The 72,089-nt window shown below is 34.8% G+C and overlaps 4 protein-coding genes and 1 pseudogene across 4 annotated transcripts in view; 4 read left to right on the top strand and 1 right to left on the bottom strand.

The window, feature by feature from the left end:
* Positions 1–9,247: 9,247 nt before the first annotated feature.
* LOC126694086 (probable indole-3-pyruvate monooxygenase YUCCA10) lies at positions 9,248–12,867 on the top strand (annotated as a pseudogene).
* A 15,393-nt stretch (positions 12,868–28,260) lies between these two features.
* Positions 28,261–31,430, top strand: LOC126699668 (probable indole-3-pyruvate monooxygenase YUCCA10). The gene is made up of 4 exons (XM_050397624.1): positions 28,261–28,869; positions 29,623–29,856; positions 30,366–30,488; positions 31,254–31,430. The coding sequence occupies exons 1-4, from the start codon at positions 28,261–28,263 to the stop codon at positions 31,428–31,430; spliced, it is 1,143 nt and encodes a 380-aa protein (XP_050253581.1).
* A 6,525-nt stretch (positions 31,431–37,955) lies between these two features.
* On the top strand, positions 37,956–41,246 carry LOC126699658 (probable indole-3-pyruvate monooxygenase YUCCA10). The gene is made up of 4 exons (XM_050397613.1): positions 37,956–38,564; positions 39,445–39,678; positions 40,256–40,378; positions 41,070–41,246. Exons 1-4 carry the CDS (start codon positions 37,956–37,958, stop codon positions 41,244–41,246), a joined length of 1,143 nt encoding a protein of 380 aa, XP_050253570.1.
* Positions 41,247–59,905: 18,659 nt separating this feature from the next.
* On the top strand, positions 59,906–69,465 carry LOC126694079 (uncharacterized). Its single transcript, XM_050390121.1, has 11 exons — positions 59,906–60,906; positions 61,635–61,703; positions 61,802–61,873; positions 62,113–62,199; positions 62,313–62,380; positions 62,606–62,724; positions 62,844–62,967; positions 63,086–63,260; positions 65,808–65,996; positions 66,101–66,427; positions 68,523–69,465. Exons 1-11 carry the CDS (start codon positions 60,241–60,243, stop codon positions 69,267–69,269), a joined length of 2,643 nt encoding a protein of 880 aa, XP_050246078.1. The 5' UTR covers positions 59,906–60,240; the 3' UTR covers positions 69,270–69,465.
* A 164-nt stretch (positions 69,466–69,629) lies between these two features.
* The window catches only part of LOC126712115 (protein NRT1/ PTR FAMILY 4.5-like), a 3,986-nt gene continuing 1,526 nt past the window's right edge, over positions 69,630–72,089 (bottom strand). The window contains exons 4-6 of the mRNA XM_050411325.1: positions 71,315–71,752; positions 70,667–70,791; positions 69,630–70,583 (exon numbers count right to left, since the gene is read on the bottom strand). Of these exons, the coding sequence (XP_050267282.1) occupies positions 69,725–70,583; positions 70,667–70,791; positions 71,315–71,752 (1,422 nt within the window). The 3' untranslated portion in view covers positions 69,630–69,724. The remainder of the gene's footprint in view (positions 70,584–70,666; positions 70,792–71,314; positions 71,753–72,089) is intronic.

The following is a 72,089-nucleotide window of genomic DNA, read 5'->3' as shown; positions in this document are numbered from 1 at the left end:
AATGGTCAAATTGTAAATGGTAAAATAAAAATAACCACAAATTTAAAGGGTAAAAACCCACCAACCCGACAAAATTGAAATATCCCGACTCCTAAAGTTGGTTTTTCATGAGTTTGTGGGTTAGGTTGCAATTTTATACAAGTCTCAAGTCAAGTTTGGGTTGAGATTTTTCCAACCTATTTGACCCAATATGACTTACCATATATTATTCTTATTTTAATTTTTCTAGCTTAATTCATTTTGGTATCTTAAGATTTGGTTTCGATGAAATTAGAAATTTGGAATATAATTTAGGCATATTATGTAAATTGTAATAATGTATTGAAAAATGATTAAATAATTTATGAAAGTCTAATTTCGTACAATGCATGAATGCATCTAAGCATAACCCACTAGCCAAACCCAACATGACCCTTGTAGGTTGGGTTAGTTCTACATATGTGTTGGGTTATGTTTGAAATTTCTCAACCTGATAAAGGGTTGGGTTGAAAAAACTCTCAAACCCAATCCCATGCATACCTCTAATGGTAACAAGCACTTAAAAATTATTAACTACTTTAAGACCATAGGTGAGTTCGGGTTTGGTACAATAATAAAAATATAAGGTTTTATTTTAAGATGACACACACATATATACTTAGATAAGGTTAGGGTAAATTTTTTGTTTTGTATATATAGGATTTGAACTTATGACGACTGTTTTATAATGATTGTTTTCATTATCAAGCTAAGGCATTGATTGGTTTTGTTATAGGCAAAATTCGAACTTATATCCTTTATTCAATAACAACAAATTTTAACAGGATTTGAGCTTATTGCAACCTATATACAAAGTACAGTCCATTTAAAATATTGGGTGGGGGGGGGGGGGTGGTAAAGTTTCCATATTATGGACTTTTCGGATAAACAACTAAATTCATCTTTAGTTCTTTACCCCCACATATTTATTTGGGAAAATTCTCAACAGAAAATGACCGTGTATGTTATTATGTTGTGGCATTTATATTTTGTGATTTTATTTGTTTTGGTTGGGGAAATTATATTTTTTGATAGTCAGCATACGTAAATACACATTAATGGTATTATAAAAAGTTAAAAACTAATTAATCATAAACGTGAATTTTTTTTTATAAAAAAAAAAAAATTAAATAAAGCGACTTTGAGAGAGAGTTTGCCGTTGCCCACTTTAATTATGTTTTCTCGCTGAAAGCAGAGTCGGACAATTTTGCACTTCAGATGGAGTTTGGTCTGTATAGTGTTACTCCTTTTCATCGTACTTTTAGATATTTTGAACTTTATAGATGGTAAAGCATGGGTGTCTATATATATATATATATTTTGCCTATTCTAGAGTCAAACTGAATAGATAAATACTACACCATATAGCAAAAGGTGAAAGGTGAAACAAGGAGAAGATATTCATTTGATTTGATACAATCATATAATGTAGGACACGAGTTGTATCATGCATGCCAGGAAAAGAAGAATGAAGCATTTACGGCTAATGTTCCTTTGTCTAATAAAAATAAGTGAACTTGAAGAAAAAAAAAAGTTGATATAACAAATTAAGCGTTTTTGTCTATGTAAATAATTAATAAGAAAAGCTGATAAGAACAATAAAGATATTGTTTCTATTTTAGAAAAAAATTGCTTCAATTTGGTATAATCTCTTAGCAAGTAAACATGATGGTCACTTGGCACAACCTTGACTTGTAAATCAAACTTTTATTAAGATATATGATATAATATGATATGAATAGTTTAACCAAGATAACAACACACCTACCCTATCATGTAGAGTGTAGACACCAGAGAAGGGAGGAGCGGCATGGCCCCTAGATTTAAAAAAAAAAAATCCCCTCTTCCCTCTTGCAATTTCTACACTGTATTATATATATATATATATATATATATGTGGGGCCCAATAGTTTAGGGGCCCGGCTCGCTCGCTTATGGGGAGTCCACAGGCCCCAAACTAAAGGAGGCCAGGGCCCAAGTCCAAAAATAGGAAGTCCAAAGTGGCCCGAAGATACAGCCGAGGACAGTTTAGTCCTCGGCAGACCCAAAGTCTCATGGATTAGAGTGGAATACAAGCTAACTTGAAAGATCAGAAAATATCTTGAGGAAGTTGTCCTTAATACCCTTCACTGATATGACACTGCACCTAACAGAGCCGGATTCTTAGGCTTTATTGATCATCTCCAACAATTTCGGGATTAGATTGATGGGACAGATATCTGTCCTGGAAAGATCGACCCTACACGTGGACGAGGGACAACAAACGTAGGCTAGTATAAAAGGAAATGTAAACTAATTAGGAAGGGGCTCCCATCTGACTTTCGGAGAAAAACCTCAAGAAGGAGAATTTCCGGATAATATATGCGCATCACCCCGAAAAATCCACCGTCGGGTAACCGGAGAAAACATTAGTGCTCCTCGGACATGATCCGAGGAGCCAAATCCCTCAAGTCACAAAGGTGTAAGGCCTGAATATCCAGACTAAAGCATTTTCTTGTCTTGGTTCCCCTAAAGTCCGGCCTGTACTAACGCCCCGTGACCCAACGTTAGCCTTTCAAACCCACTCTCTACAAATATTATTGTGGGAGATCTTTCACGCGCGAGCCCAACGTCGTTGTTGGGCCGTTTGAGAGTCGTGTCCCTATAATTGGCGCCGTCTGTGGGAAGGCTTGCGCGTTGGCACGGGTGGCGCGTGAGTCAGCTCTCTAGTAAGCGGAGATTCACGAGTTCTTCCCATCTCCGGCGACGTGCAGTTTTTGCTCCGTCATAAGCTTCTGCTAGGGGCTACGCCTTGCACTGCTAGCGGCGCGGGCAGCTCTAGGGGCTTCTGGCCTCAAGCCAACTCTCCCCTCCCTGTCCTAGGGGCTAACCTTCGAAAAATAAATAAGTATAGAGAAAAGACTACTTAAAAAGAAATCTTGCAAGTTTTGGACAGAACCAAGGCCTTGCATGGTCCTCGGACCCAAGCCTGTGGGGAAACCAAGTACAAACAAGAAATCTTATAAGTTTTAGACAGAACCGAGGCCTTGCATGGTCCTCGGACCCAAGTCTATGGGGAAACCAAGTACAAACAAGAAATCTTACAAGTTTTGGACAGAACCAAGGCCTTGCATGGTCCTCGGACCCAAGCCTGTGGGGAAACCAAGTACAAACAAGAAATCTTACAAGTTTTGGACAGAACCAAGGCCTTGCATGGTCCTCGGACCCAAGCCTGTGGGGAAACCAAGTACAAACAAGAAATCTTACAAGTTTTGGACAAAACCAAGGCCTTGCATGGTCCTCGGACCCAAGCCTGTGGGGAAACCAAGTACAAACAAGAAATCTTACAAGTTTTGGACAGAACCAAGGCCTTGCAAGGTCCTCGGACCCAAGCCTATGGGGAAACCAAGTACAAACAAGAAATCCTACAAGTTTTGGACAGAACCAAGGCCTTGCATGGTCCTCGGACCCAAGCCTGTGGGGAAACCAAGTACAAACAAGAAATCTTACAAGTTTTGGACAGAACCGAGGCCTTGCATGGTCCTCGGACCCAAGCCTGTGGGGAAACCAAGTACAAACAAGAAATCTTACAAGTTTTGGACAGAACCGAGGCCTTGCATGGTCCTCGGACCCAAGCCTGTGGGGAAACCAAGTACAAACAAGAAATCTTACAAGTTTTGGACAGAACCAAGGCCTTGCATGGTCCTCGGACCCAAGCCTGTGGGGAAACCAAGTACAAACAAGAAATCTTACAAGTTTTGGACAGAACCGAGGCCTTGCATGGTCCTCGGACCCAAGCCTGTGGGGAAACCAAGTACAAACAAGAAATCTTACAAGTTTTGGACAGAACCAAGGCCTTGAATGGTCCTCGGACCCAAGCCTGTGGGGAAACCAAGTACAAACAAGAAATCTTACAAGTTTTGGACAGAACCGAGGCCTTGAATGGTCCTCGGACCCAAGCCTGTGGGGAAACCAAGTACAAACAAGAAATCTTACAAGTTTTGGACAAAACCGAGGCCTTGCACGGTCCTCGGACCCAAGCCTGTGGGGAAACCAAGTACAAACAAGAAATTTTACAAGTTTTGGACAGAACCGAGGCCTTGCATGGTCCTCGGACCCAAGCCTATGGGGAAACCAAGTACAAAAAATAAAAACCATAAGTTTTGGACGGAACCTAGGCCTTGTATGGTCCTCGGATTCAAGCCTATGGGGAAACCAAGTACACAAGCACCATCGGAGTTCCCTACTTCCCAGTCGATTGCTCGGATGGATTATTTAGAGATTATCAGCCTTGGACGGTATTCACGTGCTTATCACAGATTATTCAACTGCTATCCCGGTTAGTTTCCCAAGTTTGATTTACTATGAATTATCGATATATTGCCTGATAGTATTTGATAAATTGGAGTTAGTTAGATTATGTTTCAAGCTATTTAGCTCTAAATATTCTGAAAGAAACACACGCATGGGGCACACTCACTCACAAGGTAGTGTAGTCAAAGGAACAGTATCCAAAACAATTAAAGAAATTTCCATTATCACTAAAACAAAGAAATAGTACAGCGTACAATGAAAAGCTGGAATCGGTTTGCGTCAAAGCTCATTACATAACCGAAAAGAAAGGAAGATACAAGAGAATAGAAAGAAAGCTGAGGAAGTAGGTCAGAGGAGAGGTTGGCTACAGCCCCAAGACCTTGTCCTTCCTCAATGCTTTCATATGCCCACAACTCAAACAGCAAAAGAGATCCAACTTGAACCTGACACCGTTGAAGGAAAGGTGCAGGGGGTTGGAGGTTGAGGGACTTTCTCTAAATATACGCTTGTCGCAAAGCAGAGGCGCTGCCACACCAAAATTCTGGCATGGACAGAACCTGCTTCGGATTTTGACTAAAAGAGGGAGAGACCCCCTTCCCCCTCGGTCGAAAGGGAGTGTTCTCCTGAGCTTATGCTTCCTGTGCCCATACCTTACTACTTTGAGTCTCATGAGGACACGGTGCTTCTGCGGCGGAGAGAGTTCTTTCTTCCCAACCCTTGCCTTAGACATGTTATGTTAAGGGAGTAGAGCTCCGGAAGTGGGAGTTAAGATATGGGAGAAAACTGAAGGAGTTGTGCGTATATAAAGCAACTTTCTCCCCCTCCTGTTTATTTGAAAAGATAAGGGGGTGGTAGTCAACTCACGCAGCATCCCAAGGTACGCTACAGACAAAACAGTTCTGACTCAACTTTCAACATCAACTGCAACCACAAGATTAAAGAAGTCTCGTAAAGGCGCACCTCGATCATTGTGACATCAGAGAGTACCGCGTGGCCAGAGGTTGCAGAAATATCTCTTAATTCATGGGCTAAGTGGATTCGCGGCCCAGGCCCGCTCTGCGTGAGGGCCCAGGGACTGCGGCCCCCGCCGAGAAATAGCCGTTACCGAGGACAACCCCTGCTCAGGCGCCTTATGAAATGCCTGATGAAAGGGAGAATCTGAACTCGAAGAGTTTTGGGCAGAACCTAGGACTTGTATGGTCCTCGGACTCAAGCCTATGGGGGAAACCAAGGACATAAAAGTCTTGGACAGAACCTGGGACTTGTATGATCCTCGGACTCAAGCCTATGGGGAAACCAAGGACATAAAAGTCTTGGACAGAACCTGGGACTTGTATGATCCTCGGACTCAAGCCTATGGGGAAACCAAGGACATAAAAGTCTTGGACAGAACCTGGGACTTGTATGATCCTCGGACTCAAGCCTATGGGGGAAACCAAGGACATAAAAGTTTTGGACAGAACCTAGGGCTTGCATGGTCCTCGGACTCAGGCCTTTTGGGAAATCAACTGCTCGGATGGAGAAGTTTCTCGGCTCAAATACGGGAAAAAGTTTAGGCCAGTGTGTTAAGAAGATGGCGAAACGAACTGATGATCGTTGGCCTAAGGAAATTGTTCATTGGAAGGGTGACATGTCCTCGGATAACTACTTCTTACACCTTATCGAACACTTAGTCCCCATCTCGACTAATTTTAAGGTAAGTCTCGTTCCTCACTGGTCGGATTGTTATGTCGAATAATAATTTTGTTAAAGTTATTATGGCGTCTTTTTGTTAGCGAGCATTTTGGCCTTAGTTGTCATTGGTTCAAATGCTATACTACTGTGCCGAGCAGAACTTGCAAATTTATTAAAACATATAAACAAAACATGCGAAATAGAATAACAGTAACTTTTATTAATATAAAAAAAATCATTACAACGTACAAAGAAGGGCTTAAGCAAGCCTATACAAAAAATGAACTGCCGAAGCAGTAATAACATCCGTAATACAGATAAGTAAACCGCCAGGTGTCCTTTAAACTCGCCTTCAAAGTCTCTCTAAAATCTCTGCCTCAGTACTGTTCATATCAGAAGAAAAACTTTGTATAGAAAAGGAGAAGGAGAAGGAAGAAGAATTGGAACACATGGAAGCACTTCAGCAAACTCTTGTCGCTGAGGAGAACAAAGGGAAAAGAAGATGGAGGACATGAGCAAGAAGGAGGAGAAGAAGAGAGAAGAGATGAAGAAAATAGAAAGGAGCAAAAGAGAGAGAAGGGGAATCAAAGGATGGCGCCAGTGAACAAAGAGAGGAAGAAGCAAGGGCATTTAGTCCCTGCCTCAATCCTAACTCTTAGCACACTGGAGCCATATTAGGTATGCTCATGAGAGAGCAGATGGAGATGACAAGGGAGGTTTTCGACTCAGTCACACCGGAAGTGGGGTGTGACGAGTCCCTGCTTCGGATTTTGGCTAAAAGAATGGGGAGACAAATCTTGAGTCTCCGCCATCCTTGCCCCGACCGAGCCATCTCAAGTTTTGTTAGGACATGACGTTTCTGGGAAAGGAAGGGTTTGTTCATGGCTGATTACTATGGGGGATGTATTATCGGATAGGGAATAACCCGATTGAGGAAGTGAACTTTGAGAAGGGCCTGAGGGATTCAGATATGAGAAAATCGCCTTCTGTCTTCTTTCTTTATATAGGGGACGAAGAAAAGGGTATATAACGCGTTCAGATCCCCAAGGAAATCTGCAGAGAAGAATGCGCCGTTTCGTTCCCCCACGCCATCAGTAACCGTTAGATCTGGGAGGTCTCGTAAATGGGAAGATATTAAAGACACGCTGCAGATAACCAAACGTCATAATGGCAACGTACGCAAATTCAGGAAAACGGCTCATAGACCGGTACATTCCTCGGGGAGGTGAAGAGTCGCCCACGTTGATCAAGGGCTGAACTAAATGAATTGCAATGAAGGCTTGACATTATCAAAACCCACCTTTCCAACCATGATGTTGGACAGCAGGATTTTGAGGGGCTAATGTGGGGCCCAATAGTTTAGGGGCCCGGCTCGCTCGCTTATGGGGAGTCCACAGGCCCCAAACTAAAGGAGGCCAGGGCTCAAGTCCAAAAATAGGAAGCCCAAAGTGGCCCGAAGATACAGCCGAGGACAGCTTAGTCCTCGGCAGACCCAAAGTCTCATGGATTAGAGTGGAATACAAGCTAACTTGAAAGATCAGAAAATATCTTGAGGACGTTGTCCTTAATACCCTTCACTGATATGACACTGCACCTAACAGAGCCGGATTCTTAGGCTTTATTGATCATCTCCAACAATTTCGGGATTAGATTGATGGGACAGATATCTGTCCTGGAAAGATCGACCCTACACGTGGACGAGGGACAACAAACGTAGGCTAGTATAAAAGGAAAGGTAAACTAATTAGGAAGGGGCTCCCATCTAACTTCCGGAGAAAAACCTCAGGAAGGAGAATTTCCGGATAATATATGCGCATCACCCCGAAAAATCCACCGTCGGGTAACCAGAGAAAACATTAGTGCTCCTCGAACATGATCCGAGGAGCCAAATCCCTCAAGTCACAAAGGTGTAAGGCCTGAATATCCAGACTAAAGCCTTTTCTTGTCTTGGTTCCCCTAAAGTTCGGCCTGTACTAACGCCCCGTGACCCAACGTTAGCCTTTCAAGCCCACTCTCTACAAATATTATTGTGGGAGATCTTTCACGTGCGAGCCCAACGTCGTTGTTGGGCCGTTTGAGAGTCGTGTCCCTACAATATATATTATTGGTCCTCTTGGAAAAAAATTATGTCTTCACCCTTAACCATAGAATTGATATAACAAAGATTAACCCAAAAAAAAAAAAAAAATTCTAGAATAAATAGAATAGAATGTTGTATTAGATACACCCAATTATCCAAGTTTAACCTGTTAGTGACTGTTACATCGCAATATGCAAATAACATATTCTAGAATAAATTCAGATTGATTCAAAAATTTGTCTATGTAAATAGAATAAATTCTAGAATATAACTATAACTATTATGGTTGAGTAATTATTTTCACCTAATAACAAATATGCAAGTATATACATCGCAATATTGCAAATAACCTAGATTAATCCAGATTGATTCTACGGTCAAATGTGCTAGATTTATGATTCATGTTATTGCGAGGAGCAGGTATCGTTTGTTATGTATACCAAACTAGCAAAGTAACAACTAACAACCAAAATGACTGAATATCCTGGGAAGTAGGATCAATTCAAAACCTTCAAAGAGTCAAATTACGATACTAGTTAATAAACTCATAATTATGAGGTGTTTGACAGATTAAATATTTGAGTTAGTTATTTATTTATAAAAAGGTGAATGCAGCAAGTTTAGAAATCAAAATGAAGAAATAAGAACAATTCTGTTTTTAACAGAATTGTGAGAAACACAATTTGACCTGTTAATCTCTTATACTTGCTGTAACTCTCTCTCTCTCTCTCTCTTTCTATTTTGGAATAATATTTTTAACTATCTCGATTGTGTAATCTGTTAAATACCTAGCTATATAAGAAGTACGATTTTATTAACTGGTACCATGGTTAGAAGGTTTTTGTTGCCCTCATTTGTTTCTAGCTCAAGAGTCCACTGTTTTCTTTTTCCATGAACAAAGCTTATATCTCACCACAAAAAATATAAGTACTTAATAAAATCGTACTTAACGAGAGAGCCAATAAATTACATCAGAGTTGTTGCGTAGTTTGCATGTAGTCCCTGGGGTAGCATACATGCAGGGATAAACATCATGATGTACAGTTATGGAAATCAAAATCGAAGAGAATCTCCATGAAAGAATATCCATCACTACACTTTGGAAGTACTTAGAAAATTAAAGCAAAGATAAAAATCATATATATTTGACCTTAGTGATCCAATTGTGAATTTGTGATTACCATGGAAACAAAAGTATTGATCGTAGGAGCTGGGCCTTCTGGTCTTGCAACTTCAGCATGCTTAACTCGCCACTCGATCCCGCATTTGATACTTGAAAGAGAAGATTGTTATGCTTCTCTTTGGAAGAAAAGAACCTATGATCGATTAGGTCTCCATTTAGCAAAAGAATTATGTTTCTTGCCACATAAGCCTCTCCCTCCTGATGCCCCTAACTATATGCCCAAAGATTTTTTTCTTAAATATATAGACGATTATGTCTCACAATTTAATATAAAGCCTCTCTACCATCGCACTGTTGAATCGGCATCATTGATTGAAGGTGGAAAGAAATGGAGAATTGAAGCTAAGAACACATTAGAAGGAAATGTGGAAGTTTACCATGCTGAGTTCTTAGTGGTTGCTAGTGGTGAGAATAATGAGGGTTATATTCCTGATATTAAAGGGTTGTCAAGTTTTCCAGGAGAGATTCTCCATTCCAACCATTTCAAATCGGGTTCGAGACATAAATCTAAGGATGTTTTGGTAATTGGATGTGGTAATTCTGGAATGGAGATTGCCTATGACCTTGAAGACCATGGATCGAGCTCGCACTTCAATTGTCATTAGAAGTCCAGTAAGATTCTCTCTTCTTATTGTGTGCGTATTAATTTGCATGCATGTTCTCTCTCTCCAACCCAATATCTTATAATGATAACAAGGGAAAAGTTAATGGATATTGTGTTTCACTTTATATTCCATCAATCACAACTTGCCATATATTTGTTTAACTTTTCTTATAAAATAACCAAAATTTAAAATGAAAAAAAATAATAATAAACACATGACTCTTTTTTAAAAATAGAAATGTTTATAAATTATTGATGGAACACAAAAAATGATACAAAAAATTTATATTTTTATAAGAGTTTATAATATATTTAATGTATTTCATAAAAATAGAAAAGTTTATAAATAATTAATGTACTTCATTTTTCCTTTAATTACTCTAGACCTATAATTGCTCTTTTCTTGTTATGAGACCTCTAATTACTCTTAAACCATAATAGCTCATTTAACCAAATAATATTTAGGAGCCATCCTAGATATATTTCCACAAACTATTTTACAATATTTTTACAAATTGTTGTTGTGATCAACTTCTTAGTTCTTACAAGTCTTCATCTAGATTCACTATTAACATTATCTTTTCATTTACTAATAACTACTCACCACCAACAGTTTGTAAAATTTGTTGCAAAAAAGTTTGTATCTCTAGCATTTTCCAGAAATTTATAAGTAAATATTTTTAATAAAAACATTCTTTATTTATTTTTTAATTTTTGTAGAAAATTAAAGATATGGACTTTTTTTTTTCTTTTTAGAAGAAATTATAAATGTGAATTTCATGGTTAAAAGTTAAGAATCCTTTAATTTTTATTAATTTTATATATACACACACATATACTAGAACCTAATAATGATAATAAAAATAATAAAACAATCCATTATTTCTTTTTACAACTCTTGCACATGAAATTCATACAATTCGATCCTGTTGACATCATAAAAATCTAATATATATAATTTTAAGAAATGTTTGGTTCCAAATATGTTTGGAGTTATATTTTCTAGTCTATTATGTAGTAATTTATAAGACTATTTTTGAGTATTATTTAAAAAATCCACATGACTTATTAACAAAATCATGCGACTAAAATAGTAAAATTACATATGAATGATCTCTTTAATCGTCAAATTTAGATTGGAGAAATGTAGTACCAAACATGTTTGAAGCCATACCTCTTCGTTTATAACATTGTAATAGTTAACTCACTATATACTAATGTATTTGATTGTAGTTTCATGTGCTGACCAAAGAATTGGTGCATCGAGGAATGTCTTTGTTGAATTATCTCCCAACTTACATGGTGGATACTCTAATCACAATGCTTGCAAGACTCGAATATGGTGATCTAACTAAGTTTGGGATTTATAGACCACCGAGAGGTCCATTCTCTAATAAAAATGTAACCGGAAGATCTCCGGTTATATCGATGTTGGAACCATAGGAAAGATTCAAAATGAAGAAATAAAGGTAATTTCTCATGATCATAATTAAAACTATGCTTTTAATTAAGGCAAAACATGTTTTTTGTTCCTACGTCTTCTCCTAAAATATATATATATATATATATATATATATATTTTGTCAATATTTTTCATATCTTTTATTTTTGTCTTTATATTATTAAATTTGCTATCATTTTGATCTTGAGTCTTGACCCTTATGAACAATTCATGATACGTAGCTAATGAATTGCACTACTAGTTTAAAAAATAACATTTTCTGAAATTGAGAAGTTGTTTGGGACCAAAATAATAGTCACTTTAAAATTATGAAGACTAAAATAAAAATTGTGAAAACTTAAACAACCAAGTTAAAAATTAAGTGATTCTATAAAATAAAAAAGTCAAAATTTAAGAATCAGAAATGTGGTTTTACCTGACTCCTTTTTAATATTTGAGGAACATGTTCACAAGCAAAATAAATAAATGAAATTTACTGCTACTATTTTTATTTAATCAAGAAATTAAGTGCCTGAGTTTTCTCCACATTGCAACACATAATTCACATGATATCTAATATGAAAGTTTCCTTTCTTGCTTTACTGCAGGTTGTCCCGGAGATTTTGAACATTGAAAAGAATAATGTGAAGTTCAAAAATGGCACCGAAAAGAATTTCGATGCCATTGTTTTGGCCACCGGCTATAAAAGCGCAGCTAATAAGTGGCTAAAGGTCTTCTTCTTCTTCATCAACATTATCATTATTATTATATATTCTCTGTCCCATTGTCATTTGTCAATCCTCCTTATTCCATTTTAGGAAGTCTTAAAATTAAGTTATCTTCAAAAAGTTAATAAATAAATTAGGGAACTTTGTACTTTTTATGTAAAAACAATGTGTAATGGTGTGTGTTTTTTTATTATTAGCGTAATGGTGTGTTTGGATGGTAGCTAGATTTGGGAATATAAATTTGGATTTGAGAAATTAAAATCCAAATACCTGGTTTGGATAGTTTATAAAATGTTAAAATTTTGAATTTGACAAATCCACATAGTTGAAAAAACTAGCTTCTAAACCTATAGAATTTTAGAAATCTATACATCATGCTTAAATATTTATGAACTTGGAATTAAAACATTTTAAATCCATCACTTTAAAATTCAAATTCAAATACAAATTCAAGTATCCAAACACAACCTAAATAATTTTCTTTTAGAAAGTTGGATTTTTTAAATAGATGTAACAAAATTAAAATGGGAACCAAGGGCACTTGGTAATGTGTTATAAAAGGGCATTTGGTCCTGTAGTAATATGTAATGTTATCTTTTGTAGGACTATAAGTATGCTCTTAATGGTGATGGAATGCCAAAGAATAGAGTGCCAGAACATTGGAGAGGAGAGAAGGGTTTATATTGTGCTGGATTGTCAAGGAGAGGACTCTTTGGAGTATCAATGGATGCCGAGGCCATTGCCAATGACATCAACAAGGTCATAACTAGCCAAAAAAAGAGTTCAATTCATCCTGAGGATACAACTAATGATTTTTTTTCCCTGACTTCTCCTATTTCTATTTGAGAGTACTTTACATTTATTTTGTGATAATGATAATAAGATTTGGACGTATAACGCTTATTTTATGATGATTGTTTTTATTATTAAGCTAAGACATTGATTGAATTTGTTTTAATAGCGGAATTCAAGCTTATATCCTTTATTTAGCAACAACAAATTTTAATAGACTTACAAAAATAAAATAAAATTTAACAGTATTTGAGCTTATTGCAACATACATACGGAAAGTACACTCCATTTAAATCTTGGAGTAAAGTTCCCATCTTATGAAAGACTTGTCCGATAAACAACTAAATTCATCCTTAGTTCTTTATGATGAAAATACAATTTGTGATAATTCTTCAATATGAAGTAATTCCCATCTTTTGAAAGACTAGTCCAATAAACAACTAAATCCATCTTTAGTTCTTTATTATGAAAATACAATCTGTGATAATTCTTCAATATGAAGTAATCAATACGAGAGAGAGAGAGAGAGAGATTTTGATTAATCTTTGTTTAATTAACAATAAGAATACTATGCCAGTATTTATACAAGAAAACCATCTTGACAGAATAATTACAATTTCTAAAAATATGAAATTGATCTGTGAAAGGTGGGATTAGTTGAGAGGCAGAGTGGGGGGGGGGCAATTGACCCCCTAGCTCCTTGAAAAAAATCTTTGAAATAGGTACGTTATGAACTATTCTTTGGTACTTTACCTTGACAAAACATTAATTTATAGTTGCTTTGGCTTTGAGAAATTCTATATCCATAACATTTTAACAACACTTTTGTAAAAAAATTTAAGTAAGAGGTTATTATTAGTAAGCAAAACATTAATTTCAGAGGTGGGTTGAAATTTGAACCAGTAACAACTTACCACTTATAATTTGTTGTGAAAGTATTATAAAAATCTTGCTTATCACATTTTTTTTTTTCATGGCAATTCAATTAGTGGTCCTCATAAGCAACACATAATTATTAGGAAAAAAATACTTAATGTCCTTTTAATACTATTTTAATCTTGCTCCCCTTAACTAAAATCCTGACTTCGCCATTGGATTAGTTGAGATGAACAGCTGGATTAGAGTAACTAACATTCCCGCCTTCTGCAATTGATTTTTAACTGAGTTTGCTACTAATGAATGACCGTTGCTTCATTCAAACAAAACGGTACGTTTGAAGCTTCCTTTAATAAAACTGTGCGTTTTCCTTTGTTGAGCTAACACTTTGTTTTAAACGCATAGTGTCATTTTGCTTGTCTTCAACACTTTACCCCCCACATATTTATTGGGAAAATTCTCAACAGAAAATGACCATGCATATGTTATGATAGTTGTGGCATTTCTATTTTTTGATTTTATTTATTTTTGTTTGGTTGAGGAAATTCTATTTTTTGATAGTAAGCATGCGTAATTGCATATCAATGGCCTTATAAAAAGTTAAAACTAATTAATCATAAATGTGAATTTTTTATTTTAAATAAAGCGACTTTGAGAGAGAGTTTGCCGTTACCCACTTTAATTATGTTTTCTCGGGGAAAGCAGAGTCGGAAAATTTTGCACTGCAGATGGAGGTTGGTCTGTATGGTGTTCTCCTTTACATCGTACTTTCAGATATTTTAAACTCTATTGATGGTCAAGCATGTGTGTCTATATATATATATATATATATATATATATTGCCTGTTGTAGAGTCAAACTGGATAGATATACACAATATAGCAAAAGGTGAAAGGTGAAACAATGAGAAGATATCCATTGATTTGATACAATCATATAATGCAGGACACAAGTTGTATGTCAGGAAAATAAGAATGAAGCATTTAGGGCTAATGTTCCTTTGTCTAATAAAAATAAGTGAACCAGTGAAGGAAAAAAAAAAAAAAAAAGTTGATATGATAAAAAATTAACGCATTTGTGTCAAGGATGGACTTAGGATTTCAAAATAAGGGGCTGAAGTGTAAGGGAAAAAAAAAAAAACCAAATAGGTATCCATATTATAGTATATATTAACAAACATCAACTAAGATTAATACACAAAATCATTGTTTTTTAATACATTAAAATGCAATCATTTACCAACAATGACAAAAAAACACAAAATAATATTGTTTCTTATGAGCATCAACTATTGTAAAAAAAATTGATTTTCACAAACCAAAAATTACTTTTGTTACTTTAATATAACATTTGAAATGTCTCATACAGTAGTGTTTTGGTATTTGGCGTTCTAAATACTAAATATTTAGCATTTAGAACACCTAATGCAAGTACTCTAATATGGGCTGACTAGGATTTTTTATTTTCTATTTTAAAGTTTTGTTTTGTTAAGTTTTTGAGTTGAATAGTTGCTAATTGGGTTAGGCTAATTAAAATGGAGAGGTCTAAGTTTTTGGAAGAGAAATGTGCAACTCTAGAAAAAAAAATTTCTTTTTTTTTCTTTGGGTTGGGAGGGCCCAAATTTTTTTTTTTCTTTAGGGAGGGGGGGTGGGAGTCGAGCCCCCTTGAGTTTGTCCTGGTTTGTGTCTAACTAAAGAATTAAGAAAACAACAGAAATTGTTTCTATTTTTAAAAAAAAAAATTGCTTCAATTTGGTGTAAACTCTTAGCAATTAAACAAGACAGTCATTTGGAACAACTTTGACTTTTAAATTAAACTTTTATTATGACATATGATATAATATAGTATGATATGCTTAACCAAGATAACAACACAGCTACCCCTAACAACCAAGGACGGACCCAGGTGGGGGTCTAAGGGGGCCTGAGCTCCCTTGGGTCCAATTTTTTATATTTATTTTTATATATAGTTATTATATATTTTGTTTTTGTAATTGGACCGCTTTCAAAACCTTAGGCCCCTTCTCCTCAATAAACCTAGCTAGGCTTACCTAAATAGTAACTATCCAACCCAAAAGCTTAACAAAAACAATAAAAAATTCACAATAGTGATTGTATTTTAGCAAAAAATATATATATATTTTACCACCAAAGAACCAAAAAATTATGAGTTATTGGAGAAATTAAAACTTAATTTTTTGCAACTACAGTAAACTAGTACAAATACCAATTTACTGTAGCAAGTTGTTAAAAATAAAATACAATATTTTATTAATATTATATCTCTTCAATTAAAAAACTTAAATTCTCTCTATTCCTTTATTATTTTAATGAGTGTTGAGAGTCATTTGTGGAAGCCCAGGCAAACAGAAAGAAAGCCCAATAATGAGGGCAACAAAGAATTGACAAAATAGATAGCAAAAACCCATTAGGCTTAAGCGGCAGGAATAATGGATCACAGGCCCAACAAATAAATAAATGGGTCTTGAAGAGGCAAGCGGGCTCAAAGAAGCCAGGAAAGAAAGAAAGAAATAGCATCCCATGGGCAGTGTATGAGGTAGAAAAGTGAGAAAGGGCCACCGCAGGCCCAAGACAATGTAAACTAAGAGAGAAAGGGGTTTATGACAGGCCCATGAACCCCAAAGATAAGAATAAGGTTATTGGGCCGGGGAAGCCCAATGAAGTTAGTAAAAAGCCCATGGGAGTGTGGAAATAGCAAACGGGCCGAGGAAGCCCAAAGAAAGCAATCGGGCCGTGGATGCCCAAAGGAAAGCCCAAAGGGACATAGGAGCCCATGAGTAAAAGCAAAAACAGTGCCCATGACAGGCCACTGAGAAAAGGGATAAACGGCTGGCCCAAAAAGAGGTCCAGCAGTATTAAGTTATTACGGCAGAATAACAGTTCAACGTTGCAGGTAATAAAGAAAATCAAGAGTGGGCCAAAGAAATGCAAAGCCCATCATCATACAAAGCCCAGCTCCTGAATGGAGCGGGAAACCAAAGAAAAGCCCACATGAAAGGTCAGAAAACACAGACAGAGAGTCTCCAGATCACGGCAAATGCATGAGCGGCAGGCAGACTCTTGGACATATCTGAAAGGGAAGCACGCGCAAGGCCCAGGCACCACCAGCCTGTACCCAGCCAATATAGGACATGGTGGGGCCATGGGCCAGAGGTAAGAGGTAAAGGGGGTATGGTTTGGTGGTGGAGAGAAGGGAAAAGATCTATTTTGCGGCTCCTGCCCAAGCCCTTTTGGGAGGTACGTCTTGCTGGGATGATAGACCACCCAAAAGAGGCAAGTTTAAGGGGGAACCGTTGGGTGCATGCCTTGAGAGTAGAGAGAGAAAGCATTTATACCGTGGCAGGAAGAAGTGTTACGGTATATTGAGGAACGAAACAAACCTGCCTCTATCTGGCAAGGGTGAATGTCGCACAGACCTGGTGGTCGGCAAGTACGCCCAGACCAGACAAAGGCGGTTAAGGGGCAAAACGGTAAAACATTGGTCACGGCAGGCACTATAAAAGAACCCTTGCCGTGCCCTGAAAAAGGGCGAAAAACAGAGCATTTTTACGGAGTAGAAAGAAAAACAGAGTAAATAGAAGAGAAAAAAAGATAAGAAAGAAAACATAGAAGAAATGAGAGAAAATTAAGGAAAAATGAGAGGTAATACAGTGGGCATGCACCAGTAGATCGGTTTCCCTCTCTTCCCCTTAAATCCTGCTCTCTTCCAAAACGTAAACAATGACTCCTTTTCTGGGCAATAACCATTCAGGTCTGACTCCCTTAAAACCATTAATCCCCACAGTAGAATCCTTTCCTGGGAGATTATTTGCATTGAGAAGAGGCGTTCTCCCCTCTTTGGTTTTGCTTCGGCAGACTAAACTTAAAAGTTGATTTATGCCCATATGATTAGTTTGCATTATTTTCTTTACTTTCTCTGTGATTGACATTATCATGACTGTAATCATACTTTGTAAGTAGGGATTGCATAGCTATTTATTTAAATAGTCAGAATGCTCTGTTTTGGTTATTATTATTATATCTGTCTGCTGTAATTCATCTGAAACAATTCTGTTTGCCGTAAGCTTACTCCTGGCAAAGAAGGCATAAGTTTGTGCATAAACCGACCCAAGTTGAGTTACAATTGGACCGGCCCCAACTCCCTTACTCAGAAACATTCGGGCCCATCATCGCAGGAGGTAGTCCAGCCCAACACACCATACACAAAAAAGGCCCCTACAATGAGTTTTTTATATTATTTTAAATTAAGTGATAAAGAAAAAATAGAACATTTGATATTGGATGTATTGTAAAGTGAGGTGGTAAAATGGATAAAGTAGCTTTTTGAGGTGCTAAAAGTTAAAATGTTTAGTATCATCACTATGAATGCTCTAACTTCCCAAAAAAAAAAAAAAAAAAAAAAAAACTAGCTAGCCTAGTGTTGATGGCCATTTCGGAAGCCCAAGTGAAAGGGAGAAGCCCAGCAACACGGACAGAAAGGAGTTGGCAAACGGATAGAAAACCCATTAAGCCCAAGCGGCAAGAATAATGGATCATAGGACCATAAGATAAACAAATGGGTTTTGAAGAGGTAAATGGGCTTAAAGGAGCTCGGAAAGAGAGAAAAAGCAAATCATGGGTAGTATATGATGTGGAAAAGTGAGAATGGGCCGCGGCAGACCCAAAGTAATGAAAGCAAAGAACGTAAGAGATTGATAGCAAGCCCATGAACCCCAAGGATGAGAAATAATATAATTAGGCCGGGGAAGCCTAAAGAATTCAGTAAAAGCCTATGGTAATGTGAAGCTAGAAAAAGGGTCGAGGAAGCCCAAGGAAAGCAAACGGGCTTGGGACGCCCAAGGGAAAACAAATGGGACACAGGAGCCTGCTAGTGGTGTAACACAAGAACCAATGGCCTTGCTAGGCCATTAAGGGAAGAATAAACGGCAGGCTCAAAGAGGCCCAGCCAGATTGAAATAAAACAACTTCGCAGCAGGAATGATAGAGTGGTATGGTAGGAGATAGTAGCAAAAAGAAGGGTAGGTTAAAGAAAAAGCAAAACTTATCATCAAGTAAGGCCCAGCCCCAAATAGGGCAAGCCATAAAGAAAAGGGAAACCAGAAAATGGTCAAGAATGGATGGCAGACTGTGCAGACCAACCACGGCAGACGTATGAGTAGCAGGCAAATTTTGGACATACATGGAAGAGAAACGTGTAAGGCCCAGACCTCACCAGCCTGTACCCAGCCAATACAGGACACGGTGAGGTCATGGGTTATAGGTAAGAAGGCATGGTTTGGCGGTGAGGAGAGGGGAAAACCTATTTTGAGGTTCCTGCCAGGGCTCTTTTAGGGGAAGTGTCCTGCTGGAATGACATACCACCCAAAGGGGCAAAGTTGGGCTGGAACCACTAGGTGCATGCCATAAGGGATAGGGAGAGAGAAGGCATCCACACTGTAGCAGGAAAAGGAAGCCATGGCAGACAAACAAACAAAATAGATTTCTTTTGATTGCCGATGGGGAAGATGGACCAATGGTGGTCGGCAGGTACACCCAGACCAGACAAAGGTGGTTAAGGGCTAAAATAGTAAAATCTGGTCACGGCAGGCACTATAAAGAGGCCCTTGCCGTGTACAGGAAAAGGGGACAACAACAACGATAAGTACCACGGTATTGAAAACTTGAAAGTCAAGAAATAGAAAACAAGGCTTAAGAAAGAAAAAGGTTAAGAAAAAGGGGAATATTAGAAAAAGGAAAGAAAAAGATAGAGAGTTAGAACGGCAGGCATGCACCAATAGGTTGATTCCTTCTCTCCCTCTCAAAATCTTACTCTTTGCTAGAAATGAAAGGTGCTCCTGTGTACCAACCATTCAGGTCCACTTCCCTCAAAGTGATTAATTTCCACTACAGGATCTCTCTAAGAGATTATTCACTTTGAGAAGAGGTGCTCTTCCCTCTTTGGTTTTGGTCCTGCGGATCAGACTTGATCTAATTTATTTACTCTCTCAATCAACTCACATACTACCCACTTGTTCCCCTTTACTTTTCTTATAAAATAATTGTTGTTAAAACTGTGGTTATCTTTTCTTAAGTAAGGTTTATCTATTCACCTTAATAAAAATCTCAAAGTATTTGATTTTATTGTTATTATCATATCTGATTGCTGCAACTTATTTGAAACAGTTCTGCCCGCCGTAAGCATGCACCTTGTAGACAGGACATGGTTTGTGTACAAGCCGGACCAAGTTGAGTTGCAATTGAACCGGTCTCAACTCCCTTACTCAGAACACTCGGGCCCAATACCGCTGGAGACAGCCTAGCCCACTTTAACCACAAAAAGGCCCACCACACCTAGTATTTAAAAAAACATTATTTTGTTTTTATTTTTGTCTTTATTGGTGAATGATTGCATCTTAATGTATTTAGAAACAACAATTTTGTGTATTTATAATTTTTTTAACACTATATGGATGCCTGAAGTTTTTTTTTTTTTTTTTCCTTCGGCCCCACTAGCTTAAGCATCCGTCTCTGCTAACAACCCACCTACCCCATCCTGTAGAGTGTAGACACCAGCATAGGGAGGAGTGGCATGGCCTCTATATTTAAAAAAAAAAAAAAAAAAAAAAAGTCCCCTCCTCTCTCTTGCAATTTTTATATTGTATTATATATATATATATATATATATTTATATATATTATTGGTCCTCTTGGAAAAAAAATTATGTCTTCACCATTAACCATAGAATTGATATAACAAAGATTAACAAATAAAAAATAAAAAGAAATGCTAGAATAAATAGAATTTTGTATTAGATACACCCAATTACCCAAGTTCAACCTTTTTTTAAAAAAAATAAAAAATAGAAACTCTACTCTAATTTAATTTAAGTGTATATGTGTGTAAAGCTCCCTCCTAAGAACTTGAACCCCAGCCCTTGCCCCCCTCTATATCTCATAAGTAAGTGATCATCGCACTAAGGGTGTGCGACGGTTAACCTGTTAGTAACTGTTACATAATATAATTATAATTGCGGGGCCCGAAATTTGAGGTCCCAGCCCACTTTACATTCAGGACCCACAGCCCAAGCCGAGGAGCCCTATTGCCGAGGACGTATGATGAAAGCCCCACAAAGGCCCAAGGATGTGGCCGAGGACGATCTCACGCTCAACACCTCACAAAACGCTTGAAGAAAAGGACAAACTCAGTACAGGGGCAGGACAAGGGAGAAAGCTGCCAACACCGCAGTATGGAGCCCTGCATCTGACAGTCCCATACTCCAGACCATGCTATTTAACCTTTCCCAACCACCCCCAAACACTCGGATGTATGGATTGATAGGACGAGTCTATACCTCAAAAAGCAAAACTTACACGTGGACACTAAATGGTAAGTAAACACTAGTATAAAAGGGAAAGAAAGCCAAGGGAGAAGGAGGACCCCCGAGGGAGGAGGATAAAAAATCCTACGAAAAGGAGAATGGGAAGGATATGATGCTCCTCGGACGAAGTCCGAGGACTCAAACCCTCCAAGCTACATCGATGTAAGGCTTAGCTATTCAGGCCAAACCTACCTTCGTATGAGCTTCCATAAAAATCACGACCAGACCGCTGTCCGGCGACCAAGGTCCAGCCTTTCAAGCCCACTCTCTATAAATTATATTATTCGGGCCCTTTACATACGAGCCCAATGTCATTTTTGGGTCGTTAAAAATCGTGTCCCTACAATTGGCGCCGTATGTGGGAAGGCTTGCGCGTTGGCACAGGTGGCGGTGGGATCAAGCCGCTGTTAAGCAAGGGTCTGTGAAAGTTCCTTCATTTCCAGCAACACGCTGTTGTTGTTCCGACATAAATTCCTGCTAGGGGCTACGCCTTGCAGTGCCAATGGCACGGGCAGCCCTAAGGGCTTCCAACCTCAAGCTAACTCTCCCTACCTTGGTCGAGGGGCCAATAAAAGAAAAAATACAAGTTTTGGACAGAACCAAGGCCTTGTATAGTCCTCGAACTCAAGCCTATGGGGAAACCAACTACTTAAAAAGAAAAAAGAAAAATACAAGTTTTGAACAGAACCAAGGCCTTGTATGGTTCTCGGACTCAAGCCTATAGAGAAACCAACTACTTAAAAAAATAAATAAATAAATAAATAAAAAATAATACAAGTTTTGGACAGAACCAAGGCCTTGTATGATCCTCGGACTCAAGCCTATGGGGAAACCAACTACTTAAAAAGAGAAAAAAAATAAATAAATACAAGTTTGGACAGAACCAAGGCCTTGAGTGGTCCTCGGACTCAAGCCTATAGGGAAACCAACTACTTAAAAGAAAAAATACAAGTTTTGGACAACCCGGTACAATCATACCTCGGTCCTCGGATCAGAGGCCAGGTGTTATCAAAAACACGACCAAAATTCCACACTACTCGGCAACCCTCTCGGATGGTTTATTTTGGGTTTCTCATTCTCGGGCAACTACCTCATGCGCATTACGGTACACTCAGCTGTTATCTCGGTTAGTCTCATAAGTTTAATCTGCTATTGATTGGTATTATTATATTTGATAGTTTCAATAGTTTCAAATTAATAGCTTTTTGCTATAAGGTTTCCTGTCCTAAGTATCATTAAAGGAAAATACACATGTAGCACACCCATTCACAAAGTAATTGCTGCAGAAAAGAAAAGTATTTAGAAGGAAACAAATTCACCTTTTATTAAGACAAAGAAATAGTACAACGTACAATGAAAGAGCTTGAATAAGCTTATACTAAAAACTAACTACATAAGCGAAAAGAAAAGATACAAGGGAGTGAAGAAAAAGCAGAAGAAGAGGTGCAGAGAAGGGGGATGCAGCCGTTCCAAAATGTTATCTAAGGAAACCATTCCTCAATACTTTTACATACCCATAACTCAGGTAGTAAAAGAACCTAACATGGGGCTAGCACCTTTGAAGAAAATGTGCAAGGAGTAGGAAGTTGATGAGCCTCCATGTTAGCCACGCTCGCGATAGAGCAGATGACGCTGATGACGGAAAACCTTACTGCTGTTGCACCAAGAATCTGATGCAACCAGTCCTTGCTTCGGATTTTGACTGAAAGAGGTAGAGATATCATCCCCACCTTGACCAAACGGAGGATTATCTTGAGTCTGTGTCTTCCCTGTCCAGACCGCACCACCTTGATTCTTGGAAGGATTCGGTGCCTCTGAAGTGGGTGTAGATCCTTCACCCCCACCCGTGCCTCAAACATATTGCTCTAAGGGTGGATGGCACTAGAGATGGAGATTGTGAGTATGGCTGAAGGATTATGAATTGGGATGGGGCCGAAGGGTTTATATGTGAGGGGAGTAACCCCCTATCCTACTTATATAGAGGGCAAACTGGTGGCATTTAATCCATGCAGGTTTCTAAGAAGTGCTACAGACAAGACGGTCTTGGTACAATTTCCAACACCATCTGCAACCGTAAGGTTTGAATAACCTCGTGAAGGAAACATATTAATAGCGCGCCTCGGACATTGAAACGTCGAGGACGCCGCGTGAGAAAACCTAGAGGGATGTCTCACAATTTGGCGCGCCCCCCATGCAAACGAAGAAACCCCTGACATTAATGAAATGTAGAGTTGGGCAAGTCATGGTTTGGGCCTAACATCACCAAAACCCTCCTCCCCAACCACAAGGTCGGGCAGTAGGATTTTGAGGGGCTATTGTGGGGCCCGAAATTTGAGGTCCCAACCCACTTTACATTTAGGGCCCAAAGCTCAGGCCGAGGAGCCCTATTGCCGAGGACGTATGATGAAAGCCCCACAAAGGCCCAAGGATGTGGCCGAGGACGATCTCACGCTCAACACCTCACAAAACGCCTGAAGAAAAGGACAAACTCAGTACAAGGGCAAGACAAGGGAGAAAGCTGCCAACACCGCAGTATGGAGCCCTGCATCTGACAGTCCCATACTCCAGACCATGCTATTTAACCTTTCCCAACCACCCCCAACCACTCGGATGTATGGATTGATAGGACGAGTCTATACCTCAAAAAGCAAAACTTACACGTGGACACTAAATGGGAAGTAAACACTAGTATAAAAGGGAAAGAAAGCCAAGGGAGAAGGAGGACCCCCAAGGGAGGAGGATAAAAAATCCTACGAAAAGGAGAATGGGAAGGATATGATGCTCCTCGGACGAAGTCTGAGGACTCAAAACCTCCAAGCTACATCAATGTAAGGCTTAGCTATTCAGGCCAAACCTACCTTCGTATGAGCTTCCATAAAAATCACGACCAGACCGCTGTCCGACAACCAAGGTCCAGCCTTTCAAGCCCACTCTCTATAAATTATATTGTTCGGGCCCTTTACATACGAGCCCAATGTCATTCTTGGGTCGTTAAAAATCGTATCCCTACAATAACTATTATGAATAATTAGGGGATGTTTGGTTTTTTTTTTTTTTTTTTTTTTTTTTATCACTCATCAATCCTCACTCAATTTTTCGTTACGCATAACTCACACTTAAAATACCCCAATTCCCTCAACCCCACCGTTTAGCACCCTCACTCAGTTATGTTTTCAACCAAAAAACTAGGACCCACACACTGACCCAATGTCATAAAACTTTTCTCTCTCCTTTTTTTTTTTTTTTTTTTCCTTAGTCTCATCTTTCTTTGCCTACTTGCTCCCTTGCATCTAAAACCCTTATGTAGTTTTCAAAAACAGGTGGTACCACAAGCTCAATACCTTCTTCATCCCTATCTGTTTCAACCACAACACCATAAGCCATTTCTTGAGCTTCCTTCAAAATCTCTTCCTCTCTCATTATCAAGCTGTATATGGCTCCCATCTTTGAAATAGAATTCATCCATAGTCCAGGCTTGCCATCACCGAGCCACAAAATTACATAGTTGTTCCCAGAAAACATGAGGCGACATCAATGTGTGGGTCCCAGATTTGCAGATTTGAGTTTGCTTTTGAGTTTGCAAATGGGTTTTTGGTGCAGATGGGTTTGTTGGTGCAATGAGTTTGTTCTGGAAATCTAGAAATCTAGGTTTGCAGATTTGAGTTTGCTTTTTTTTTTTCTTTTTTTTTTTAATGATTGAGAAATCTAGGTTTTTTAATTTTGTTATGGATTTCATTTTCACTTCTATGGATTTTGGATTTTGGATTTCCTTAAGGGGATTATGGATTTTAATGTTAAATTGAAGATTGATGTTGCATTTTCGGATGAAGGTATGATGTTGGTTTTGGATATGAAGCCGTGTGAAAAGGAAAGAAAAGAAGAAGAAGAAAAAAAAAAGGAAGATGAAGAAAACCAGACCAGACCCAGCGTGAAAGGGAAAAGAAAAGAAGAAGAAGATTAATGGGAAAGGAAAAAGAAAAAAAGAAGAAGAAAAAGACCCAAATTCATCGAACCCAGTGAGAAAAAAAAAAAAAAGTCAAAAGTTGCAGTTGACTTCTGACTAGTGGGTCTCTCAGTGTATGTTTAATTTCCAAAATGTCATTGGAAACTGAAAACACTTAAAATACGTTTTCAGTTTCTATAACTCATCACTCAAAAATTAGAGAATTGAGTGATGAAAAAAAAAAAAAAAAAAAAAAAAACCAAACAAACTTCTCAACCATGGGTCCCACCATTTTTAATTTATGAGTGAAGGAAACGAGTTATGAGCGATGGAAATATCAAATCCAAACAGTCCCTTAGTTTTACCATCAAATACTTTATTAGTTGAGCTAACTGGAACTCATTATAATTAATTTCACCTAATAACGAATATGCAACTATATACATAGCAATATTGCATATAATCTAAATTTATTCTACTGTCAGATGTGCTAGATTTATATATGATTCATGTTATTGCCTCCTTCAACTAGGAGAAAGTATCGTTTGTTATGCATACCAAATTAGCAATGTAACAACTAACTTAAAGACCGAGTATCCTAGGAAGTAGGATCAATTCGAAACCTTCAAAGAGTCAGATTACGACACTAGTTAATAAACTCATAATTGTAAGGGGGGTGGGTTGTGCTAGCGGTATCGGGCTGCCTCCTGTTGTACTAAGTCCAAGTTTTCTGGATAAGAGAGTCGGGACCGGTCTAACTTCGACTTAAGGTGGTCCGGCTTGTGCGCAAACTAGGCCAAGTCTGTCAGGAACGTGTTCACGGCAAGCGAAACTGTTTTAGACAAATTGTGGCAGACAGACATAATAATAATAGAATAAACAGAAAATATCTAGCCACTTAAATGGGGAATTGACCGAATAGCCCTTAACATTAATTACAATAACAACACTATTTGTTTTCCTTTCACGGAAGAGAAGGAAAAAAGAAATAACATAGAAATATCAAATGTTTATAATCATGGGTCAATCGGAATATTGGAGGAATTTGACTGGAAATTCAATCTGCAGGAGCAGAACCACAAAGGGGAGAACGTCCCTCCTCAAAGCAGTCAATCTCTCAGGAAAGAATCCTGCCGTAAAGGTAAACAGCCTTGAGGGAAACGGGCCTGAGTTGGTTTTTGCGTAGGTACTTTCAAGTTTTTTTTCATAACAGAGGGTCGGGTTTCATTCGGGAGAGAAGGGATTAATCTACTGGTGCATGCCCACCTTTCTAACTCTCACTATTTCTTTCTTTCTTCTCACTATGTTTTCCTTTTCTATTTCTTTTTAAGTTTTCTATCTCATTCTCAAAGTTCCGTTCGTGTTCTGTTTTCTGTTCACAGCAAGACCCTCTTTTTATAGTGTCTGCCGTGACCTGATTTTACTTTTTTAACCCTTAATTCCCTTTGTCTGGTCTGGATGTACTGGCCGACTATCACTGTGCCGTCTGTGTGTCGCCCTCCCATCGCCAGATAAGGAAGAGTATTTTTTTTGCTAGTCTGCCGTGACACTCTTTCCTGCCACGGTCTGGGTTATTTCTTTCTCCCTATCCCTCATGGCATGCACCTAATAGTTCCAACTCAGCTTACCTCTTTTGAGTAGTAAGCCATCCCAGCAGGACACCTCCCCGAAAGAGCCTGAGCTGAAACCATAAAAATAGATTTTTCCCCTCTCCCCACCACCAAACCATGCCCTCTGATCCTCTGACCCCCCGACCTCACCATGCTCTGTATTGGCTGGGTATAGGCTGGTGGTGTCTGGGCCTTGCGCGTGCCTTCATTCCATATGTGTCCAAAACTTGCCTGCTGCCCATTCGTCTGCCGTGGTTTGGAGGCTCACCGTCCGTATTTTTTGACCTCTTATGTGGGCTTTTCTTTATTTTCCCGCTCCATTCAAGAGCTGGGCTTTGTCTGATGATGGGCCTAACATTTCTTTGGCCCACTCCTTGGTTTTCTTTATTTCTTGCAATGTTGTACTGGGCCTCTTTTTAGCCTGCCGTTTACGCCTTCTCTCAGTGGCTTGGCATAGCCACTGTTTTGCTTTTACTTATGGGCTCCTATGTCCCTTTGGGCTTTCCTCTTGGCATCCTTGGCCCGTTTACTTTCTTTGGGCTTCCTCGGCCCTTTTGCTAATTCCACACTCCCATGGGCTTTTTACCAACTTCATTGGGTTTCCTTGACCCAATAACCTTATTCTCATCCTTGGGGTTTATGAGCCTGCCATAAACCCCTTACTTTCTTAGTTTGCATTACCTTGGGCCTGCGTCGGCCCTTTCTCGCTTTTCTATCTCATACACTGTCCATGGGATGCTATTTCTTTCTTTCCGAGCTTCTTTGAGCCCACTTGTCTCTTCAAGACCTATTTGTTTATTTCTTGGATCTGTGATCCATTATTCCTGCCGTTTGAGCCTAATGGTTCTGCTGTCTACTTTGTCAATTGTTTGTTGCCCTTGTTATTGGGATTTCTTTCTCACAAATGGCCCTCAACAATAATTATGAGGTGTTTGAGTCTGATTAAAAATATTTTGAGTTAGCTAGTTATCTATTTATGAAAAAGTGAATGCTGTAAGTTTCGAAATCAAAATGAAGAAATAATAGAACAATTCTTTTTTTACAAATTGTGAGAATAGACCTGTTATACTATATATTTTATAACTCTCTCTCTCTATTTTGGAATATTATAAATAACTATCTCGAATGTAATCTGTCAAACAACTGAGAAGCACGATTTTATTAACTAGTAACATGATTAGAAGGTTTTTGTTTGCACTCATTTCTTTCTAGCTCAAGAGCTAGCCCACTGTTTTCTTTTTCCATATATGCATGAACAAAGCTTATATCTTGTTTTGGTAAGTTTAAGTTAAAGTCCAGTCAGCCCTTCCTTAACGAGAGAGCCAATAAATTAAATTAGAGTTGTTGCATAGTTTGCATGTAGTCTCTGGGGTAGCATACATGCACGGATATACATCATGATTTGCAGTTATGGAAATCAAAATCCAAGAGAATCTTTTTTTTTTGAAAGCAAAATCCAAGAGAATCAGAGACATAATTGTACAGATATTGTCATTAATGAGACAAGTTTTGATTTATTTATAAAATCAAACATGAAAAGAATATCCATCACTACACTTTGGAAGTACTTAGAAAATTAAAGCAAAAGTAAAAATCATATACATTTGACCTTGTGATCGAATTGTTGAATTTGTGATTACCATGGAAACAAAAGTATTGATCGTAGGAGCTGGGCCTTCTGGTCTTGCAACTTCAGCATGCTTAACTCGCCATTCGATCCCGCATTTGATCCTTGAAAGAGAAGATTGTTATGCTTCTCTTTGGAAGAAAAGAACCTATGATCGATTAGGTCTCCATTTAGCAAAAGAATTTTGTTTCTTGCCACATAAGCCTCTCCCTCCTGATGCACCTACGTTCATGCCCAAAGATTTTTTTCTTAAATATGTGGATGATTATGTCTCACAGTTTAATATAAATCCTCTCTACCATCGTATTGTCGAATCGGCTTCTTTGGTTGAAGCTGGAAAGAAATGGAGAATTGAAGCTAAGAACACATTAGAAGGAAATGTGGAAGTTTACCATGCTGATTTCTTAGTGGTTGCTAGTGGCGAGAATAATGAGGGTTATATTCCTGATATTAAAGGGTTGTCAAGTTTTCCAGGTGAGATTGTCCATTCCAACCATTTCAAATCAGGTTCAAGATATAAACCTAAGGATGTTTTGGTAATTGGATGTGGTAATTCTGGAATGGAGATTGCCTATGACCTTAAAGACCATGGAGCTCGCACTTCAATCGTTATTAGAAGTCCAGTAAGATTCTCTCTTCTTATTGTGTACTTATTAATTTGCATTCATGTTCTCTATCTCTCCACCGATCACAACTTGTTATATATTTGTTTAATTTTCCTTATAAAATAACCAAAGTTTAAAATGAAAAAAATAAATAAACATATGACAAGTTGTGATTGATGAAATACAAAAAGTGGTACGTATTTGTATGAGAGTTTATAATATACTTAATGTATTTCATAAAAAAATAGAAAAGTTTATAAATTATTAATGCACTTCATTCTTCCTCTAAATATTCTTTTTTTTTTTAGAAGAAATTATAAATTTGGATTTCATGGTTAAAAGTTAGGAATCCTTTAATTTTTATTTTATATATATACTTGAACCTGATAATAATAATAATAATAATAATAATAATAAACAATCCATTATTTTTTTCTCAATAGTTGGCCATTTGTAGAATTCGATTCAGTTGACATCATAAAAATCTAATATATATAATTTTAAAAAAATGTTTAGTTCCAAATATGTTTGGAGTTATATTTTCTAATCTATTGTGTAGTTGTTTATAAAACTATTTATGTGTCTTATTTAAATAATTCATATAACTTATTAAAAAAATTATGTAACTAAAATTACATATAAATGATATCTTTAATCGCCAAATCTAGGTTGAAGCAATATAGTTCCAAACATATTTAAAGCCATATATACTTCTTCTTATAATAATTTTTTAATAGTTAACTCACTATATACTAATGTGTTTGATTGTAGTTTCATGTGTTGACCAAAGAATTGGTGCATCGGGGAATGTCGTTGTTGAATTATCTCCCAGTTTACATGGTGGATACTCTAATCACAATGCTTGCAAGATTCAAATATGGTGATTTGACTAAGTATGGGATTTATAGACCACCGAGAGGTCCATTCGCTCATAAAAATGTAACAGGAAGATCTCCGGTTATCGATGTTGGAACCATAGGAAAGATTCAAAATGGAGAGATAGAGGTAACTTCATATATTTTTCATATATTTTGTTTTTGTCGTTATATTATTAAACTTGCTATCGTTTTGGTCTTGATCCTTATTTCACTTACGAATAATAATTCATATGTGGCTAATGAATTGCACTGCTAGTTTAAAAATAATGTTTTTTGAATATGAGAATATGTTAGGGACCAAAATAATAGTAACTTAAAAAATATAAAAACTAAAATAAAAATTGTGAAGTTAAAAATAAGTTTTTCTTCTTAAAAAAAAAAAAAAAAAAGAAGAAAAAAATAAGGTGATTCTAAAAAATAAAAATAAAAAAGTCAAAATATAAGAATTAGAAATGTTTTTTTGCCCGACATCTTTTAAACATTTGCGGAACACGTTCACAAGCAAAATAAATAAATGAAATTTATTACTACTATTTTTATTTAATCAAGAAATTAAGTGCCTGAGTTTTCTCCGCATTGCAAGAAATAGTTCACATGATATCTAATATGAAAATTTCCTTGCGTGGTTTACTGCAGGTTGTCCCGGAGATTTTGAACATTGAAAAGAATAATGTGAAGTTCAAAAATGGCACAGAAAAGAATTTCGATGCCATTGTTTTGGCCACTGGCTATAAAAGCGCAGCTAATAAGTGGCTAAAGGTTTTGTTATTATTATTATTATTATTATTACTCCCTGTCTCTTATTGTCCCATATTGTTAAGCTATGTTTATTCCAGTTTAGGAAGTCCTAAAATGAAAATCTTTGAAAAGTTAATAAACAAAGTTCATAACATACCCTTAACTTTATTTAAAAAGACAACATTCTTCTTACGCTAATGTTAAAATTAAGATAGTTTTGAAAATTTGCATTTTTTATGTAAAAAAAAAAAAAAAAAAAAAAGGAAATTCTAACGAATGTTCTTAGGGTATTGGTTAATAATTCATTTAAAGAAAATTTTAATGAGGAAAAAAAAAACCATTAATGTTTTGATAGATTTTTTCATTTTTCATAAAAATTGTATTAAATTTTTTCTAAAATGAATTGTTAACCACTACCCTAAGAGCACTTATTAACATGACCCAAAAAACAATGCATAAAGGTGTGTTTGTCAAATTCACCAAGAATTTTAAATCGTAAAATCTTTGAATTTGAAATAACTTCTAAACCTATAGAATTTTTTAAATCCATATAACATGCTTAAATATTTATGAATTTGGAATTAAAACATTTTAAATCCATCACTTTAAAATTCAAATTCAAATCTAAATTCAAGTATCCAAACACACCCTAAATAATTTTCTTTTTGAAAGTTGGGTTTTTTTAAATAGGTATAACAAAATCAAAATGGGAAGGAAGGGAACTAAGTAATGTGTTATAAAAGGGCTTTCGGTCCTATAGTAATGTGTAAATATTATATTTTGCAGGACTATAAGTATGCTCTTAATGGTGATGGGATGCCAAAGAATAGAATGCCAGAACATTGGAGAGGAGAGAAGGGTTTATATTGTGCTGGATTGTCAAGGAGAGGACTCTTTGGAGTATCAATGGATGCCATGGCCATTGCCAATGACATCGACAAGGTCATAACTAGCGAAAAATAGAGTTCAATTTATCGCAAGGAAACAACTAATGATTTTCTTTCCCGACTTCTCCTATTTTTATTTGAGAGTGCTTTGTATTTATTTTATGATAATGATAATAAGATTTAAATGTATGGCGTCTATTTTATGATAATTGTTTTTATTATTAATCTAAGACATTGATTGAATTTGTTTTAATAGCGAAATTCGAGCATATATCCTTTATTCTAAAAAAAAAAAAAAAAAAAAAAAAAAAACAAAAACAACAACAGTATTTGAGCTTATTGCAACGTACATACAAAGAGTACACTCTATTTAAATATTGGAGAAAAGTTCACATCTTATGAAAGACTTGTCAGATAAATAACTAAATTCCTCTTTGGTTCTTTATGACAAAAATACAATCTGTGATAATTCATCAATATGAAGTAATACTCAAAGAACAATATCAATACGAAAAAGAGAGAAGGATTTTGATTAATCTTCGTTTAATTAACAATAGGAACACTATGCCAGTATTTATACAAGAAAACCATCTTAATAGAATAATTACTGTAGGGTCACAATTCAGAGCCCAAGCCCAATAAGTATGGGGTTTTGGTCCAAAGAGCGCTGAGACAATAAATTTATAGAGAGTGGGCTATAGAACTAGGCCTAAACGAAGTGTATTCGAGTTAAAGTTGGGCCATAAAACGATTGAAAGTAAGAAAAAGCCCTTTCATGTCCATAGATTCTTAGTCCGAGGAGGCGTGAGGAGCGGACACAGGTCCTTGTTCAAAGACTATGGTTCTTTCACTGTTCTTCTGTTCTAGTTTTCTTTTTTCTTTTTTTCTCTCCCCTCTTCATAGGGACTCCCCTTTCTTATATGGTTTTCTTGAAGTCATCAGGGCCTTACACTTGTTGATCATCTGGACCCTCACTTGAGTGTCTGTCCCATCGGACATCCCCCCCCATCTTTCTGTGACTTGTGGTAGCCAAGGCAACACTGTTCACAGGTCCTCTCCACATTAATACGGCCAAAAAAGTAGCTGCAATGTATTTAATGCGGCAACTGCAGCCTCTCCTTGGACACCCTACGCTTCCTTCCTTCCTTCCTACAGGCCTGTGAGACTCATCCTTGTTACTAATGCCCGTTGGGATGGGTCCTTCTAGCAGGCAGAGTGTATGTTTGAACCATATTTGTTACGTCCGAGGAGACATTTCTCCTCGGACCGCCTTTTGCGTGACTTTAGGCCTACGAGAACTAGACTGGGACCTCTTTTGGTATCCACGTCATCTCCTCGGACAAGATTGATCATCCCATATGGGGCCCAAGGCCCATTGTATGACTTTTGGGCCTGTGGGCCTTTGCCCCTACAATTACAATTACTGAAAATATGGAATTAATCCGTGAAAGGTGGAATTGGTTGAGATGAACAGTTGGATTAGAGTAACTAAACATTCCTGCCTTCTGCAACTAATTTATAACTGAGCAATACAACACCGGCTTGCTAGTAATGAATGACCGTTGCTTCATTTAAACAAATCGGTGCGTTTGAAGCTTCCTTTAATGAAACTGTGCGTTTTGCTTTGTTGAGCTAACACTTTGTTTTAAATGCACGGTGTCGTTTAATTTGCTTGTCTTCAACACTTTATCCCAACAAAAAATGACCGTGCGTATGTTATGATAGTTGTGGCATTTCTATTTTGTGATTTTATTTATTTATTTATTGGTTGAGGAAATTCTATTTGTTTGATAGTAAGCATGCGTAATTGCAAATCAATAGTCTTATAAAAAGTTAAAAACTAATTAATCATAAATTTGGATTTTTTATTTTAAATAAAGTGACTTTGAGAGAGATTTAGCCGTTGCCAACTTTAATTATGTTTTCTCGCTAAAAGCAGAGTCGAAAAATGGCAAAAATGGGCTTTTGCCCCTTTTGCCCAAAAGATGTAGCAAAATGTTCATGTTCTAAAATTATCTAGGAAAATACCCCTGTTTTGACACTCGATTTTCTAAAAATCGAGTTTTACATTGAAACTCGATTTTTAGAAAATCAAGTTATAGGCAATCAAACTTTAAAAAAAAAAAAAAAATTATGGAACTCGAGTTCCATGTGAATTTTTCCAAATAACTCAATTTTCTAAAAATCGAGTTTTAAAACAATAGCATTTTGCTAGATAATTTCAGAACAGGAGCATTTTGCTACATCTTTTGAGCGATAGGGAAAAATGCCCATTTTGGCCGTTGGAAAATTTTGCACTTCAAATGGAGGTTGGTATGTATAGTGTACTTCTTTACAGTGGCAGCTTCACTTGTATGTGAGGGACTGAGAGTGATCACAAGACCACCCTCACTTGCAATTTTTTTTTTTTTTTTTTATAGTTAGCAAAAAAAATAATTAGTTTAAATTAATCTGTTCAGTGACCACTCTGACTTGAAAAAAATGTATATATATACTTACAAAAAAATATATTACATATTATATTAACTTATTTTGACCACCTTAATAAAAATGTTAAACAACATGACATGAGAATCACAAGAATTTGAATTCAACAAAAATAATAGTATTGCTACATCCACAATATTTTCATAATAAATCTTATGTAGTAAGCTGTTACAAATTATAAAGTCACTTTATTATTCTCATATCAGCATTTTCAATTTCCATTTTATCTCTTAAACCATAATAGCTCATTGAACCAAATTATTAGTAAGCTGTTACTAATTATAAAGTCACTTTACTATTCTCATATCAACATTTTCAATTTCCACTTTATCTCTTATTAGTCTTTTTTTTTTTCTTTACTAGTACAAAAAAATTGTAATATTTCATGTATTTGTATGTGTGTGTGTGTGTTTTTTTGGTGATGTTGATATATTCAAGTTGTCTCTTTATTAAATTTTATATAATTTAAATTTCTTAGTAACTAGTTTTAAAAAAATTCTTAGAGCCGCTCCTTTAGATTATACTTTTAGATATTTTAAGATTATAGATGGTCAAACATGATTGTCTATATATATATTTTGCCTGTTCTAGAGTCAAACTGGATAGATATACACCATATAGCAAAAGGTGAAACAAGGTGAAGATATCCATTGGTTTGATACAATCATATAATGTAGGACACAAGTTGTACGTCAGGAAAAGAAGAATGAAGCATTTACGGCAAATATTCCTTTGTCTAATAAAAATAAGTGAACTAGTGAGGGGAAAAAAAAAAAAAAAAAAGTTGATATCAATAATTAAGCGTTTGTGTTAGGGGCAGACTTAGGATTTCAAACTAGGGGGCCGAAGTAATAAAAATAAAAAAAGTATTCATATCGTATTAACAAACTATCAACCAAGATAAATACATAAAATAATTATTTTTTAATACATTAAGATGTAATCACCTACTAATAACGACAAAAATACACAAAATAATATTGTTTCTTAAGAGCATCAACTATTGCAAAATAAATTTATTTTCAAGAATCAAAAATTACTTTTGCTACTTTAATATAACATTTGAAATGTTTCGTACAGTAGTGTTTTTGGTATTTAGTGTTTCAAAATCTAAATACTAAATATTTAGCATTTAGAACACCAAATGCTAGTACTCTAATACTAGGTTGACTAAGATTTTTTATTTTCTATATTGCAATTTTGTTTTTGTTAAGTTTTTGAGTTGAATAGTTGCTAGTTGGGCTATACTAATTAAAAGCGGAGCAGGACTAAATTTTTGAAAGAGAGAGGCACAACTCTAGAAATAAAAAAATATAACCAATATTTTTTTTTTCTTTGAGCTGGGGGCCCAAAATTTATTTTCTTTTTTTTTTCTTTAGGCTGGGGGTCCGGGCCCCTTAGGCCCCCTGGGTCTATCCCTGGTTTGTGTCTATCTGTAGAATTAAGAAAACAGTAGATATTGTTTCTATTTTTTTATATTAAAAAAAAAATTGCTTCAATTTGGCATAATCTTTTGGCAATTAAACATGGCAACCATTTGGCACAACTTTGACTTTTATAAACCTTTATCATGATATATATAAATATATATATATATATATAATATAATATAATATAGTATGATATGCTTAACCAGGATAACAACGCAGGTACCCCTAACAACTCACTTACCCCATTTTGTAGAGTGTAGACACTGGCATAGGGAGGTGTGGCATGGTCCCTGGATTTTTATAAATAAATAATAATAAAAAAAAATCCCCTCCTCTCTCTTGCAATTTTTTTATTGTATTATATATATATATATATATATTTTATTGGTCCTCTTGGAAAAAAAAAATTATGTCTTCACCATTAACCATAGAATTGATATAACAAAGATTAACAAATAAAAAAGAAAAGCTAGAATAGATAGAATTTTGTATTAGATAGACCCAATTATCCAAGTTTAACTTTTTTTCTTTTTTAACAAAGATAAAAATTCTAGTGTAACTTAATTTTAGTTTATATGTGTGTAAAACTCATTCTTGGAGACTTGAACCCCAACCCTTAACCCCTCATTCCACAAGTACTTATACTTGTAGAGTACTAACCATCGCACCAAAGGTGCGCAGTGATTAACCTATTAGTAACTGTTACATGATATAACTATAACTGTTGGAGTGAAGGAATCGAGTACGAGTTAGAAACTGTGACCCTAGCCCGAGGAGGAAAAAAGGAGCCACACACACGGTGGTTAACCTGTTAGTGATTGTTACATGATATAACTATAACTGTAGGAGTGAAGTAATCGAGTACAAGTTAGAAACTGTGGGCCTAGCCCAAGGAGGAAAAAAGGAGCCACACACACGTTAGATCTTGGCTCGACCCAAGGACTGGAGCCTGAGGAAGAAAATTTAAAGAAGCCAATCCTCTAAGGAGTCCGAGGAGCAAACATCCCTCGGGAATTCCCAGGCAGGCCCACAACACTATGAGACAAGAAACCAAGAGAGGAAGAGACAAGGAAACAAAGAAGAAAGAAAATATCTTAATAAAGTAACTATCACCTTTGCATTTAATACATTGTAACAACTCAGATGGCCATATTAATAAAGGAGTGACCCCTGAATAGTGAACTCACAGCTTGTAGTACAGTTTACCACCTCCAGCACAACTCTGATGGGACAAGCATCCAAAGGAAAAACCCTGGCTGTACAAGTGGAGGGCTAGGATGCAATCCCAAGACCTATATAAAGAAGAGTAATACCACCAAAAATGGGGGATGAGAGAAAAATACTGAACCGAGAGAAATATAAACTGAAGAACAGGACTTTGTATAAAACTCTTAAGCTTTTTTTTTTTTTTTTTTTTTGATTAGTACATTCTTGGCCGGCCAGACCCCAGGGATTGTTGTTCCTTCATCACTGTATCTCTTTTGTTATCTTTAAAATTCTAATTATATTAGCCCTCTAACTGGACCATAACCATGTGTCAAAGTTAACCTTGCAAGCCTATGCTCTAAAAAATTAATTGTACTGGGCCCAAAGAATCTGACTCCACTATTCTAAGTGGACTTTACGTTTTTGGGCTCCTACAATAACAATTATGAATAATTAGTTTCACCATAAGATCTTTCTCAAAAAACCAAAAAAAAAAAAAAAAAATTGCACCATCAAATACTTTACTAGTTGAATTAATTAGAACTTATTGTAATCAATTTCACCTAATAACAAATATGCAAGTATAATATTGCATATAATCTAGATTAATTCTACTGTCAGATGTGCTAGATTTATATATGATTCATGTTATTGCCTCCTTCAATGCGGAGAAAGTATCGTTTGTTATGCATACCAAATTAGCAATGTAACAACTAACCTAAAGACTGAGTACGTATCCTAGGAAGTAGGATCAATTCGAACCTTCAAAGAGTCAAATATTACGACAATAGTTAATAAACTCATAATTATGAGGTGTTGGACAGATTAAAAATATTTTGAGTTAGCTAGTTATCTATTTATGAAAAAGTGAGGGCAGTAAGTTTAGAAATCAAAAGGAAGAGATAATTTTCTTTTTTAACAATTTATGAGAATAGACCTGTTATACTATTTATAACTCTCTCTATCTTGGAATATTATATTTAACTATCTCGAATGTGTAAATCTGTAAAACAACTCAGAATTGTAAGATTTTATTAACTAGTACCATGATTAGAAGGTTTTTGTTTGCACTCATTTGTTTCTAGGTCAAGAGCTAGCCCACTGTTTTCTTTTTCCATGCATGAACAAAGCTTATATCTTGTTTTGGTAAGTATAAGTTACAGTCCAGTCAGTCCTTCCTTAACGAGAGAGCCAATAAATTAAATTAGAGTTGTTGCATAGTTTGCATGTAGTCTCTGGGGTAGCATACATGCACGGATATACATCATGATTTACAGTTATGGAAATCAAAATCCAAGAGAACCAGAGACAGAATTGTACAGATATTGTCATTAATGAGATAAGTTTTGATTTATTTATAAAATCAAACATGAAAAGAATATCCATCACTACACTTTGGAAGTACTTAGAAAATTAAAGCAAAAGTAAAAATCATATACATTCGACCTTGTGATCGAATTGTTGAATTAGTGATTACCATGGAAACAAAAGTGTTGATCGTAGGAGCTGGGCCTTCTGGTCTTGCAACTTCAGCATGCTTAACTCACCACTCGATCCCGCATTTGATCCTTGAAAGAGAAGATTGTTATGCTTCTCTTTGGAAGAAAAGAACCTATGATCGATTAGGTCTCCATTTAGCAAAAGAATTTTGTTTCTTGCCACATAAGCCTCTCCCTCCTGATGCACCTACCTTCATGCCCAAAGATTTTTTTCTTAAATATGTGGATGATTATGTCTCACAATTTAATATAAACCCTCTCTACCATAGGACTGTCGAATCGGCTTCTTTGGTTGAAGCTGGAAAGAAATGGAGAATTGAAGCTAAGAACAAATTAGAAGGAAATGTGGAAGTTTACCATGCTGAGTTCTTAGTGGTTGCTAGTGGTGAGAATAATGAGGGTTATATTCCTGATATTAAAGGGTTGTCAAGTTTTCCAGGTGAGATTGTCCATTCCAACCATTTCAAATCAGGTTCAAGATATAAATCTAAGGATGTTTTGGTAATTGGATGTGGTAATTCTGGAATGGAGATTGCCTATGACCTTACAGACCATGGAGCTCGCACTTCAATTGTTATTAGAAGTCCGGTAAGATTCACTTTTCTTATTGTGTACGTATTAACTTGCATGTATATTCTCTCTCTCTCTCCAACAGTCACAACTTGTTATATATTTGTTTTACTTTCCTTATAAAATAACCAAAATTTAAAATGAAAATAAATAAATAAATAAACACACGACAAGTTGTGATTGGTAGAACACAAAAAAATAATACATATTCGTATAAGAATTTATAATATATTTAATGTATTTCATAAAAAATAAAAAAGTTTATAAATTATTAATGTACTTCATTTTTCCTCTAACTATTCTTTTTCTATGAGACCTCTAATTACTCTTAAACCATAATAGTTCATTGAACCAAATAATATTGAGGAGACATCCTAGAAATATATAAGTAAATATTTTTTATAAAAACATTATTTATTTTTAAAAAAAAACTTTTGAAATAAACTTGAACCTGATAATATTTACTTATTGATTTTATATATATACTTGAACCTGATAATAATTATAATAATAATAATAATAATAACAACAACAACAATCCATTATTTTTTTCTCAACTCTTGGCACATGGAATTCGTAGAATTGGATTCGGTTGGCATCATAAAAATCTAATATGTATAATTTTGAAAAATGTTTAGTTCCAAATACGTTTGGAATTATATTTTCTAATCTATTGTGTAATAGTTTATAAAACTATTTATGTGTATTATTTAAACAATTCACATAAATTATTTTAAAAAAATCATGTAACTAAAATTACATATAAATGATATCTAATTTAATCGCCAAATCTAGGTTGGAGCAATACAGCTCCAAACATGTTTAAAGCCATATATACTTCTTCCTTTAATAGTTTGTTAATAGTTAACTCACTATATACTAATGTGTTTGATTGTAGTTTCATGTGTTGACCAAAGAATTGGTGCATCGGGGAATGTCTTTGTTGAATTATCTCCCAGTTTACATGGTGGATACTCTAATCACAATGCTTGCAAGACTCAAATATGGTGATTTGACTAAGTATGGGATTTACAGACCACTGAGAGGTCCATTCACTCATAAAAATGTAACAGGAAGATCTCCGGTTATCGATGTTGGAACCATAGGAAAGATTCAAAATGGAGGGATAGAGGTAACTTCTCATAATTAAAATTATGTTTTAAATTAAGGCAAAACACATTTTTTGTTCCTATATATTTTTTGACAATATTTTTTATATATTTTGTTTTTGTCATTATATTATTAAACTTGCTATCATTTTGGTCTTGACCCTTATTTTACTTATGAATAATAATTCGTATGTGGCTAATGAATTGCACGGCTATTTTAAAAATAAAATTTTCTAAATATGAGAATATGTTAGGGATCAAAATAATAGTAACTTAAAAAATATAAACACTAAAATAGAAATTGTGAAAACTTAATAACCAAGTTAAAAATCAGGTTTTCTTCTCAAAAAAAAAAAATAAAAAGAAGAAAAAAAGAAGTTTATTCTGAAAAAATAAAAATATAAGAATCAGAAATGTTTTTTTTTCTCCTGACTCCTTTTTAACATTTGCGGAACACGTTCACAAGCAAAATAAATAAATGAAATTTGTTACTACTATTTTTATTTAATCAAGAAATTAAGTGCCTGAGTTTTCTCCAGATTACAAGACATAGTTCACATGACATCTAATATGAAAATTTCCTTTCTTTGTTTACTGCAGGTTGTCTCGGAGATTTTGAACATTGAAAAGAATAATGTGAAGTTCAAAAATGGCACAGAAAAGAATTTCGATGCCATTGTTTTGGCCACTGGCTATAAAAGCGCAGCAAATAAATGGCTAAAGGTTTTATTATTATTATTATTATGATATTCCCTGTCTCATATTGTCCCATATTGTTGAGCAATATTTATTCCATTTTAGGAAGTCCCAAAATGAAGATCTTTGAAAAGTTAATAAATAAAGTTCATTACATACCCTTCACTTTATATATTTAAAAAGACAACATTCTTCTTACACTAAAGTTAAAATTAAAATTCTCTCAAAAAAAAAAGAAGAAGTTATAATTAAAATAGTTTTGGAAACTTGCAATTTTTATATAAAAAAAAAAATGCATAATGGCATGTTTGGATGATAGATTTAGGCACACGGATTTGGATTGGATAATATATTAAAATCTAAATATCTTGTTTGAATAGTTTACAAATAGTCAAGAATTTGAATTTGACAAATTTACCAGAGACTTTAAATCGTAAAATCTTTGAATTTGAAATAACTTCTAAACCTATACAATTTTATAAATCCAACATGCTTAAATATTTATGAATTTGGAATTAAAGCATTTTAAATCCATCACTTTAAAATTCAAACTCAAATCTAAATTCAAGTATCAAAAAACAACCTAGATAATTTTCTTTTAGAAAGTTGGGTTTCTTAAATAGGTATAACAAAATCAAAATGGGAAGGATGGGCACTAAGTAATGTGTTATAAAAGGGCACTTGGTCCTGTAGTAATGTGTAATATTATCTTTTGCAGGACTATAAGTATGCTCTTAATGGTGATGGAATGCCAAAGAATAGAATGCCAAACCACTGGAAAGGAGAGAAGGGCCTATATTGTGCTGGATTGTCAAGGAGAGGACTCTTTGGAGTATCAATGGATGCCGAGGCCATAGCCAATGACATCAACAAGGTTATAACTAGCCAAAAATAAAGTTTCTCAATGCCTTTCGTCCCGACCATATTCCAGAAGCTAGTATGGTTCTCTCAGTAGCTAGCCCACATGGAAGCTCTATAATAAAGATCCCCTTTTTGTTTTGTTTGATGGATCCACTATAATAATAATAATAATAATAATAACCCTATGTAACAGAAAAAAAAAATTATCCACTGGTGATTTATGTCCTTGATTACTTAATTAATTAAGGCATCACTTGTGATTTTTTGGCTTTTACTGAATCAAGCTTCGAATTCTCTTTGATTCTAAAAAAAAAAAAAAGCTTCGAATTCTCTTTCATCCTTGTTGTAACTATATATTATCACTATTATCCTTTTGTTTGTGGTTCACATAGTCATTAACGTTTCCATTGAAGACTTTGAAATTTGAATGTAATATTCACCCATTGAAAAAAAAATGAATAGTTTGATGTTTGGTAATTTGGCCATGCAGATGCTAATATGTTATATATAAAATGGCACAATATGGATGAATATTAATGTGTCTCATATTTTGTCTTGCAAGATGGATTTGCATGGATATATACCAAAGCAAACATTAAGAGATGGAAGTCAATGTGATAAATTATCTTCAATTGAAACAGGGTCCAATCAAATGTTGCTGAAAAGCCCAGTGACCCAATATGTACTTCATCACTACCTTTCCATCTGAAATATAAACGAGGATGGCATAGATTAAAGTATATGCCTACAGGGAAAAGAAAAATGACTCGATTTTAAACATAGATGTTCAGCATATTAATTGGGTCATGAGAAAGCTAAATTCTGCAGCCCACGCTACTGCCAAGCTTTCTGTTAGGCTTAAAAGCCATTTTTGTTGTAATAAACATGAAGCCCCTAAAGCCATCCTGGATGCTTGCAAAACTGATTGCATTATTGTAGTTGCCTCTATTTGATCCAAGAGGAATGATATGTCTACAATATTTTCACAATATTTTTACAACAAATTTCAAGTGGTAGGTTGTTACTGGTTGTTATTGTTGAAACAAAAAAGTAATCTTAGTGTTAGGTTCAAATTTGAACCATTAACAACTAACCACCTATAATTTGTTGTAAAAATATTGTGGACGAAGCACTTCTCTTAATATAATGAAGTTTGCAAATTATAAAATAAATAAATAAATGTTTAGGATATTAATTAAGGATATAAAACGTTGGTCATATCATATGGCCATCTTACCGAGCAAATTTTCTGTAATGGCTAATACTTACGGATATTTTATAGGCAGAAAACATGGATAATTTTGGTGGTTGGTGTTTCACCTATCACTCTCCTTTTTTGGTTGCTAAACTAAATAAACTCAAACTGTGGCAAAACATTTACTTCAAAATTGGAAAACATAGTATATATTAAAGGGAAATGTTAACGAATGTCCTGGGGTAATAGTTAAAAATTCATTTAAAGAAAGTTTTTTATGGAAAAAAAAAAAAAATAGTTAATGTTTTGACAGTTTTTTCCATTTCTCATAAAAATGATATCAAAACTTTTCTAAAATGAATTGTTAACCATTTCCCTATATTAAAAGACATATATTAATCTTTGGGGTTGGACTTGGAGGCAAGCGAGAGACGTGATTCCATGTTAGGTGTTTAATTTATAGTTGTTTAGTTGTTAAATAGAATTTCAATACCACTATTGCCATATGATAATGATGAAGGTGGTAGGTCGTACTAATAATACCATCCACCAGTTGGCCAATTGATTTAGATTATTTTTCGTTTCTCAAAAAAAAAAAAAAAAAAGAGATATAGATTATTTTTCTCTCAAAAAAAAAAAAAAAAAAACGTGTGATAGTGCTTGACTGGTGCTATATGTGTAAGAGTAGTGGGGAGTCGGTAGATCATCTTCTACTTCATTGCTCCATAGCTTGGGAGTTGTGGTCCTTGGTTTTCTGCTTGTTTGGTATTTAATGGGTTATGCCTCATACGGTTCTTGAGTTGTTTGAGGCCTGGCAAGGAAAGTTCGTGCAACATCATCACATTGATGTTTGGAAATTAGCGCCTCATTGTTTGATTTGGTGCATTTGGCGTGAAAAGAATGCTAGAATCTTTGAGGGTTGTGAACGTTCCTCGTTAGAGATTAAGTCTTCTTTCTTGCACACTCTCTTTGAATGGAGTGTGGTCTTCTCTCATTTTTCTTGTTCTTCATTTCCTATTTTTCTTGATCGTTGTACTTTTCTTTCCTGATTTATGGCCCCATAGTACATCCCTAATGTACTCAGTTTGGCACTTTTTCTATTATTAATAATATTCTTATGTTACATATCAAAAAAAAAAAAAAAGATTATTACCATTGGTTGATGACCATTCTCTCCCTCTCTCAAGTCTAGGCACACAATCAAGGGTTTTGCAGTTCATCAACCTTATGTGTTCTTCTTTACAAGAAAGAACTAGGATTGAAAACCTTTTTCCCCTATTGTAATAATTATTGAATTATAAAAAATTAAATAAAGAAAAGTATAGGCATACACAAATACAAAAACCTTTCATCCAAAAAAAAAAAAAAATACAAATACAAAAACCTAAAGGGTATAATTGGTGACTTCTCTATTATTATATGCTATATAATTATAGAAAATATGTTAAATTAACGTGACAATAAATATGATTAACATCTCAAAAGTAACATAAAAATTTGTTAATTATTCTTTTGTCTCATATTTTATAATTGATACATTAATTTTGTACAATATTGCACGTTTTTACATATAAATCTATAAAGTTGAGATTCAACGAAATTTTAAGTCATATAATATTGTTTAAAAACAAAATCATGTTTTTTTTTTTTTTATACTTGCTTAGGATGGGGGTAGTTGGAAATGTTCTTCTAGAGAATTATGGCATGATTCCTCAGTTTCCCTATTTTAATCTATTAATATTAACTATTTAATTTAGCAAAATCCTAATGTATACGTATCCTAAATGCATCATGCATGTGCTATGAAAATAGTAAGCAATGACTAATAATTGCAAAGAGAAAAAACAATGTGTACTAACGATATTATTTAAATCAAGCGCCTTATAGTTCTATAATATTACTTTTTATTTTCAATAAAGATGTTTAAGATTTAAATCCCTTATTTTATATATAACTAAGGAAATTATCTAGAAAAAAGTTTAGGGACTTTTTTTTATGAACAAAAAAAAAAAAAAAAATCTAATGAGACATATAGTCTATTTTGATTGGGACAAAGTTTGGCAACAAATTTGGTTATAATCCAAGGCTATAACTCCACTCAATATCCTTTTATTGTATGTGAATTTTGATATATCCACCGATAAATTACATTTACTTTATATATCCTTCATGTTTGCAAAATTTCCAAAAGATCAAAGAATAATAGATATGTTATCAATCAAATGTTTAAATTTTAAGTTTTTATAATCTAAAATTATACATAAAAAATAAGTTTATAGATCAAATAGTAAATAAAATCCAATTGACATGAAATTTTACATGTATGTTAAGAACATAAAGAACATGCAATCAAATGGTTAGAATTTTAAAATATATAGTCATGTTAATTTTTTAAGTGAGAATCGTAGCCTCAAGTTACAACTAAGTTTGTAACCAAACCTTTTCCGATTGATTAATATAGAATTAGCGTAAATGATGTGGAATATGTGAAACTCACAACCATATCAATTATTATGAAATAAATTTTGAAAAATTTTATGTCCTCATTCTTAGAGGAAAAATTAAAACAACTTTCTGCTTAATATGGAAGCATAAACAATGATAAAATAGATAATAAAGAAGAAAACAGCAAAACAGATATATTCAAAATAAGCTAAAACGGAATATGGAATATGAAAACAGAAACTAGTAAAATCTTACTTGAATAAAAACTTCTGCCTTTCATTAAAACTGAAAACATCTATCTTTGATACAAGCTTTGAAAATAAAACTCTGTCTGAAGAGTTACAAGATTACAAAGTAAAATCTGTCTTTGAAACTGAAAGGTTACAAGATTATGCCTGTCTGAAGGGAAGGGTTATAGGATTACAAGAGAGGGAGGATTACAAAAGTCTTTCTAAGAGAGGGAGAGGGCTATCTTCTTTCAAGGAATTGGACCTTAACTCTAAAATTTGAACCTGAGAATTGAACCTCTATTTTTTGAACCTATCTTCTATCTTCAGAGTCCGTCCTTTTATAGATGAAATGAACCATGGTAAGTCTTTAAAAGTAACCTGAGTTAGTAAAGTTAACTCAAGTTAATTTGTCAGTGGAAACTTATAGAAGATTATGGAAATTACTATTGGTGAGTAGTAGTCTGTCTGGGAATCTATCAAGTCTCTTTTCCCGCATGCTAGTGAACAGTAGTGACTTATGAACATCTGTCTGTATTTTTCTGGAAGCTATTCACGCATGCTGGTAAATAGTGATTTGTCGCAAGTGAATAGTGATCTGTCGCAGTTGTCTGTCCGAGAGAGCATTTCTGTCTGCCTATCAATCTATATCCACATAGTTATCATAATCTAGCGAATCAGAGTTATTTTCATACTGCTCATGCTCATGGAGTACTCCATAATTACCACATAAAATGCAGTATGAAATAGGAAGAAAGGTAGGAGCACGATTCTTTGTCATTATTCTAGGGTCACTAGTAATCTTTCTTTTCCCAATGAGCCTTCTTGTTAAAGGTCTCGGTCCATATACAGCTATCCTGTTGGTGTAGCCTTATAAATGGAAGTCATGATCTAACTCTTTCTATACTTCATAAATCTTATTGCTCATGAAATTAGACCATTCTTGTGCCAGAGCATATGGGTCATCAAGTGATAGGTAAGTCTCCCCTGTATACCAGTAGTAGTGAGGACTATAACTAAAATCACTTATAAGAACCAAAATGTGTGCTGGCCAAGCTTCCATACAGTAACTAGTGTCCCATGCTGGGAGAGTGCTCCAAATAGTAAAGTTCATATAATTAAGTCCTCCAATTTGTGCAGCTGCTTCTTGGATGACTTTAGAAAATAAACTAATCTGAATTCTAAAAGTTAGGATTAGTTTGCTGATAAACCCTGCTTCTGGCATTTCAAATAACCATGAAGGATCACAAATCACTGGATCCTCTGTCTCTGTGTTGATAAGTAATCCCGGATAGGGATGTTGTCCATCATAAACTCTTTCTGTTTCTCCAAAGCTTTCATACCATATGGCTTTATGAGATAGCCATATGTCATCTGTAATGTCTGTCCTGATAAATGCTGTAAAGACTAAAATTTTAAAAAGATACATCCATCTGTCATAAGAACTTGTTATGGCTTTATAAGTTAGTATACTTTGTTGGATTTTAGTATATTTTGTTGGATTTTAGGGGGTAAGGTTCTAATGGCAAGTCTTGTTTTTCGCTGAATCTTAGGGTGGAGCTTTGAAAAGCTTGTTCCCATAAGATAACTTTTTAAAGACTGTGATTTTGTCTTTGTGGAGCTTGAATCTCTATCCTCCTTGTCAGGGAGTTGACTACCAAGTGCTTCAATAAATGCACTGGTGCTAACAAGATATAATTCCAAAGCCTTAAGGGTCTTTTGGAATAAGGGTTTCTGTCTGAGGGTGAAAGCTGCTTGTAAATTATCAAGAAGTAATTTAATATGAAAATGAAGGTCTATAAATTCTCCGTCCTAAAAAGTGAGATCAGTGTGGAGCACTTCTTGCAGAATTTCACTTTTTTTACCACATGAATACATTGCCTTTGCTAGCAATGTATCCTGAAGGGATATTGCTTCTATTGAGATACCTTCATGCTTATCTGAAATCTTTGCTGAAGCCTTTCGGATTTCTTTGGGTTGCACCGCTAGTGCCTTGCCCTTTCTTTTCATGTCTGCCTTGGAGGGTCTTTTATTCATGTTAGTCTGTAATTGGCTTTTGGCTTTTGGCTTTTGGTAAAAGGATTAGTTGCTATGTCACTATGTCTTGAAATAATATTTTGAAAATAAATATTCCCTTGCAAAGTTTCTTTCAAATTTATTTTTAAAACCCTTTTGCCAATGTCTTTCTGTAAAATTTCTTTAAAATGTTTTATGAGAAAATCATTTTTAAAATTTAAAGCATATATAATAGAACAAACTTCTTTCTCTTTGTGCTCTCGCTAAGTAGTGGTATAAGAGTAGTCATGATGAAGTCTGTCAATGCCAAAGTGACTAGAATTCAAAAACTTTACAAAATCTGCCATAGTTCTATCCATTTTATATGTCTTACTATATATCTCATTTTGCGAGAATATGTGAAATAAGGCTTCTCCATAAAGTCTCTTATCAACCACTATAATAGGAAAATCTATCAGGGATTTATCATTAACTCTTCCTGTTAGGAAATTAAATCTGTCTTTGTCCAAGAAATTACCACAATTAATGTTTTCTTTAATGATTAGTAAAGGGGTATTTGTCAAGACTTCTTTTATTAAAACATTTGTTATATGAGTATTTGAGGATACTATAAAGGGTGTAAGTATGTCATTTATTATAATTTTGTTTGGTACATCTGTCAAACTGTCAGTCCTTTCATATTGACTAAAAGAAATTATAAGCATATTTCTATCTTTTGTATGTTTTCCATTAGAGTCTTTCTCACAAGATGTTTGGACTATATGTTGGTGCCTATGCAAAAAAGAAATGGGAGAATAAGAACAAGTCTTTGTCTCTATATCCTGTTTAAACTTCTTTATGTCATTATCTGTCAATTGGCCATCAACTGATTTTTCTGTCAAATATCCTTTTGTTCTACAGATTCTTTCTTCATTAATATATTTTAGGATAGTGACTTTATTAAGGGAACGAATTTCTTTTAGGATTAGGCATGAGGTGAATCTAAAAACTAGCACATTAATTTTAATTCCTTCATTTGTTATTAAAAGAGGGTAAAGCAAAGCCATAAAGGGATTTCTTAAAATAACTTTAGAAGAAAGGTCTTTAAAAATAGTTTCAAAACATGTGTGAACATTAGGTAATTTATAATTAAGTATCTGAGTTAATCTTTCAAATAATCTTTCATAATATTTTAAAGATATTAATCCTTCTTGTATGCAATTCATGTCAGCTCCAGAATCTATTAAAGCAATTTTCGTCAAAGAAAACTCTTTATTAATTACTAAAGTGATTTCTGTATGCCATTTTTGAAAAATTACTCTATCAATTAAACTCAAGAAATTTTGTCTATTGTTCTCATTATCTGAAACATCTTTTTCTAATGAAGGGAGGGGATCTATTATGGATTAGAAAATTCTTTTAAATTTATTATTTCTGCAATATTTTGTTCACCTATGTTTGTGGAATTATCTTCTTTAATTTCTTGTTTTACTATTTTTGCTTCTGTCATTTAGTCTTGTAGAGTTACTGGTTTTATGTTTGTTCCATCTTGTTTCATTTTTGTCTTTTCTTTCTTATCTTTTTCCTTCTTAGCTTTTTCTCTTTTTCCACATTTCGTAACATGGTGTCCATATTTCCTACACTTAATTCAAGCAATAGGTATATCAATAGAATCTTTCAATTTTAGTAAATAGCCTTTTTTATCTTTTAGGTGATGAGGTAGACTGTCTATCAATTTCATTATTATGTCTTTTTGTTTCCTTTTTCTTTTATTGACTTTGAGTGGGTTGGTTGATTTTAGTTCTTCCTTTTTTGTTACTTGGTCTATCTCTTTCTGTTTAACATCAAACATTTCCATTAATTCATTTATTATATCTTTCTCAAACTCTAATTTACTGATTTGTTTAACAATTTTATTATGTCTATCACATTGTTTCTTAGTATGTCCACATTGTTTACATTTATGACAAATAGTATTTCTAATATGTCAGTTTTCTCATTATCTAATGACTCAGTAGTATTTAAAACTGTTATATCTCTTTTCCTGTCTATATCTAAAGGTGAGTTTAAAATTTCTATCTTTTTAGTTAATTCTACCAAACTATCATTTTGGGTATATATCATGAATCTTTCAATTGATTTTAGTCTTTCATCAATTTTTTCTTTTAAACTATCATTATTCCTAGGACCATTATTTATCCATCCTTTGTTGACTAGTTCTACTAAAGTACTCCTTTGTCTTGCTTTTTCTACCTCTTCTTTTATATCTATCTTCTTACGTATAGCTTCTATCTTTACATCATTTTGTCTTTCAATTTTTTCCAACATCTCTTTTACTATGCCTTTTCTTATCATTCCTTTTTCTTTGTCTTTATCAATTACGTCTAGGTTCTTTTATTGTATTATTTCTATAGCACTAGGATTCTTTCCTTTAGCTTCTATACGTGTTGTTCTTTCCATTACTATGTCATCTTTCTTATTATTATTCTCTTGTCTTTCTATGTCATCTTCTTTTTGCATTATTTCTATAGGACTTCTTTCTTTCTCTACTTCTATTATTCCAAACTTCTTTTGCACTATGTGACTATCTTCTTTACTATCTATCAGAGTTGTTTTTAGTGTCTTTACGTCATTTCTTTCATTAATTATCTCTATTAGGCTATCTTTTTTACTATTTTTAATATCTGTCATGTTTATAGATATGTCAATACTTACTAAGTTATTCTTTTGTCTATTATGCTAATTATTTGGGTGGTCCTGCAATGGAGTTTCCCGAGGAGGTGGTACCGATAGCAAGGATACCAGTGGTTAGTAATAGTTCCGCCAGTAATTATTAATTGCTTAGAAGTAGAATGAGTTTGTTTAGTCACTCATCATTTGTTGCTAGGTCACACTTAGGTCAGGCACACACTGATAAGAACATGGATAATGATAGAATAGTTAATTTTGAGGAATATAGCATGAAAGATATAGACAAGAATTTATTAGAATGGAATAAATGGAATATACCGATAGAAAAAACTGATAAAATCTACCAACAGACTTCATTTTCTAAATTATCCTTCATGACAGACTTCACTATAAAAACTGTTGAAAGAACTTACTCTTTATTTAATGAATATGAAACAATTCAGTTATTTTCAATAGATTCAATTAACTGACATAGAGAAAAATATGTTTTTTTATATGTTGTTTTGGTTCAAGTAGCTGTAAAACCATTAACAAGAGAAACTTTAAATACAAGTGTTTTACTTTGTTTAAGAGATTACAAACATTTAAGAGTTAATGATTCACTTCTAGGAATGATGGAAACAAGTTTACATAATGGACCAGTATACTTTAATTGTTATCCTAATTTTGCTTTAAATCTATCTGGCAAAAATATTATGGATGCTTTAACTTTGAATATAAAAATAGATGGTTATTATATGAAAGAAGGCTCAGAACCTTTAGCTATCATTTATAGGATTTATTTTAAACTTATGAAAACCACCCTAGACCCTCAATCCATGGTAGAACCATCCCCCAAAGGTAGAAAATACAGAACCAGACTCAACCCCAAATAGTAGACTTCATGTACCCCAACAGATACAATGGAAAGACATAAACCTTCCTGAACGATGGCATCTAGATGCCATTGCTCCCTCACCAAAGGTAGAAAATATAGAACCAGACTTTATAGCTCAAAAGACATACGATACAGTTATTATTTCTTTCAATAATAATGACAAACTAACTAACAGCCTTATTAGACCTAGTAGTTCTTCAAGCAGAAAGACCCCTATGATGTTTACCCCTAGAAGCTCCTTCTCCTCTAGGACACCTTTCTCTAATTCCAGACTTTTACCTCCCCAGAATCTTCCTCCAGCCATACGCCTTCCTCCTATAAACACCAAAAGAACCCCAACCCAAATAGAAATAGCCTATTATCTGATAGAAACCACACAACCAACACCTAATGTTCATCAAGCCCTTTATGAGCCCCAACCTCAACTTGATTCTCCTACCCAAACAGACATATTAGGATTCATAGATCATGACAGATGAATTAATATTTTATCTAAGGAATTTGTTTTAGATAAAGAATTACTAAAACATGACTACTTAAAACTTGAAAAGACTGACAAAAAAAACTAGTTTTTTGAAGAATATAACAAACAAGAAAGGAATAATTTAAGAACCAAATATTATGAAATGGTGATAGACTTGCAAACACACTTTAGTTTCTTTGAATTTTTGGACTATTATAACAAAAAGATAAGTGTAAAAGGGAAAACATTATTGTGGGGCCCAACAATTTATGGGCCAGGCCCACTTATTCATGGGGAGCCCTAAGGCCCAAGCCGAAGAAGGTTATAGTCCAAACTCAATAACGTAAAGCACAAATTGGCCCGGAGAAGCAGCCGAGGACAGTGCAGTCCTCGGCTGACCCAAAGCTCCACCAAGAAGAGGGGCAAAAACGGTATAGGGACAAACTTGAAAGAAAATCTAAAATATCTAGGAAAGGCTGCCCTTACTACCTTCCCCATACATAGCTTTGCACCTAACAGAGCCGTATTCTTTAGCTTTATCAACCACTCCCAACAACTTTGGTCTTGGACTGACGGGACAAGTATCAGTCTTGGAAATGTCGACCCTACACGTGGACGAAGGAAAGTGAACGCAGGCTAGTATAAAAGAAAAAATAAGTAATCTGGAAGGGGGGCTGGGAAGACTGGCCAAAAAGGAAGGGCCTCTCAGTCCACCTCCAGGAGAAAGACTCCGAGGGTGAAGACACCTCAATCACATATGAGCACCACAAAAACCCTCCGCTGGGTAACCGTGGCCTAGCCTTTCGAACCCACTCTCTACAAATGATATTGTCTGGGCCCATTCACGTGCGAACCCAACACTACTGCGATTCGTTGCGGAACGTGTCCCTACAATTATCATGGACGAAGACAGAAAATCATGAAAAAGTGTACCAAACTTATCCACCCTTTAGTCAGTTATATTGGATCAAAGTAGTGGAGTTCAAGTGTTGACTACTCCTATTAAAAAACCTAGTCTAAGTGATGATAATAAGAACCTAGATAGCATAATTCAACAATATAATTACACTAATATATATCTAAAATCAATTGGTCAAAAGCTACAAGATATAGAAGACAGAATAACACCCCCTTCCACCTCCATAAAAAAGGAAAATGAGTCTAACACCCCTTTATTTACCCCTCATGAAATACCTCCTCACCTTAGACCACCTTTAAAGAGACCTATGATAGAGAAAACTAATGATCTACTTAATGAAATAAATAAAAAGTTAGACCTAATGAAACTAGAATCACAAAAAGACATGGAGCCACTAAAAAACAAAGATATGACATTAAATACAATAAGAAGAATTGAGGCTTTAGAGGATGAAGAATCAGAAGACAATCAATTGACAAACTCATCAGACATAGATAATTTAGAATCACAATTTACATATAAATTACAAATTAATAAATTAACTTTAGGATCTTCATCGCAAGATTGCAAAAAAGGAAGAAATGATGAAATATACCACAAAAAGAATTGGTATCCTAAACCTACTCCCCCTGATTTACAATTTGAAGAAAGACATTTGTTAATTCATCTTATTCACCAGATTTGATATATGAATGGAATATTGATGGAATGTCAGAATATGAGATAATAAACCTTTTACATGAAATGACCTTGCTCACTAATGTTTATAAGAATCATGGAAAATTAGACCACCAAGTAGCCCATTTAATTGTCATCGGTTTTACTGGCCAATTGAAAGGCTAGTGGGATCACTATTTAAATAATGATATGTTTTAGTAATTCTTTATCTAAAACAAATTCCTTAGATAAAACATTAATTCGTCTGTCATGATTTATGAATCCTAATATGTCTATTTAGGTAGGAGAATCAGGTTGAGGTTGGGGCTCATAAAGGGCTTAATGAACATAAGGGGTCAGTTGTGTAGTTTTTGTCGAATAATAGGCTGTTTCTGTCTGGGCCGGGGTTCTTTTGGTGTTTATAGGAGGAAGGCGTATGACTGGAGGAAGATTTTGGGGAGGTAAAGGTCTGGAATCAGAGAAAGGTGTCCTAGAAGAGAAGGAGCTTCTAGGGGTAAACATCATAGGGGTCTTTCTGCCTGAAGAACTACTAGGTCTAATAAGGCTGTCAGTTGTCAGTCATTATTATTGAAAGAAATTATAACTATACCGTATGTCTTTTGAGCTATAAAGTTTGGTTCTATGTTTTCTACCTTTGGTGAGGGAGCAATGGCATCTAGTTGCCATCGTTTAGGAAGGTTTATGTCTTTCCATTGTATCTGTCGCGGTACACGAAGTCTACTATTTGGGGTTGAGGCTTGAAGAAGGAGAGTATGTCCTTTAGGGGATGGTTCTACCATGGATTGAGGGTCTAGGGTGGTTTTCATAAGTTTATAATAAATCCTATAAATGATAGCTAAAGGTTCTGAGCCTTCTTTCATATAATAACCATCTATTTTTATATTCAAAGTTAAAGCATCCATAATATTTTTGTCAGATAGACTTAAGGCAAAATTAGGATAACAATTAAAGTATGCTGGTCCATTATGTAAACTTGTTTCCATCATTCCTAGAAGTGAGTCGTTAAATCTTAAATGTCTGTCATCTCTTAAACAAAGTAAAACACTTTTATTTAAAGCTTCTCTTGTTAATGGTTTTACAGCTACCTGAACCAAACCAACATGTAAAAAGACATATTTTTCTCTATGTCGGTTAAATTGAGTCTATTGAAAATAACTGAATTGTTTCATATTCATTAAATAAAAAGTAAGTTCTTTCAATAGTTTTTATAGTGAAGTCTGTCATGAAGGATAATTTAGTAAATGAAGTCTGTCAGTAGATTTTATCAATTTTTTCTGTCGGTATATTCCATTTATTCCATTCTAACAAATTCTTGTATATATCTTTCATGCTATATTCCTCATAATTAACTATTCTATCATTATCCATGTTCTTATCAGTGTGTGCCTAACCTAAGTGTGACCTAGCAACAGATGATGAGTGACTAAAAATATTCATTTTACTTCTAAGCAATTAATAATTACTAGCGGAACTATTACTAACCACTGGTATCCTTGCTATCGAGACCACCTCCTCAGGAAACTCCATTGCGAGACCACCCAAACAACGCCTATCCATCAGCTAACAAAAAACAGGCTGACCAACGCAAAACTATGGTTTGTAAATGAGTCTTAAGGCTGACCAACGCTATCAAGGAGCAAGTAGTGGCTATAGAAGTAATATATGTTCCTAGTAACTTCTTAATTGCAAAGAAATAAAACTCATACATCTACCACCCATGGCTCTAATACCAAAACATACCCAGGAGAGAGCACAGCAGTAATATGGAAGCATAAACAATGATAAAATAGATAATAAAGAAGAAAACAACAAAATAGATATATTCAAAATAAGTTAAAACGGAATATGGAATATGAAAACAAGAACTAGTAAAATCTTACTTGAATAAAAACTTCTGTCTTTGATTAAAACTGAAAACGTCTGTTTGTGATACAAGCTTTGAAAATAAAACTCTGTCTAAAGAGTTACAAGATTACAAAGTAAAATTTGTTTTTGAACCTGAAAGGTTACAAGATTATGTCTGTCTGAAGGGAAGGGTTACAGGATTTCTAAGAGAGGGAGAGAGGGCTCTCCGCCATATAGCGTCTCTTCATGCCTTCAACCCGGCTTTGTGTTTCCCTGTTGAGTGTACATAAGATATGGCAGCACCTTGCTAGCGTAAGTCCGGATCTGGCAACAAAATGGCAGGTGTGATGGCGCAACAATAAGCAGGTGCGACACATCTGGGGTGCATGAAGACACGTGACTCTAGTAGGTGCCTAACTACTCCCTTTAATAGGTGGTGGTAGGTCATTTGCCTCCCACTTACACCTGACGAGGTGGGGCGTGAATCCCCACTAGGTTATAATCTAAGGTTATAACTCCACTTAATATCCTTTTATTGTAAGTGAATTTTGACATATCCACCGATAAGTTACATTTACTTTTTATATCTTTCATGTTTGCAAAATTTTCAAAAAATCAAAGAATAATAGATATGTTATCAATCAAATGTTTAAATTTTAAATTTTTGTAATCTAAAATTATACATCAAAAATAAGTTTATAAATCAAATGGTAAATAAAATCCAATTGACATGATATTTTACATGTGTGTTAAGAACATAAAAAATATGCAATCAAATGGTTAGATTTTTAAAATATATAGTCATGTTAATTTTGTAAGTGAGAATCGTAGCCTCAAGTTACAACCAAGTTTGTTACCAAACTTTTTCCGATTGATTAATATAGAATTAGCGTAAATGATGTGGAATATGTGAAACTCACAACCATATCAATTATTATGAAATAAATTTTGAAAAATTTTATGTCCTCATTCTTAGAGGAAAAATTAAAACAACTTACTGCTTACAATCACTATCAGGAAGTGGTAATAAAAAAAAGAATGCAGATAATTCCTACCAAAGCAGAATAAGACAGGTCACTTTTAGTTGAATGAAAATGATAACTTATTATTACTGTTATCAATTCTAGACAGGAAAGAAGTTGAATAGATCAAGAATTGTCAATTGAAAATCATAATTAAGACACTAGATATATATTATTATATTAGTGGTTTAGCTTAACTTCCTTTCATTCAACCAACTATATATGGCTGATGCATGCGCTTGCGTCAACAGCAACCAGCACTAAGAAAGGCATTCATGCCTGTACTTAGTCAATATAATAGCATGATAAAAAAATTTCACGACTCTTTTTGTCGTGTCAAAAAGTTAGTATATTTTTTCAAATAAAAAGGTGGGTGTATATTATATAATATCTCTTTAGCTCTACAATTTGATACTCGAACTTAAGTTCATCCAAAAAAAAAAGATACTCGAACTAAGGAGACTTTAACTAAATTCAAAGCAGACCAATATTCTATTATAAAGTGGCATTGTACGATACCATTTTTTTTTTTTTTTTTTGGTTGAATATCATTGTATGATATAACTTTTTGGATCATTTGCCCACGCCATTATTTGAAGCCCATCCAATACGCAAGCTGTTTTATATCATGGGAACATGATCAGAACTGACCAATACGATCCTTAAATCCAACTTGATTTCTAAACTATTACTCAATTTTCTCCTCTCCTACCGTGATTACAGACCAGATTTGTCAGTTTTAAAATATCTTTAACGTGATTGGCATTAGCCTAAATCTCAACAATATTGACTATATTTTACCCTTTCATTTTTAAGTAAAATGACTTGACAAAAATAGATTAGACTATGTAGGGAACATCCATAAAATTCCTAGATCTATGAGATGTAAAAATAGAAAAAAAATAATATATATATATATATATATACAGCAAAAGGTAATTACACAAAACAATATTTACGTGGTTCAGCAATTTGCATATGTTCACGAAATTTTAGTGATTTCATTATTTTCAAGAAAAAATACAAGATACGGCAATATAAATTTATACTCTTAAAACAATACCTCAAACCCTAATCTAAAACAACAGTATTTTATGTCGTGCACTAAGGATCCAAAATGATAAAAAAAATGAGCCAAAATTTTTCCTCAGGGGCTTGGGCCTATTAATCCAAAGCCTTCACTCCATAAGCTAAGCTTTAAAAAATCTTCAATTAAAATCGTAATACTTTTACATTGAGTCTCATCATAATTCAGATTAAATACAATTACCCTCTGCATCATCCAAGACTGAAAGTCTACATTTTGAATATATTGAATTTTGCATATGTTCCTATTGATGAGGATTAGATAGTAGTAGCAGTGAACATTTAATAGCTCACGTGTTTGGAAACTTCTTGGAAAGATCGGTTCAATTTGACAAAATTAATGGGTAAAATAGAAAAAGAGGAAAAAGAATATTAATTTAATTGTATAAATTATAAACCAAGCCATTGACTACTATGTCCTCACTTGGTTAATTGTATTTGAACAATTTTTTATATTCATCCCAGTGTGAATTAGGGTTATTCTGGTCTTTGGGTCGCCTAAATTTTCCACGCATGTGGGGAGTAGGAAAGTTGCAGGAAAGAAGGCAATGTTAAAAAAAATAATTCATGGTCAAAGTCAACAAAAATACCCATAAAGGCTGGGAGGTGAAAATTATCAAATTACCCTCGACCTTGCAACTAATTTCCAGGGCAAACCTAACTTGACAACTTCTGTGGCCTTTTTTTATAAATATTTTTTAATTATTATTATTTTAATGCAGGCCTGTTTTTTATTTGTTTGGTACAATGTACATGGCCTTACTTATTGACAATGTTGAATGAGAGGCGAAGTAAAGGACTGTCCTTGCTCAGAAGTTGTACAGACTACATGGTAAAAAAGATTTATAGTACAGATACTATTTTTGCGTGCCTTTGGAGGGGGCGTTTTGTCCTATCCGTGCATTCAGCATGTTTTTTAGTGAGTTTTATGATAATTGTTCATGTACCACTAAATTCAACAATACAGAATTTTAGGGAAATTTAGATTTTTGAATTTTACAGTACTATTTAAATTTTTAAAAATTATTTTGTTACAGTATTTTCAGTAATAAATTTTTAATGTTTAACAAATAAATAGTATCTAAACACACCCTTAATACTTACACTAATATAATAATTTTTTTTTATAGGTGAGGCTAATATACTAATAATTATGTTAAAGTTATTTTACAGATGAATATGATATCATATAATCATACTCATCTTAACATAATTACCACGGTCAATTTAAAGTATGTGTTGTATATCCAAGAGTTAGGTCTTTTTGGATATATACCACTGTCAGCTTTTTTAATACATTATCTCCTCTTCCCATGCGTGTGTTAAAATACTTAATATTCTCAACAAAAACAAAAACTTAACATAACTACCAAGTTTTGCATAAATATTTTTATATAGGCTTCAAATTATATATAAATATAATCATTAATAGACTTTTTATATACATGTGTCTCAAGGGAAGAGAGAAGTGAGTTTTTTTTTTTTTGCATTTATGTATAATTATTCCCTATATATATATATATATATTGTTTTTTTTTTTTTTTGAGAAACTTATATATTTATTGTTCATCCACCTAAGTTATTCAAATTTTCTAGGACATTTTTAGTCTTAATCCCATAATTTTGTGGGCAAATTTAAGATCAAAGTAAAGAGATACATGTGTTGGAATTTTTATGTGTGAGTAGTGTATTTGATTAAATGGTGAAGTCTCGCATTTGATATTAATGAGAAAAACGAGTGATTAATATAATATTGTTGAGTTCATACCCATTGGATTTAAACCTTTTTTGTTAAGTGGTGTCTTTATATGTTATATCGACTACTCAAGATGTCTCATCAATGTGTTATCTCCTCAACAAGTGATATCAGAGCCAATGATTCGAGGTCAAGTATTTATTAGTGGATTTCACCAAGTAGAACAAGGAAGACTCCCATGCCATTCACCCATGGTTAAGTAAGGGTTCTACCAATGGTGAGTCAAGGCAATTATGTATTGGTGACTCCTGTAGTTATACAAGGAAAACTCTTATATTTGCCCCAAACATGGTTGAGTAAAAGGGCACACTATTAGTGCTGGTAATGCATAACACTTGGATTATTAAGGAAAAAAGGTTTCCATTCAAGGGGGAGACTAACCGAAGTGCCATAAATGACTTGGTAGAAGGCATGTGTGAGTAGCGTGGTTAGTTAAGTAACAAAATTTCACATTAGATACTAATGAGAAGAAAGAGTGGTTAGTATAATATAGTTGAACTTATACTCATTGAGCTTTAAGCCTTTTTATTAAGTGATGTTTCTATATGTTATATTAACTACTCAAAGCGTTCCTTCAAGATGTTATCTCCCCAATGACATACTTAAAATTGATAGATGAAAAATGATTATGTTGATCAAATCAATGCCTTTATTACATGATATATAGTCAATAATTCAAATCTCACACAATCAAGAACCAATTGAAGTATATTTGAATTGTAATATATATAATTTTTTTCAATTTTTTATTTATTTTATAAATAGTATAGTATTTCAATTTATAATATATGTTTTGTCATTAAGCTAAAACACCATTTTTGGGGAGGGGGCGGGGGTATTTTAGGTTTGAATCTTAGTTCTATTATTTGATGACAAAAAATTTTATCTGTCAAGTTAATTGGAACTCACGATATAAAATTGTTTGCTTGAAGAAGAATCGACATATATATATATATATATTGCTTTTATAAATAAAGGTGAGTTTTCCATTGGGTCAATCATGCAACCAATCATTGATACCCCACGAATTGGTGTCATTTAAGGAAAAATATGTTTGCTAATTTCTTTGAAATAAAGATTACTCACAGAATTCACTTAGTAGAACAAGAAAATATCTTTAAACTAAGAAAATAAAATAAAAAAATTGACTAAAAATTAGTCAACAGTTATAAATAAATTTTTTTTTTCAATAAATCAAATAAGATCCGTTTAACGAGCGCCTTTAGATTTTGATATCATTTGTATGGAGCATATAAAAACTGACAAAAAAAAAAAAAAAAGTCAGTTTCATTAAAAAATTCAACTTTTTATAATCAAATATCAGAAAATAAAGGAATTAAAAAATTCCTCATTTTCACATAGGAGACGCCGTCGTACAGGGAAACGAATGGCAGAATCGTAAATAGAGAAAACAAATAGTCCAGTTTGTAACTTTGTAAAGCTCAGACATAGCCGCCGTCTATTAAAACCCGCAAGGCTCTTCCAAAATTTTCGCAATTATTATTTCCAATTTTTTCATTTATTTTTGGTGTTTCGGTGGTTTGGCTCCTGAGAGAGTCTCTCTCTCTCTCTCTGTCTCCGATCAGAGAAACCTCAGGATCTCCAAAAAAAAAAAACCTCAAAACTAACTCTCCGATTCAACCAAAACCTCGTCCGATTTCCTTACCTTAGTTTCTCCGAAACCCTCAATTCATCCTTTCGGTCTCCGATTCAGTGTCGTCCACTGCGGAAATGGCATATCTCGGATTCTAGGGTTTCCCATACCATCCTCGTTAGTTAACGAATTCACTATTTACCGTATCCTCAACAACCTTATCACAATCGCAAACATGGCATTACGTTATACCTTCGGTGTCTCTGGCTATGTCGCCCAAAACCTCGCCACGTCAGCGGGCCTTCGGGTCGGGAATTGCAAGACCGTCGGGGATTGTTGGATCCGAACCCGGATCTTCGGGCCAAACCAGAAGACCGAGTTCGACCCGGCCAGCACGGTCCGCAACTACCGCTCCGATCTCCGAAGGCCCTCTCTGTTCGAAAGTATCGCCGGTGAAATTATCGGCGAGAACTCGAAGAGTCCTATCGTTCTCGGCTTGATCTCGGTGATGAGATCGACGGCTTGTGCTTCTGGCACGTCAGCTACGGCTCTGGGTGTTTTCGGAGTTTCGCCTTTTAAGTCTTCGTCGATTTTGTCTTCGGTTTCGAAGTGGGTGCAACCACCCTGTAACGACGAGCCTGAAACATCATCGGAGTCATCGACAACAATAACGACGACGACGACGACGATGAAGATGGCGGCTGCGGCGGAGTCGAAGTTTGATCAGAAGAGTGGTTGGTTGTCGAAGATTTTGAATTTGTGTTCGGAGGATGCAAAGGCTGTGTTCACTGCTGTGACTGTGAGCATATTGTTCAAATCATTCTTGGCGGAGCCGAGGTCGATTCCTTCGTCTTCTATGGCCCCTACTCTTGATGTTGGTGACCGTATTTTAGCTGAGAAGGTCAGTGTTGTGAAAGTTTAGTTGAATTCTCTGATTTTGATCATCATTCTTAAAGGTACTGTCTTTGGGTTCGAATCAATTTGGGGTTATAATTTGATAAATGGGTATGTGCTTAGCAAGACTGTTATTGATGGTTCTGATTGAAATTTTATGTTTAACTTGATGTGGGTTTATAATTTCATGTATGGGTATTTGCCTGGTAAGACTGTTGTTGATGATTCTGATTAGAATTCTATGTTTAACTAGATGTGGCCGACCCTGACGAGTCTGTTGAATAGCTGACCTCAAATTTTTGGGACTAAGGTTTTGGTTGTTGTTGTTGTTGGTTTTGTTATATGAGTGTTTGTCACAATTTTTACGTGTAGTTAGGATCAATTCTAAAAGTTGTATTCCTTTTATTGACTTCAAAAGGGAAAAAAAAAAATTGTACAAATGAACAATGATGCAATTGGGTTTATTAAGGGATGTTAGAAAGATTCTTATGGTATATTGCGGTTGCATTAAGTGCTGAAAATTTTGGTTTATTCCATTAGTCACTTTAGGCACCCAATGGATTTCCTAAGATTTTAGCATGTAGTTCTTTGTTTGTTTAATGATTTGGTCGTTGATGCTCTGGTAGATTGAGAAGATATATGGAATTGTCTAGATAAACAGAGATAAGACAGTTAAATGTTGATTTTGTTACAGGTGAGCTTATATCATCGCTTCTGTTTTTGTTGATGTCACAGGTTTCATACTTTTTCAGGAAGCCTGAAGTTTCAGATATAGTAATTTTTAAGGCACCTCCAATTTTACAGGTATGAGGTGAAATTTACTTAGAAGTGCCTTTGAAATTTTTTTCTTTCCATTTGATTGAGGAGGGTTTCTGATTTTGTCAATCGTGTGCATTGTGCAGGATTTTGGTTATTGTTCAGGTGATGATGTATTTATAAAAAGAATTGTTGCAAAGGCTGGAGACTATGTTGAAGTAAGATTTCGCATGTATTCAATTGATTATATCTGTGTCTTAAGGTCTTAATTCTTGCCTTCTCTCCCCCCCTTTTTGTTTTCTTTGTTTGTTTGTTTTTTATTTTTTATTTATTTTTTATTTTTTTAAGATTAAAGAAGCAATTTATTGAAGTTCTTTTCATTTTTCGTACGTAAGAAAATTTTCTTTACCATTTTTCTCTATTATATTGGATCTCACCTGGCCATTTCATGTGATAGGTTCGTGATGGGAAATTATATGTGAATGGTGATGTTCAAGATGAAAAATTTGTTGCGGAGCCACTTGCTTATGAAATGGAACCAGTGGTAATGCATCCCGTATATCTTTAATTTCTTTTCATTCTGTTGGTTTATTATCATATACCCTATGCATCATTGAAGCATTGGTAATAACATAGTTTTATGAATTGATTTTGCAGCTTGTGCCTGAAGGTTATGTCTTTGTGATGGGAGACAATCGCAACAACAGTTTTGACTCTCATAACTGGTAATTCTAGAATCTTTGTATTGCTGATGATCTTTTTGGTTTGATAATATGCTGATTAGGTAGGAAAGTAACATTTCCAGCATGTGGCATCTACAGATGATCAAACATGATTATGTTAACATCTAGAATGTATGAAGATTAAAAGAACTGTCATTGATGTTGGTCCATTAATATGGTTTGAAATTCTGAAAATATTTTCTGACACGGCATTTATCTTGTTGTCAGGGGTCCGCTTCCTATCAAGAACATTGTAGGTAGATCGGTGTTTCGTTACTGGCCTCCATCCAAAGTATCAGACACCATATATGAACCTCATTTGGGGGGGAATGCTGTAGCAATTTCTTGACACATTGGCCTACACATTGGCCTCTTCTCGTTGAGGAAGAATCTTGACTACATTGATTTCACCTAGATGGTGATTCTACAAGTTATTTTTTTCACCCTTTTGCTCGTTATTGAGCAGTTGTGAATTTTGAACCTTTTTCCCATCATGTGCCTGCTTATGTTGGATTGGTTCTTGGTGGGGTATCTGTCTTGTCCATCGGACTGAAGAGCGGTCAACTGTTGCCGCTGATGGATTATTTTCTGTAATGACATGTTTAAACCTTTTGAACAAAAGAGTGAGAACAAAAGGAAAGAAAAAGAGAAAACATATCTCGTTTTCATTTATCTTATTCGACCATTTATGTTGTTGTTATGTGTCAGTACTTGGGAAGTTGATGCACTTTTACTTGGCACTGGAGGACTCAAATATCTGAAGCAAGATGGTTTTCTGGATGTCTGGTGCTGCTATCACTTTGAATGTAGTGCAAAACTCTATTTCACTTTGTTATTGCAGTTAAAGCACCCCCCTGATGGTGAATTGGTGAAGGGAACTCGGGTGCTGCTATCACTTTGAATGTATTTGGAAATCTCTATTTCACTTTGTTGTTGCAGTTAAAGCACTCCTGATGGTGAATTGGTGAAGGGAAGTAGGCAGGCAGATACTTTACGGTGATACTCAAAGCTCATGAATTTATCCATACAGCCTCGCATCACTGGTCCAGCAGCTGGCGATCTCATGTAAAAGATCTTGGCTATTAAGATGGTTGCCAAGCATCTCTTCTAATTTCTGGGTTGATCCCACTCTTTTCAGTGTACTTGCAAACTATGAATCCATGTACTCTATTCATCGATGGTTTTGGAACGATATGTATGGAATTCTATTAAGTTGCAAAAAATGCACTTTTATTAATTGTGGCCCTGAGAATTTCCTCTTTTTAATTCTGCTCGTACTGATATTGAATAATACGGCATACATGATAGGTGCGAGTTGAAGGGATCACCTTCAAAACTTAAGCTACTGATTTTATTACATTTTAACAAATAAAACTACTTGTTGCACTTCTATAATGTGATTCTGTGGGGGGGAAAATTGTTTAAAAAGGCCATATAAAAGTGTAGTTAAAAGCAAATTGCAAGGGGAACAAAATATGATAAAAATGCATTATCTTGGAATCAACCCTCAACCCCCATCCCCCACCAAACCATAAGCATTCTTTAGAAGAGCAAACTGTGTACATTCCTACACGTTCTAGCTTAATGCATTCTTTAAAGAACATGATCTCACATGCTCCAGTTGACCGTCGAACACGTTCTAGGATTAGCTGTTACTCCTACCCTCCCCTTATATTGTGTGGCTAATGGCTAAAATAATCGGTCCAAGTGTCCAACCACTCATTATCTGCTGTTTAGCTAGCTCAGAGGTTTGACCCGGTCCATGAACACCTGCAAAAAACCGACTATGGAACAATGGAGACTTGTCGAGAGGGTATGTCAGTGGAGGATTCTCTGATTCTTATGTTGGTAAACTATTAGAGAGTATATGAATGAGATTCTTTTGGTGTATCTCTTAGGGCTTGTAGTGCTGGTTTGTAGTGACCAATTTGTACAACCATGGGGATTAAGTTATCTCATGATTTTATGGATTCCATTCCCTTGCAATTTTTTTTTTTTTTTTTTTGCTAAATAAATACTTTATTGCTCAACCCGAAAAAGGGGAAAAACAAAAGAACTGGACCAAATTCCATCTCTATCTAAAGCCCGCAAAATCAAAGAAGGCAGATTTGAGATAGGAACCGGCCCAGTCTAGTTTACAAGAGCTACCCATTAGGCCACAAAATGGGCAGAGATATTGTTCTCCCTACAAACAAAAGAAAATTTTACATTGGTAAAGTACTTTACAAAATACAAAATATCATCATATAAAGTTTTAATACTCCAACGGGGATCAACATCTGCATTACGAATTGGCTCAATGACATTCCTAGCATCTCCTTCTAGTATAATGTTCTCATAGCCTTCACTAGCAGCAATAGCAAGTCTAATAGCACTCCATGCTGCTCTAGCTTCCCCCACTAAAGGATTGCTGGGAACAAATTGGTCAAACCATACTTTTAAGGTATTACCCATATAATATCTACTTATCACTGCAATTGTGGTTTTTTCCTCCCTTATTGCAGCATCAAAGTTCAGTTTAATCCAATTGGATGGAGGCAGCAACCAAGACACATCTTTATTTGGCCTCATTGACTGCTCACTCCAAGCCTGCTTGTGTTCTTGAAAAACTCTTAGGATCTGCCTAGCAAGCTCTATTGGATTACTATTATTCCCTTCCACTATAGATTCCCTTGCAATTTTTTCCCTGTGATTCTAGACTCATCCATTAATCTTCAGGGTTTGTTGCTTATTCCAATGACGATAGCTAGTTAAATATGGTTATCTTTCTAGTCATACTCATAAGTCCACGCTGCCACGTCAATCATCTCACTTGAGATCAAACTTACCTAACACGTCACAATTTCTCTTCATCGAAAATGAATAGTGATGGACTGGGACTTAAGCTTCAACCTAAAACAATTTCTTAAGTTTAGACATTAAAATTGATAATAAAAAATCATAAAAAAGGGGTAAAATATTATTTTGATTTCTAAATTTTACCAAAAGTTTATTTTTCATCCCTAAATTTTAAGAAGTTCATTTTTCGTCCCTAAACTATTGAAAATGTTTTATTTATGTCCTTAAACTTTACTAAAAGTTTGTTTTTCATTCCTAAACTATTGAAAAAAATTCTCTTTTCATCCTTATTTTTGCCTTCATACTATTCAGAAAAAACTCTTTATAAAGTTTTAAGGATAAAAAAAAAACTTTTTAAAGTTTAAATTCGAAAAACAAACTTTTAATAAAATTTAAAGATTAATATAGTATTTTACTCTTAAAAAAAATTTACTTTGCGTGACAAAGGAGAATGTGGCTATAAAGCAAGGGTAGAGATTGTGATCCACACACATACACCCCAGCCTAATTTGGTGGGGCATTATCGTAATCTCAGAATCTCAGAATCTCAAAAAAATCAAAATCAACAACCACCTGCCTAGCCTACTCTTAACCAGAAAGCAAAAACAGATTCGGAAAGAATCCTCTAATCTTAAATCAGTTAGTCTTTTTACCTCAGATGAAGAAGAACAGTCATCGTGGTCTTGTTGTTCCTTTGTCCTTCCCAATCTTAATTATACTCTCATTTATTACACCTTCCTTAAACGCCTCGAACTCCAACCTCACCACCCTTTTCTTACAGGTACACGTTTATCTTATCAGTTACCTCAATTTTTAAATCCAAATCTTTCTTAAAACTCTTTTAATAAAGCTGAGATCTTTATTATTAATTTCGTGATTATTCAGGATGTCCTCAAGGCAATCTCGTTGAAGCAGAAGTGGGATTTGGAGGACATTAAGGTTTCCAAGTTGGATCTGCGTAAGGTTCGGTTTAAGAGTGCTTCGCGGGTCGAGTTTCGGGTCGGGTTCGGTAAGAGTAAATGGGTCATCAAATGGTCTGAGGATGAAGAACAAGAAGTGGGGTCTTGGAAAAAGTTCAAAAATGAAAAGAGCGATTTTGGGTCCTTGGTTACTGAAATTGGTTCTTTGATGGGTGTGCTTAACACGTTTAAAATGGAGGGTCCGTTTGAGTTACTGGTCGGTGGTGATCACCAGCTTTCTCTATTGTTGCCGGTATGCTTTTTATTTAAGCTTATCAAAGTTACTGTTTTTTTTTTTTTTTTTTAATAATTAAAAAAAAAAAAACTAGCTCTGATTTATTGGTAATGGGGTCAAATTTGAATGTGTTGGATTGGATTATGACCAAATTTGTTACTATATTGATGTGGGTTATGAGTACTAATTGGTAATTTTTAGTTATTGTTGTTGAATGAATTAGTTGTAAGATAGAAAAAAAGTTTTGTGAATTAATAGAAAGAAAATTATTTGTATATGGGTATCTTACTTTGCTTAATCCAGCTTGTAAAGTTTGTTATTTTATATCTTCCATTGGGTTTTATCAGTAACTTTGAATTGTTACAAGCATTATTGTAATGTTTCCGGAGCCAAGGAGCTCTAGCTCAGTTGCCACCCTTACAAGTTCTAGGTGGAGGGTGAGATCATGGGTTCAAGACCCATACCGATTGAAAAAAGAAGAAGTATTATAATGTTTCTGGAATTTGTAGCAAAGTTCTTTTGGCTGAAATTGTTAAAGATGCAGCTAAAGATTAGCCGGTGTCTGATGCTTATCAGTGCAAGAAACATGAACCTTGCATGAGAAACTTTTTTAGGGCTAGCTGTTATGCAGCTGCATTACTTAAGAATTTGATGGTTTGCTTTTATGTCTAACTTAAATCAGTTTCAGTTATTCAGAGGCCAGGAATGACTCTAAGCTTATTATTTGAATCCAACTGTTTTCTTCCAAATTGCATCTTGTTGGTTTCTTTTTACCTGTGAGTCCATAATATATTGTGGTCTGTTAGTTGTTTTATCCAACTATCTGCTTCTTTGTATCATACGTAAACTCAGTGATAACTGTCCATTTAATTTTATCTCTTTATGTGTGCATGTATTAGATAAGTATCTGATTCAGTTGTAGTGCCCCGGATAGCCTTGTAGTAGGAACGAACATCAAACATGCCATTCCCAGTTAAACGCCATCTTATTTGATCACTCTCCCCCTCCCCTGTAGGCACCTTAGAATAGATATGATTTAAGAAGGAATTCACAGACTCCACCTCCCAATCATGAAATTCCTTTTGAAAGCTTACATTCCAGCTTAACCTCTCCCTCCAACCGCAAATCAGAAACTTAAGACTTCCTTAACAACTGAGCGATTAAAAATCAGGATACATATATTCTTTGTAATTTATTTGTTACTTTGAGTTCATGATGGTGAACCTGAAGTAACTCTCTTTTCAATAAAACTTCATGAATTACTTATATATATATATAGTATTCTGTTAGGGCACCAAAGAGCTTGTAAATGCTTGATTTTTCAATTTATTTGATATCTTAAATGAGTAAAATGAATTTTTTTCCTGATAAGTTGAGGGAAATGATGTTAGGTATCTATTCATCTGGTTACTGTGATAAGAGTGAAAATAAGGATTTGAATTTTGAATTTTGAGTTCTGATTTCAGAATTCTTATATTGTTTGTTTGATCAAGCTTTAAAATTTCAATGATGCTAAGAAATGTGGGTGCCTTTTTAAAAAATAAATAAATAAATAAATAATTAAAGGTTTCTGGGAGAGGGGGGAAGGGGGTTTGGGGAGTTGAAAAGACTTATTTTCTAGCTGCTAGAGCATTTTTATTCTGTTCTGGATTCTAAAAATCACTCCTCAGATTGATATATCACCACCCTGACTATCTTTTTTCTCTTATAAGATCTCCGTGGACATTTCATCTTCTGTTAAGCAAGTGAATAGTTTTGATACAGTGATCTTGAAAAACAAAGACAAAAAAGAGCAGGAATACAGATTCCAGAAATTCTTGTAGAAGCCATTTAAAATCACCTTGGTTGTATTCTGTTAAAACAGATAGCCTCAACAAACAAAGGCATTTCTAATGTTTATTTATTTATTTTTCTGCCTTGCTAACTATATTTGTTTGGCAATGTCTAGCTGTATTCATGGATTGACCAAAGTTATCCTACCATATTGATGTGCCTACATCTTTTTATTTTTTAACTGGTATGTTTATTAATGGCTACGAATGTTTTGCTGCACACAAGATTGATTCTTTAGTGCAACTTCTGACAGTCTGGACATTTTGACCTTTATCTCCAGATGAACATTTCACATAATGGTTTGAAACGAATTCTTGTTGGTGAAGGCATCACAATGGAAGTGAGAAGAGCTCAAGAAGTCTCTCTAATTCACTCATCTGGTCTTGGTATACCGGTGAATAGAAGTGTTGCAATTAACAAGGAGAAAATTGAGTTTTGGCCCTTTTGGCAATCTATGTGCATCCCATTGCTTCCTATACAAGTTTTAGGGGCTGCATCAGTAGTTGCTTATCGGACTCGAAATCCTGATGCTTACATTGAAACTACATTCATTTCCAAGGACACAATTGAGTTGCTGCCGGAGAAGTGTTACAATAGTCATATTTACAAGGAACAGGCTTGCCCGATTGATTTCTTGAGTTCAAGGATTGCTTTGCTGGAAAGAGTTTTGAAGAGCTTTCTTGGTGACAGAATTCGTCAAAATCATTCGGGATTCCTCAAAACAAAGATTAAAGCATCTGCTATCATTCGTTTCCCACTAGAACTGGAAAGAGATATCAGAAGTAATGACATACTCCATGGTAAGCTGGCAGAGTGGAAAACAAGGCCAAATGTTGAAAGAATGTGGTTTGAGGTAATGGCAAGAGTTGAAGCAGAGACTTTGCGGCCTCTTTTGGTTAAGAAGGTGAACCCCTTCATTGGAGTAGATTCAGTTTCATGGAGTAATTTAATGTCTAATGTATCTTTTACGAATTTACGATCTGTCCTTGTCCCTTCTGAGGCTCTAACGCTGGATGTGAAGTGGTAGCATGAAATTGTTGTATTATACTTTGTTTTGTGAATGTTCACAGGTCAAGGCAGTGTGCTGTCATTTTGCCTTTTCTCTTGTTTTATGGGGGGTTGTATTATCAGATACATGTATAAAAAGCACTCATTGGATTTGTACATAAGTTAAAAAAATTTGAAAGGAAAATGAGAGATAAATCATGATGTGCATTCGTTTCTGTTGACTAATGTAGAATGGTGATGAGCTGAGCTTGGTTTGAGGATAGCATGATTTGTTAATGAGTTTGCTTGTCATTTTGGCAGTCAAGAATTCCTTGTATGCATATGTTTACAATCTCCATTGTATAAAACATCACAACTGCCACGATGGGCCAGAACCTCATTTTGGTAAATAAGAGTTTCATTAAGCTCAAGGGAACAGTACTACAATGACCAAACCAGAAGCATCTGAAGCCACTTGAAAGAGACCTAACATCATTAAGCCATGGCCATTTCAACCTTTCCCTCAACATCACCTTGCTTCACTTCCACATTTTTGTATTTATACCATGATGCACACACCAAATAAAACCCAAAATTCACCACACTTAACACTGACAATAACCAATAGAAGTAGTTCAGCTTATCTCTATTTATGTTATTATTAGCCAACCACCCACCACTCACCTTATTCACCACCTCCACCACCACTGTGCTCAAGAAGTACCCAAACGCCACTGAGCACCATGAAATGGCTGTGCTTAGTGACTTCATACCAGTTGAACTCTCTGCATAGAAAAACTCAAGCAAGCCCACAAGGGAAAACATATCTGCAGCTCCAAATATAGCATATTGGAAACCAAGCCAAAACAAACTCATAGGCAAAGGCTCAAGACTATCCACCATGTTATGTTTATAAGCCAAAGATTTGCGGTGTGTCTCCACAACTCCAGCAACAGCCATAGAAACAGCTGAGAGCACTAACCCAATACCAATTCTCTGAAGGTGTCGAATTCCAGTGGGAACACCTGTGATTTTTCTAGCCAGTGGAACAAAAATCCGGTCGTACAATGGGATAAGAACGAATATGAATAAGAGTGGGATTACTGGGATTGAAGAGCCAGGGACTTTAAAGCCAAAGAGATTGGGGTTCATGGTTGTGCTTTGTTGGATAGTGAATGTTTGGAGTTGAGCCAAGCATGTATTCATGAATACAGTGCTAAATATAATTGGCAGCATGCGGATTAGAATCTTTGTTTCTTCAACTTGTGTCATTGTGCACAAGGTCCAGGGTCCTTGTGTGGTTGATGTTGTTGCATCATTGGTGCTCCTAATTACTGCTGCTCGGTCCAAAAATCTGTGAAATATACAGTAGGGTATTTAGTTTCACGTAATATATATATGGTTAGGTAACTTTGAAATTTTTGATAACATATGTACCTAAATTGTTCTGTTCTCTGCAGAATTTCATCCTGTGTTCTTGCTTCTTTGTCATGAATCTCATGAAATTCCTCTGTATTTTCTGGAATTGGAAGTTTTCGGTTTTGGATGGCAGCCACAAAAACCTGAATTTTAAGCACCAAAAAGATTTCAATTAATTAACCCCAGAATTTGTATTCTAGATCACCTATTTTATTACTTTGATAAATTACCAATTGTTCCAAAATGTTAAGCAATTAGAAAATGATAAATTTAATAATTAAAATATTATTCTAATAGTTTGTAAGGTTTGTATTTTAAAATTTGTCATTATCTCTAGTATCATTCCAAAATAAAAATGTAATTTAAAATTTTATTTATTATATTTTAAATATGTTAATAATCATTTTTTTTTTTTGTATGTATCCTATCATACCAACCTAATTTTAGTTATTCATATATACTATTAAATATATATTAAATAAGGAGTTATAATATGTTCACAATTAGTAGGTATGGTACATTAAAAAAAAGTATGTACAGTAGAATTCTTAATCACTTTATTGTTATCTCAATTTATAAACCTTGTGAAATAAATTAATAATAATTTTTGTACTTTCCAATGGTCTAACATAAAACCATACATCTTTGTATATGGTAGTTAATTACCTGAAGAATCCGTAGTAGTGGGCTTCCCATGGGCTTATTATTCCGATACAAAGACTTGCCCATGCAAACAAATATCAATGAAAATAAGACTGCTACAGAGCATATACCAAAGCCCCACTCCCAGCCTTGGTTGGTAGTTATCCATACCAGAATAGTCACACCAAGTATAGCTCCAATGGTTAGGCTAAGCAAGAACCAGTTAAAGAAGCTTGACAATTGAGCTACCTCTTTAGGGTTCTTTTCATCGTTGAATTGGTCAGCTCCCAAGGCTGGCAAAGCTGCCTTAACCCCACTGGTTCCAAGTGCAACCAGGTATAAACCAGTGAAAAGGATTGCTGTTTGACTAGAGTTTGCAGCCTCACATTTGTTCATATGGCCTTTGCATGGTATGGGTCTTAGATGGGGGAAATGTGCTTGAACTGCGAGGAGGGCATATCCCTGCATATATATGCACAAACAAAATGTACATAAATTTTTAGTAATGTTACCGATACACTATCTTTCATAATTATTGGTTTGTCGTGATCAAAGTAACATTACTTTCAAAAGAGGATATCACTTACATCATTTTTATGATGTATCAATTATAACAAGTCATGGTACACTATCTTTCATAATTATTAGTTTGTTGTGATTAGAATAACATTATTTCCAAACAGATATATAACTTATATCATTTTCATGATGTATCAATCATAACGAGTCATGTAAGTTGATGTAAAAAATATTATGTCCTTGGTATTTTTTCTTCCAGCTTTTAGGTTTTTTTATTTTT

The sequence above is a fragment of the Quercus robur genome, chromosome 2 (genome assembly GCF_932294415.1).
Source record: "Quercus robur chromosome 2, dhQueRobu3.1, whole genome shotgun sequence".
NCBI lineage: Eukaryota > Viridiplantae > Streptophyta > Magnoliopsida > Fagales > Fagaceae > Quercus > Quercus robur.
This window is presented reverse-complemented; position numbering and strand designations above follow the sequence as displayed.

What these genes read in the sequence shown, in the direction of transcription:
- LOC126699668 (XM_050397624.1), top strand. Translation starts at nt 28,261, where the DNA reads ATGGAAACAAAAGTATTGATCGTAGGAGCTGGGCCTTCTGGTCTTGCA. An exon ending in CAATCGTTATTAGAAGTCCA is followed by an intron (nt 28,870 to 29,622) that starts GTAAGATTCTCT and finishes GTTTGATTGTAG; the next exon opens with TTTCATGTGTTGACCAAAGA. An exon ending in TTCAAAATGGAGAGATAGAG is followed by an intron (nt 29,857 to 30,365) that starts GTAACTTCATAT and finishes GGTTTACTGCAG; the next exon opens with GTTGTCCCGGAGATTTTGAA.
- LOC126699658 (XM_050397613.1), top strand. Translation starts at nt 37,956, where the DNA reads ATGGAAACAAAAGTGTTGATCGTAGGAGCTGGGCCTTCTGGTCTTGCA. An exon ending in CAATTGTTATTAGAAGTCCG is followed by an intron (nt 38,565 to 39,444) that starts GTAAGATTCACT and finishes GTTTGATTGTAG; the next exon opens with TTTCATGTGTTGACCAAAGA. An exon ending in CAGCAAATAAATGGCTAAAG is followed by an intron (nt 40,379 to 41,069) that starts GTTTTATTATTA and finishes TATCTTTTGCAG; the next exon opens with GACTATAAGTATGCTCTTAA.
- LOC126694079 (XM_050390121.1), top strand. Translation starts at nt 60,241, where the DNA reads ATGGCATTACGTTATACCTTCGGTGTCTCTGGCTATGTCGCCCAAAAC. An exon ending in GAATGCTGTAGCAATTTCTT is followed by an intron (nt 62,725 to 62,843) that starts GACACATTGGCC and finishes GTTATTGAGCAG; the next exon opens with TTGTGAATTTTGAACCTTTT. An exon ending in AGCTTTCTCTATTGTTGCCG is followed by an intron (nt 66,428 to 68,522) that starts GTATGCTTTTTA and finishes CTTTATCTCCAG; the next exon opens with ATGAACATTTCACATAATGG.